The sequence below is a fragment of the Mytilus edulis genome, chromosome 4 (assembly GCF_963676685.1).
Source record: "Mytilus edulis chromosome 4, xbMytEdul2.2, whole genome shotgun sequence".
NCBI lineage: Eukaryota > Metazoa > Mollusca > Bivalvia > Mytilida > Mytilidae > Mytilus > Mytilus edulis.
Window position 1 is genome coordinate 27,748,672 of NC_092347.1, and position 72,089 is coordinate 27,820,760.

Sequence of the window (72,089 nt, forward strand, 5' to 3'; positions counted from 1 at the left end):
GTCGGGTTTTGCTTTTGAATGCATTGTGTATTGTAAGTAATTGATGAATCTATTTCTTAAATGTGTTTCTTATGATATTTACTCGAGTACAGCATCGACTGCCATTCATTTTACCTAAAAATAATAGTCTTCTTTTAAAAGATATACATTCAGAATTTTTTTAATTTTCGAGAATTTACAAGTACCGCTGATTTGTCAAGCTTGTAGTGTTTTGAAGTTAGTAAAGAGCTTTATTGAATGATATATTATTATTTGATTGCGTAACTTTCAATATGCTTGGATCAATCCCCCCCCAAATTTACCAACCTCATATGCATATATACGAAATACATCTGCAAACTCATTCGATATTGAAGAGCTTGTAGCTGCTACTCAGACTTTTTAAAATGTCACCAGCAGACAGATGGTGAAAAAGGGTTAAACAAAATTCTTTAAAAGATATATAATTGGAAGATACCAAGACATTGTTGATAGATATTCCGTATCAACTTTACAAGTTGTTTTATATTACACGATGGTATTCAAGTTTAGATTATAAATACTGACGGTGTTAATCATCTTAATTACGTGTTATAGTATTCTTTTTTTTTTGTCTTTGTAAAAATATTACTGTTACTCTTTAATCTATTTTGTTAATATCCATTTGACGTGGCTCGGTACTAATGATTTGTTAATATGCCTTTTTTGTTTTTTCTGTTGACATATTTGTTTGTTTTAATAGAGATTAAGATAATAACACGATGTGGACTGCTGTACTTCGAATTTTGACATTTATACTTATTATTACTGTTTGTTTTGTTCACACATCGTAGTCTATATAAATTTGTATGCGACTGTCATACAAGTGAGAGGTTTATATAGCTTCAAAACCAGGTTTAATCCAGATATTTTCTAGTCAGGAATTTGACATTTATTATCTATTCGTTTGATGTGCTTGAGCATTTTATTTTGACAATTGATTACTAAGGACTTTACGTTCTGAAATTTCCTCTGATTTTGGTAGTTTTGTTATTTTACTTTGAAACACTGATTAGGACTGATCAATTGTGATCAAGCCAATAAAAACATCGAAAAGCACATCATTTGTATTCAGATGAACACTTGTTGATGGCTTTTCTACCAAGAAACCTCCTCCAATACAGACGTCAGGCAGGGAATGTACGGCTTTTCTTTGAATGTTGATTTTATAATTTGATTTCGCCTTCGCATTCTTACAACTATATGTCCAAAATTTACCTTTGAACGTTCCTGTGGTGACAGAAAAAACCACGAAAAGTAACCTGGAGAACAACTGAAGGCATTTTGTATATTTGACAATCTTGACATTTATTATTCTAGCAGTACTTATTGCAAGCATATGTTTATCTCCTACCTAAAATAAACTCTCACTTCCTGATCTCAGCACTTAAGTTCGTCCGTTTTATAGTAAGTTTTGTGTATCTCAATCTTTAGCAGTTCTCTAAATTGTGTTCTGTATTTTGGTGTTTTTTTTCATTTCTTTCATGGCATTGTCAGTTCGTTTTCGACTGATCACTTTGAATATCCCTTTTGGTATGTTTCGACTTTTTCTTACTCTTTCCTTTAAACATGTACCTAACTGATGTATGTACTTTTAATTTTTCATCGCTTTGAAAATGTTTGGCATATTTTCCATTTGATTAAAAGCAACAAAAAAGGCAAAATGACAGTCATTTGACAAACAAAACATTTTAAATTATTGGCTTTATTTAAACAATTTTCTAAAAATTAAATTAAACAAAAAGCTCAAACTATAATCTCTATATACAATTAATAAAATAAATGCATTTATATCACAAATCTTTCACGCTCTTTACAAACACATGAAGTCGTCAACTACAATGACGTTGGAATCTATTTTGCAGAATACTTCGCTCTTGTCAACAGTTTGTTTATGTAAATTGTTTGGTAAGTCACAAAATGGTCTTACGGGTATACACTTTATAACTTTGACATATCATTTAATGGTGCTTATAAACCTAGTCACAATATACAAATCCTGGCATTAAAAAATAATTTGAATGGACAGACATACAATAAACAAGAAAAACATCAGCTCGCTTTGAAATTCCTTTCCATAATGATAATTTGTTCCTGACCACGTTCCTTTCATTTCTTTTCTATATTGTTTATATCAGCAGCAGCAACAGACAGTTTTATTATTCAGACACCGGCATAATTATTTTATATATATTAGAGAATTTGTCTGTTAGATCATCATAAAGGCATCAATAAATGTTTCTAACGTAAAGTTATAACATTCCATTTTATTCATTCATGAGATGATACTCCATGTTGCTGTTTTAACCAGAACGGCTCTTTTTTTCAATATAAAAATGTGTCGAATATTTTTCCGATATGATTATGTAATCGGTACTTTTAATCTCAATATGTTGTTCTTTTTTGTCCATTACACTATTTAAATCTTGCTCTGTCATCTATGTCCAATGAATAACTGAAATTAATGTCATACGTATTAAAATCCTATCTATTCCGTGAAGAAGTAAATAGTTGTTTCAAATGTATATAATTTGAAATAACGTCTATATGTTTGTTTATATTCAACAATTAGTTCGTGTTCTGAATATGCATGAAATATTTGCCAGTAAACATTAAGCAATTAGCTATCATTCAATTATTTTAACATGAATAAACCTAAGCCACGATAAGTATAACATTTGAAAATCATCATACCACATCTGGACATTTTCATGATACTTTTTTTTTTATCTTTCAACTACATAATACATGTATCAATAAATTTTTTTCCAATTGTTTGATCATTTCCCCCATAATCAGCATATTTAAAAAAAAATCTTTATGTTATATCAAGAAATACCGATATTTACATGAACATATTGGATACTAACATCAAACTATAACTCGCTTATGTTGTTTTCACTGGCGTAGTCTAGACTGTCTTTTAATCATACGATTGAAATATACAAGTACAGTCTTGATGGGAAATTTAATGTGACTGACAACCAAGTGATAGGTTAAGCTATCTATAAAACCAGGTTTAATCCACCATTTTCTACATAATAAAATGCCTGTACCAAGTCAGGAACATGACAGTTGTTATCTATTCGTTTGATGAGTTTTAGTTTTTGATTTTTTCCTTTGATTATGACTTTCCGTTTTGAATTTTCTTCGGAGTTCAGTATTTTTTGTGGTTTTAGTTTTTTCTTGCCACATTACTTAAGCATATTCAAACATACAATTTTGATCATGCAAATACAGTCCATATAGTTATGTGTTTTTGGATCATACAAAATAAACAAATAACTCACTTAAAACTTGTACAAAAGCTATCAATGAAGAAGATGCAATATCACGTGATGCTAAACCTTTGCCTTTACTTTTGTGTGTTGCATCTATAAAAAAATAAGTCTTTAATATATATACATATAGTTTGGGGCATTTGAATAACAGTACTAAAATATGCTTCTTATAAAAGTAGAGTTGACAATATTGCAGATATGTAATGTAAATGCATGTACTTGGCGCTTTGTTGGGAATTTTTAGTCATCTATACACTCATGACGAGGAAAGCCAAATACACATATGTAACATGACGGCTTTATATCAAAAAGGAGTAAAACAAAAATTTCAGAAAATTGTGTTTATGTACAAAAAATTAAGAGAATACGAATTTTGTTTGGTCGTTTGCTTAACATAATTATTTACGTCGAAAATATTCTCTTGACAAGTTATTTGTCTTGTTTTGTTATTGTTTTTATATTTTACCGGCGTTTTGCATTTGCGCCGATTTTTGTGAACAGGTAGGCGATGTGACGTCTAAATTTATTTTTTTTAAACATTTTCTTACCTTTGTACTGCGATAATGGAACTTTTCTATCTGAAATTATGTTAAAATATATTTAGAAACTGATCAAAATCACGTTTTTATATAATGTTCAGAAGTACAACTACAATAATAAGTAATTCGAGATGTTAATAAAAATGATGTGTTCGATTGATATTGTTCATTATAAATAACCATCTCAATCGTGTGTAGTACACATGTACTTTCCATGCTATCATATATTATAACATTCTAGAGAGATATTATGCAGCTGCTTACCGCCAGTGTTTGCCTCTGGGAGAAATTTCCTATTTCTTTTTAAACTTCCATTATCTTCGGAGGAAATAACTGAAATAATAAGGAATGTAATTTATTACCTATTACAGATAATGTATTTTAACTCTCTGATGTAATCAACACTTTGAGAAATTCCTTCTTTTTTGTAAATCATAAAACTATATTACATCATTTACTCCATTATAAAAATAATAAATAAAGATGAGGAACTTTTCTCTGAATTTTGATCTCATATATATATATATACATAAATATATTCGTACATAAATGACAGTGCATCATAAGCCTCTAAAGGCTGGTTGGTATAAATATACATGTTAATTGACTGCTTGTGTCTAAAATTGTAATATATTGTATTTCGTGTATATGTACCAAGTTGTACTTTAAAAATTAAAATATCATATATATACATGTATCGTACTATTAATGAATATATGTTTTTTTCTAGAGACAAATGCTTGTACTTTTCAAAGTATTCGGAAAAAGTCAGATGGCAAGTCGAAATTTTGATAAGCAAATGTCAATCAAAACCGATTCTGAGTATGACTTTGAACATATTTTGTCAAATGACACTTTAATTGTTCCATCCTAAAACCTTGCGAAAATCTAGGTTTGTTAAAATCACAAAGTAACCCTTTAACTTTGATAATAAATATCAAATTCGACACAACTAAACGTGACTGTATCTTATGGTTCATAGCATAATTCATAGTCCGAGATTACGGCCCCAGCTTGTCTGGCAAAACAGACGTTGGACGTCAGAGTAATCTCGGTCTAAACTCGGTGACTATGATGATCATGTTCTTAAAATGTCCATCGAACACGGCAAATCTGATCTTGCACGCATTTTGAAGGCTTAAATGTCAACATCATATTCTCAGAATGTAATTTTGAAATTTAAAATTCTCTTCATAATGACCAACACACTCCTTTTGTCTACTGAAGAACTAAAGAAATCAAGTACTAATATATATTGGAGAAATTAAATTTGATCACTGCTAAATTATATGTTGGTGATCATATCCGTTCAAGAAGCTTATTTTAACTATTTGGAAGTAAAAAAATGTTCAAAACATTTGACAAATATCTAATCAGTCTGTGTACTGACCTACTGAGTCGCCTTTGTCTCCTTTATCACCTTTAAAACCTCTCGGTCCCATAAGACCATTTGTACCAGTATATCCCACGTATCCATTTCCTGTTAAAAAACGAGTTAGCACAAAATTATACACTTGATTTAACTTATCGAAGCCTATAATTGTAACTGATACAGTAACGTGCTATAGCATTGATAACATATACGGCATGTATATTGGATGTGTATTTGGCTTTCCGAGTTTTTATATACTCTAACAACATGCAAAGTTAGGTTGTTTAATACATGTAAGTATTGTATTAAAAGTTAAAAAGTACCGATAAGGTATGATCTTCTGTACCTCAAAGGTTAGTAACATCAAAATAACTAATACTTACCTCTTTTTAAAAAAAAAATGACATCCGTGTTTACAAAATGATGTTGAATCTTAATGTGATACTTTAATATGATATAATTGTAAAGTCTAATACATTAAGAGAAATGCTGGAATAGATTATATACCTTTTTGAAATACTGAAATTATCGACTAAAACATGTTTAAACACTTACATTTTGAACATTACTATCAGAAACTTCACATGCCAAAACATTGATTTCATTCAATGCTAGTAGATATTGTTTGGATTTAGTTTTCTAAAATACATGTACAACAATTCTTTACTGTAGGTAGACGTGGTTGTGATTTTTCTATTCAATTTTGATCGTGTATAATATGTCATTTGATTTTTCGACCATTGTGTTTTTGTAAAACTCCTACTTACCTGGTTCTCCTTTTAATCCAGAATCACCTGAAAAAAAAATAGTTTTACATGCAAATGCATATTGTAGCATAGGATACTTTTAATGAAAATTCAAATATATCTGTAGTATTTTGAGTAGATTATTTAGATTTTGTTTACTATTTGTTGTTTGTCTATCTTAAAGATCTATACAATAGATATAGTACGGCGGCTTTGTGAAAAATTGTGCACATCCTGCTACAAGCATGAAATTTGTCATAGACCTTCCTTATCTATTACTATTTTATTTCAGATAGGGAGGCATTTGAAAAAAATGTCGCACTTCCGGTAAAATCCAAAACGGCGGACTTCATACTTAAATCAGCCCAATATCGAAGGCTAGTATGTGAAAAGGTGTTACAATCATGATACTATCATAATATTTGGTACAAACCTTTGTTTTTTTTACTACTTTTGGATATATAATATAGATTAGATGTCTTTAAAAACCCTACTTCCGGTAAAATCTAGTATGGCGGACATTGTACTAAAATTAGCTTATTTTTTAGGGAGGGGTAATTGAAATATGTTTAAACGTATTGCTACTATCATAACATTGTGCAGGAACCTTTCTTTAGTGATTATGGTTACAATATATAAGACATATTTCTTTAAAACCCTTACTTCCGGTAATATCCAAAACGGCGGACATAGAAGTATCAATTTCTTATTTATATATTCAACTTTTTTTCAAATTGTAAAGAAAACGTTGCTTTTTGTGCTGGTCATTAAAATTTTGGCTTTAAGTTATCATCAAAACCACTTATTCTATTCTGTTGTAAATGTTTAAATACAAAGCTAACACTTCTGGTAAAAAAAAAACCCAATCTGGCTTAAATTTCAAAGATGAGTCCTCAATCCATATCTTCGATGTAGAGTTTTGGATAGATTGATTAAAACAAAATAAAATCACTAAAGTACTAAAACATTTTTAAAACTACTACTACTATTCGGCTAAAAAAAATGTGTTTATTCACGATCACCACCACATGCACATAAGGCAGTCTACGGGAGATCCGATTTTCCACATTAACAACGACCTCATCATCCTTTCTTACATGCACACGTACAAGCTTCTGAAAAAATGATGAGGCCTCGGAAAGAGTTTTTTAAAAGGGATCCTCTTTGTCCCTTCGACATTCATTAGCGCTTGGACTGGGTAGCATAAGAGCCAATTCCAAGCTCGTCCCCCTAAACACCTGCCTTAGTATATTGCACGTTTTACATGCTGGAAAAGACTAGACCAAGTTGAGGGAATAGCCTCAATTAGCCTTCCCTTTTGCGCAAATAGGAAGATGTGGCATGCGTGCCAATGAGACAACTCTCCATCCAAATAACAATTTATAAAAGTAAACCATTATAGGTCAATGTACGGCCTTCAAAACGGAGCCTTGGCTCACCCCGAACAACTGAACCTTTTTAATTAGTTTACAAATGTTTTTCAATGATTGTTTAGTTAGTTTTTATTCAGTTTGTAACCTGATAAAATCACAAAAATTGCATCCACCAAAAATTCCAATAGCTTTTAACATACGAAACAAGGAAATTGAAAGTGAATTTCTACTATTATTATAGAACTATTTCAATACAAAGCTGACATAGATATCAGAATCGAAGAATGTTCTAATAATTCAGTTAAAAATTTATAAGATAACAAAAAAGACCTATCCTATATCAGCTTGACAAACACTTATATAAAAGACTTTATATAATAACTATATACCTTTATCGCCTTTATATCCTGTATATCCTAATTGTCCTCGTTGTCCTTTTTCTCCCTTCGACCCTCTGCCACCTAAATTTAGATTATCAATTCAGTCAGCTGATTTGATTCTCTCTATTTTTTAGCCAAATACAACCATTGACAAAGAACTTAATTATTATAACATTATTGCAGTGCCCTCAAATGTTTTTTTTGTAATTTGTGTTTATTGATTGCTGTCTCATTGACGTATCATTAGCTTTTTGTACATGGACATGCAATGAATCACATAAATCATGATTTTATTATAACTAACTGTTAACATTATATAAGATTTAGTATTCCTATGAAATTCATACGTTGAAAATATGTAAACATTTCTTTCATATGAGCTTTCTGTGAAAAAACATTATGGCTTCAGTGTCATGGAATATGGCTTTCCTGTAATTGAATTCCTTGGTGATTTGTGAAAATAAAGTATAACCGAGAAATTATTTACTTTAAAAGCTCCCAATAATGTAAAATCATGTGGTTTTAATCGATAACAAATTAAATTACAGAACATAAATTAAACAGACGCATTGATACGTAATTAGATGCCATGGAAAGCTTTATAAAAACTAAATTCAAGTGTTGACTTATTAGGGAGCTTTTGTTTGTATTCTTTTCTGGTACAAATCTCATTTTAACCTTATTTATAACAACATCTATTTATATAAGGATAAATATTTCCAGTTAAATTACACAACCTTTCAAACTGCACTTATTTCATCATAAATTTAGCAAACAAATTAATCCAAATTGTGTTGTATGCTGCTTATACAGACGGCATATGTACTATCTTGATATAGACACCGAAATCACTAACTTCTTTTTGATTCTTTTCACGTCTGCAAAGTTGTTAGCGGTGAATGCTTATTGGAAGGTAAAAACAAAATTCTAATGCTCCAAACTGTAACTTCTAAAATTCTGAAACTAATGAAGACATTTGCGCTAAACGTTGTTGTTTATATATGTTTTGTAGGTTTTTGCTGCAATTTTATTTCATTTAAAAACGTAGTGATGCGTTATTGTTTTGATACTGTTTTAATCTTATCTTTGCCGATTCACGAAGATAGTTCCGCATGCACAAACTGTACAATAAGGAGTCAAGAATCAGGAACAGTTTCTATATTAATTAGTATTATATGTGTTAGACTTACAAGTACAGTTTCCACCTGAGTAACCATTTCCACCAGTTTCGCCCTTTTCACCTTTAGGACCTGAATAACCTTGTGCTCCCCTTAAACCTGGCGGCCCTTGTGGTCCGGGTAATCCATCATTCCCTTTTCGTCCTCTTTTTCCAGGCGGACCTTCCATTCCTGCTGGTCCAGGAGTACCTTTTGTGAAAATAAATATTGTCCGTAAGGATATTGAAACTGTATCAACAATGATTCGTTTTGGTGAAAAAGTTGAGAAAAGAAAGAATACTTCGTATGGATACACATAGTTTTCATTGAATTGGTGGAGCCGCGTATTAAATTTTTCCAGTTAATTAGTAAACATATCTATTATTTCGTGCGAACCTTTACAGTATATGTAATGAATAGTTTCAGAAATCGTTTTATTTACACACCTGGTGGTCCACTGGCTCCCCTCAGCCCTCCCGGCCCTACTGGTCCTACTTCACCTTTCTCACCATGATCGCCTTTCAAACCTACAAGATAAGAAGCTACTTAGAATATGTATTTTCATGGTCATATTAAGACATCTTAATAGTAAACTATACCTTTTGAGTCATTGTTGAAGGTCATACGGTGATCTATTGTTGTTAAATATAATATTTGGTCTCTGGTGAACAGTTGTCTCACTGGCAACCTTACCACATCTTTATTTTTATACTTATATACATCGTTTATTATCAAAATACAGTGGAATATGTAAATGTCAAAGATTCTCGTGTAACATTTATTCAGCTGTTATCAGTGCCTGTGCATACATGCAGATGTATTAACAATTCGACGTTGTTCTCTATTAGCACGAATATCGTATATGACTTAGAAGAAAAATAAATGTCTTTTTGGCGTGTCTATTTGTAAAGTATATTGGCGAAAAAACAAAGAAAGGATGTGATATATTTTCTTTGTGATGGTAATTATTGTTTGATCATTAAAAACAATCAACAAGGTGTAATCACGTCATTTATCAATGAATTTACTGCTGTAGACTGAGGCAACAAATACTGCACAGCAGTAAAAGTTCCTTATTCTACATAACAGACTAGATAAGTCTTTACAGTGTATGTAATAAAATATCTTCTAGCTGATTAATTAATCACAAGAAAGTTCGTGTGGACATTTCGAGGTATAAATGTTTACAACTTTACTTTTCTAGACCTTGGATGGTTTATAGAGAGATTGACATAAGATATAAACATTTGTCTATATATGTTTAAGACCGTTAATGTAACTTAGTTTATTGCTTTGTGATTGTCTGTATTGTTGGATTGTCTTCTCTTTGACATATACAACATCTCCTTTTATTCACGGTACACTTGGTCAAATAACAAGAAGCTGGTTTGACTAATAGAAATCAAGTGCTATTCAAATCTAGAGGTGGTTTAGTTTAGCTGAGGATTATAACAATTCAAATACTAAAATTATAAAGAAAATTATCGTAGGATCTGTGGATTATAACAATTCATATAATAGAATTGTAAAACAAAAGTATCCTTTTACTTATTTGATACCCTTATTTTCAACAAAAAACAACATTTATTGTTGTGGCTTTATAAAACAAAACAGATACAAGTTTTTGGCAACAGAACAACGTTGAATAGAATCACTGCTAGTCCATATATTCCCGAAACTTTGCCACACAACAACGGTTTTTATACAAAAGAAGAAAGATTAAAAAGAAGAACAAATATAAATCAAACAAGATTTTATAATTGTGTCAAAAAAAGACTCGCCTCTGTCTCCTTTGAATCCAGGAAACCCAAGTAATCCTTGATGTCCTCTAGGTCCCGTTTCACCTTTTGATCCTTTAACACCTGGAAACATATAAGCATAAACAGTTTTAATGTTATTAAAGCTGGCAAAGAATTATAAGTGATTATAGGTATTGAATACATTATTCTTTCGACGTAGGTAAAATCTTTCAATTGTGCGTTGAATTAATAAGGCATATATCGAAGATTAGTGAATCAAACGTCTTTCATAAGCGAACAATCATTTAACTCAAAAAGGGGGTATGTTTTTTTCTATAATGCTGCAATCACACGCAATTCGAATATTTTTTAGAGCTAATCCCCCCTTCCCCCACTACATTGGAGTTAAATGATCGTTCCCTAATATTACATCAAAATTTTGTCAGAATCATTAGGCTGGAAACCCAAATTCGATAAGTTGCTGTCTCATTGACATGCAATATGGAATTATCAAAAATATTCAAAACAATTACATTAATCAACAATGATCCAAACTCAGTATTCATAAGGTAGCCTCTTAAACATTATCCCGTGTCGTTGGTTAACTCATGTTGTTAACTTCAATGTTATTTGTTCGCTGTTTGGTAGTTGTCTCATCGCCAATCTTACCAAAAGTTTTTTTTTTATCTACAGTGACACAATTCTGCTTTCGTAAAACATGTAACATAAACTAAAGTTCATGAGTAATTAGCTGATCTGGCATTCTTCAACTTTTTGTAACATTTATAAATGTGAACTTTAAAATATGCAAGTCAAATTTAGATTGTTTCCAAGGTGACTGGAGCTTTTATTTTTTTATTATTTTTTTTTTAATCTCAAGGAAGCTTTTAAACCAATAGTTCCGAGTTTTAAAGCTGAAATAATCTCTCGAAAAATTTACGGACGCCACCATGTGTTATTTGGCTGTTATGGAATATCGCTTTCCGAATTAGACTAATACCGGTCACCGGTTTAACATGTGAATAAAGATCTGATGACCCTTCCAGAGCACATGATATATGCCTTAGGTTTTATTGGGGTTCATGTTTGAAGTTCCCAGTCTTTGTTTTCTCAATTGTGTATCTTATATTTTTGGTTGTCTTTTGGTGTTTTTCGTTTTTTTGCCAGGGCGTTTAGTTTATAAAATTGAGAAAGGAAATGGGGAATGTGTCTAAGCGACAACAACCCGACCATAGAGCAGACAACAGCCGAAGGCCACCAATGGGTCGTCAATGTAGCGAGAATTCCCGCACCCGTAGGTGTCCTTCAGCTGGCCCCTAAAAATATGTATACTAGTACAGTGATAATGGACGTCATACTAAACTCCGAATTATACACAAGAAACTAAAATTAAAAATCATACAAGACTAACAAAGGCCAGAGGCTCCTGACTTGGGACAGGCACAAAATTGCGGCGGGGTTAAACATGTTTATGAGATCTCAACCCTCCCCCTATACCTCTAGCCAATGTAGAAAAGTAAACGCATAACAATACACACATTAAAATTCAGTTCAAGAGAAGTCCGAGTCCGATGTCAAAAGATGTAACAAAAGAAAATAAATAAAATGACAATAATACATAAATAACAACAGACTACTAGCAGTTAACTGACATGCCAGCTCCAGACCTCAATTAAACTGATTGAAAGATTATGTCTTCATCATATGAATATTAGGCACAATCCCTCCCGTTAGGGGTTTAGTATCATACTATCATAAAATATATGAGAAGAACATAACCCGTGTCATGCCAACTGTTTTAAAAAAAAATGTGTTTAGTTCCGATGCAAAAACCCTATAAGTGAATCAATATTAAAGACAAAATATGCAATCTTTAATGACCTGACAACAGTATCATAACTAGTTTATTTTTGACTTATGAGTTTAGATGTCCCTATAGTATCTTTCCCCTCTTTTTTGTAGTACTTTATCATATTTTAGATTCTGTCTGACTAATGATACTATTGAGAAACTTATTTCCACAAAGAATGTTTAATTCTTATTATGTTTATCTGTTTTTGTAATTGCAGTGCATCTCCCTTTATGGATGTAACCAATCAACAACCACAGGATTTGTGAAGTTTTATAGCTCACCTAATATATATGTGTTTAATCAACTTGGAATCCCTCCAGATTGTAAAAGTGCATGATACTTTAGCAGTTGAAGAATACTTAATATTGTTTATACCCAAAAGAGATAGCAGAACAAGTGAAAAAGCAGTATATATAGTATGTTGAACTACTGGATGATTATTTTACCATGAAACATTATTGACTTTATTTGAAACTTATTTTGAAAGTATTTTGAACTTTGGCTGTGCAATGTGTGGATATAATAAGGCATCCAATATCGAAAGGGTTCATATGTATTCGTTTAAACTTATTCTTAAGTTAAACGAAACTGTTCAATTCAGCCTAGACAAAACCTCATATGAAATCTGAACTCAATCAAGACAAAGACAGAAGAAAGTCTAGGCGTGCTCTATAGCTGCAGAGATACAGAAAACAATAAATTTCATGAAGACCATAGTTTTGTTGTAAAAACTCATGTGCAATTTTTACTGCTTATGGCGAAAATCAGCTTAATATTTACAGCAACACCAATAAAAGCTACTTGAATACCCCTATTCGTTTTTTTCAGTAACGACTGCGATGTTGGATGTTGGCTGCATCATCGGATAAAAAGTTGAAACAATTAACATAGAAGCCAAGTAATGAACAAGGTTTACACTGAGTCTTCGTGACGACGGACACCAAGTAATGAGCAAGGTTTACACTGAGTCTTCGTGGCGACGGAAGCAGAGTAAAGAGCAAGCTTCGCACTGAGTCTTCATGTAAATTGAGTAATGTTCACTGACCTTGTTGACCTGGTGGTCCCGGTGGCCCTGGTGGCCCTGGGGGTCCTGTCTGAGCGCTCGAAACTTGAGCTCTTTTTGATCTTGCATAGTAATTATCTTGTTGATTATAGGTTGCTTCAAGATAAAAAGTCAATTAATTTTAGCTTAATATGCGGAATCTAGACTATTTATTCGCTGTATTTCTCCTGGGAATAAAGTCAATTTGTTTTCCTTTAATGAAGATTAGGTTAGTTAATACCACTGCAGCAGCTTTTGAAGAAAAATCAAAATATGTGATATATATATATGGTGACTTCTAATGTACTTTAAGGATCATAAACTTCTTGACTTACTTATTGGATATTACTTTTAAATATGAAAAAAACAGGTTAAATTAAAAAAACGTACATTGGCACTCATACCACATCTTCTGATATCTATGTAGTACGATGTTGTTGTATTCGACATAATAACACACGATTAACTAAAAATAACATGTTTACGTATCAATGAAAAGCGACAATAATCCGAACTTTGCATAAAGGAGTAGGTCCGGTAAGATCCATTTTTGGCCCCAAAATGTAGCAGTTTTACAAAATTGTTAAAATGTAAACTTTTAGTTATTTATTGGACAGAAGAATGCTTCTGCTACATAAATATGGACTGTTTTTGACAATACAATGCATATATATCGGGTAGTAGCACCATTAAGTCATGTTAAATTACTGAAATCTTCACAATTCTAGCATTTTAGTTAAATTTTAGACGGTATCCATGTAAAACGAAAGTGGCCGCATTCGTGTTCATCCTTAATATTGAAATGTAAGTTGTATTTGATGATAATACATAACATATATAAAGGTTGAGGATGAACACGGATGCGGCCACTTTCATTAATAAAAAACCATTTGAAAAGTGACATTTTTCGGCATATTTGGTAGATTTTTCATATTTGAGCTTGAAACGGATCATTTTTAATGACTAAATCAGTTAAAATCTTTCACATAAACTAATTGAATCAAATGAAATAGACACTTTTAAAAGTGTTTAAAAAGTGGTCAAAATCTTTCGTTAGATGAACCTGAAATTTGAGGCCAAAATCGGTCCTTACCGGACCTATTCCTTAACCTAAAAAAATTACTATCGTGAAACAGAACTTGAACTTAGCATTATGAACCCATTTGTCACATTCTTCTTTTTATAGATAGCATTACTATTTTGTACAAACACTATAAATAGAGTACTAATTTGTTCTGAACTTACCTGTTTGTTTTTTGCATGTATTTGACAAGGCTGCACATTGTTGTAAAAAGCCATAACTCTGAAACGACAAAAAGTATATTAAAAATAATGTCAAGAATTAGAGTTTACATTCGTTTTAAATTACGTTTATCAATTACTTTGAAACTTATTATTTGATGGCATACCGATTACATGATAGACGTAGATCAAATGTGATTTTGTCGCTATTTTATGCTAATCAACATGTCTCTGTAATCGAGCGTAACTACGTATTAATTTATCCCCCATAGCCAATCGAACGCTTCCTTCGTCATGGTTTTTACTACTTGACTGAGGAGACCCAGTTAACCCTTCAGGTTTGTTCCATAGAAAGACAGCACTGAATTATACTCAAGGGTACCATTAAAACTGACAGAAAACAAATCATGAATTATGAAAACTTCAAATGCTATAGTTTGCCAGTAGGATAAATAATCACTTAATCCAAATTAAACAAATAACTCCTACATTTATGGACTGAGGTGGAGACAAACTTTGTTTTCCTAATTTGAAAATTAGCAATGAGAATTGTATATAGCTGATTAGAAGATGTGGTATGAGTGCCAGTGAGACAACTCTCCATCCCATTCACAATTTGCAAAAGAAAACCATTATAGGTCAAAGTATGCATATTTGATCATTTGAACATTTATCTTAGATGGCATTCGTGGTGGTATATGGTTTGTACTGCTACAGAAATACTTAAAACGATGAATCGTACATGTCTTTATACAGTTAACGTTGTCTGCTTACAATAAAGATCATCGTTCTGAACATGCATAAAATATTTGCCACTGGATTTTTGACTACTTGCAATCATCAATTTGATAGAGAACTCGTTTTTATGCCCCATTTGTGGGCATTATGTTTTCAGGTCTGTGCGTCCGTTCTTCCGTTCGTCCCGCTTAAACTTAAAAGTTTTTGGTGGAGGTAGTTTTTGATGTCCAATCAACTTGAAACTTAGTAAACATGTTCCTTATGACATGATCTTTCTAATTTTAATGCCAAATTAGAGATTTTATCCCATTTTCATGGTCCACTGAACATAGAAAATGATAGTGCGGATCTTGGGACACAGTCTTGTTAATACCAGATTTACAGATTTAAAAAATTCAAATTCATGGATACTTGTGGCCTAAATATATTAAATTCACAAGTTTTGTGACCAGTATTCTAAGTTCGCATTTCCCACATGATTGTTAATTTGAATCGATTATTCCTTTTATAAATAGTAAACTTGTTTATTTGAAAATTTATTAAAATTCATCAATTATATAAAATTATGGAAATAATACATGTGTTGATAATTAGACAATCATTCTTCTATGACCAATCGGCAACAATTTTTTTAAATGAATTATTCAAACCTCCATCTAGTTTTGAATTTCTGACATTTCAATCACGAAGGTATGCACATTATATCATATCTCAAACACTATACCTTTTTAAAATTGCTCAATATGTTATTTTAAATTCAATAAATGAATAACAGCATTTTCATTAATAATCTGTTTTATAACGATAAATGCTCTTTTTAATCGTTTGTAGCGTTGTTTGTTTGAAGTTTATGAACCTTCGTTGTCGTTTTATTTATTTATTGTTAAATAGTTCTATCTACACGTTATGGGCTGGCTGTTTCTTCTATTGTCATATCTAATTGTGTTTGTGTTCTTCATTAGTATTCCATTTCATCAACTCCCAAGGACATCATTTTCAATACAATATTTTAGAATATACTCGTCGATATGGATCATTACTGTAAGTTAATTAAGCGGAACAGTCATTCATTTTTAATACTTTGTCTAGAATTAAATTGTGAGTTTCGGAAGCTTCTTGGAATCGTGATTGTGTGTAATACGAAATTATGTGGTCTTGCTTATTAAAAGACGACTGTCAAATGCAGTCTGATCCTTCTTGAAGAGTTTAAAGGACTGTTTACTATCTGTCAGCTATTTTAATATACATGTTTATATATTAATTTAGTGCAATCACAACTTTTTTTCTTTTTTCTTTTTTGTTGTTTTGTTATATTAACCATATTAGTATATGGTCGTTGATATTCGATACATAAAGTAACCAAATGCCGATAAAAATAAAGAACTCAAAGAGTTTTAAGATACTGACTTAATATATAATTATAATATATAAACGCAATTTAAACATGAAATACGTACAAGAATCTAAAGTTTGATTAGGATATAAAAAAAATGGTCTCCTGGACTTCTTTCAGTCATTAAAACCTATGATTGGCTGAACGGAATGGACAGATACGCAATAACGTCTGCTCATACATGGAATGTTAAAGCCGATGTTTCGCATAGGGAAAAAAATGTCTGCATTTTACAGAACCCTTGCGATAACCATTTGATTGGTCCATAGATTGACTGTTGCAGGGTAACATTTCTGCTTCTATTCAACATAGTGACCCTCATGTTCTAGTGGCAGTCCCGGCCAATCCTTCACTCTGGTCGACCTATGTGGAGAGGGCTTACAGAGGCTATGCCTGTTGTCCAATCCAATTCAATTTATTTGAATAAAATACAGTGACAGTGTAAACTAAACCAAAAGTAAACTTCACTCTGATCAACTGACTTTGCAAAATTTACTGGTATTACAGTTATAGTTAAGTCGATTTTGTTCCGAATAGGGACAAAAAATACTTCCACTGAACATTAAGCAAACAAATATCAAGAAATCATGAATAATTCCAAAATTAAATTGATTATAAATTTGATATCTAAAAATTTTCAGAAGTAATGTTATTTAAAAAAGTCTATACCATAGTTAGTGTCATGAAAGGAAATGTTACAATATCTCATTCAAAAAAGAGTTTGATATTTTTTTTTTATCTTTAAACGCTGCAGTATGATGGTCTGATACGGTTTGTTTTACACAGTTGCAACTATAATACGGAACTGAAATACCAACTGTTGATTCACGTCCAAAAGGCATTTACTATATAGAATGACAAAGAAAAAAAGATTTTATTACAAGACCAGGACCATAGAATGTCGAAGAAGACTTTATAACACGTCTTGACTATAAAATGACGAAGAAGAATAATTTATACAAGGCCTTGACTATAGAATGATAAAGAAGAAGACATTATAACATGCAAGGACTACAGAATGACAAAGAAAAAGACTTAATCAAAGACCATAACTATAGAATGATGAAAAGGAAGACATTATTGCAGACTAGGACTATAGAATGACGGAGAATACAAAATATAACACGTCATAACTATAGAATTACGAAGACATCATAATAGGCCCGGACCAAAGTATAATAAGGAAGAAGACATTATTAGAGGTCAAGATTATAGAATGACGAAGAAGAAGACTTTAAAAAAAGCAAGGACTATAGAACGTCAAAGAAGTAGACATTATAACAGGCGAAGACTATAGAATGACAAAAAAGGAGACATTTAACAGGCAAGGACTATAGAATGACAAAACGACATAATTACATTCAGAACTATCAAATAAAAAAAAACATACATTCTACTGGGCCAAGAACACAAAGTTACGAAGGAAAACTTGATAAAAGTATCAAACATGAGTCTTAGACCCGTTTACACTGACAAAAAAGATCGATCTTTGGTCCAGTGTAAACGGGTAAGATCGAATCGGACTTAAAAAGTCTACCTCTAGAGGTGGTTTTAAAACGATCGATCTTATTTTGGTGTAAACGCTTAGGCGATCTTTTTTTCAGGTGAATGTTATATTTAGATGTAAAATAAACCTAATTAGTTATCAAAGGTACCAGGATTATAATTTAGTACGCCAGACGCGCGTTTCGTCTTCATAAGACTCATCAGTGACGCTCATATCAAAATATTTATAAAGCCAAACTAGTACAAAGTTGAAGAGCATTGAGGATCCAAAATTCCAAAAAGTTGTGCCAAATACGGCTAAGGTAATCTATGCCTGGGATAAGAAAATCCTTAGTTTTTCGAAAAATTCTAATAACCAAGACAACAAACTGTGATTCAACAGAGTGCGTCAAAAGAAGATGTGATGAATGGTTGTCCGAAATCCTTTACAACAACACAGTTGTTAAAAGAATACTTGACCATTAGTGTCCATTCTAATGTCACGAATGAAGAATAGGTAACATTATAGAAAAAAGAATCTTCATTATTGAGTGTAATTTTAATAAATGAAGTCCATTATCTCAGTGTAGAGCCTTTTATTCTATCAAAACTACATTAACTTGATTACAAAATACAATCCCGACTTTATTCAAAGAAGGTACTAAGTCTATGCATCGTCATGTGAGATAATGTGGTGCTACTTTGGTATTTGGTATTGACTCTGTATCATCAATTAGGTGTATAAAAGCAAGATTATTTTTCTCTCCGTAAATAATTTACGTAAAACCTATATGACGAAAATTCTATAATTACGTCGCTACAAAATAGACACGTTAACTCAGTTACATAAAGTTTCCAATAACTAACGGTTAATTAAATTTCTCTAGAGACTTGTTCTACTGTGGTCTAGTTAATCATTTGAAGGCCGGACAATTTCTTTTTAGATCCCTATTAAATATTAATCGATATTTTTACACCCATTCTTCATTAAATTAATGACAAAAATGATTACGTTGATTATGATAGATCCTTGTGGTCGGGTACACAGAAAATGGCTAAACAATGATGGATTTTATTTTGGTGCAAAATGGGGCAATTATATTCTTTTATAAGTTATAGCTACAATTGAAGGCTTGCAACATTTATCATCATTATGACTACTTTTCAGACTTCCACAAACAGTTAATTATCAATGAATATTCAATAAAACACTTCCTTTCTTCCCTGGAAATTGAATTTCCCAAAACAAGTTATCTTAATTATTGCTTTGCTTGTCTTTGTAACAGTACATTCTAATGTCACACCTTCAAAGACATCTAAGTAACACATCAGGGACAAGGCTTGGCTTTCAACAGAAATACTGACCAAATTAAGTGAAATATTTGACACCTTTAATACTGTACAGAAGTTTGGTCCTTAAAAAAAACTAAAGAATTGCTTTCGGAATAAATTTTACATAGCTATAGTGATGTCAAACAAGTGATAGAAAATCGTGTTTATTGAATCAGTAAAACTCGAGAAATAAAATCAGAAAATTATTTGTTCTGGATTAAGATGCAATCTAATTCCAAGTTTTACACATTGTATCGTGTAGTGTCTTCTAGTTGTATTGATTTCTTTGTTTGAAAAAGACTTTCAAAGACGAAGGAGGTTTTCATTTCATATGAATATATATGCACTCACAATATTAAGACAAGATTTGAACAGCTTCTGAAAAAAAATATCACAAAAGACAAAGAGTTAATTGTTTTAATGTGTTATATCATTGGAACACACTTTATTTTCCTTATTCTATTTCTAAAAATCTTTACAGTTCAAAATGTATGCTATTGACAGCAACCGTATTCTTATAAATAATTTCAATAGTAACTTCTTGCCCTTAAAACATGGTAAATTTCTGTTACTTTTTATAGATTGAATCAAACTAGAAGCTAGTACCAATCAATTAATCTATCAATAAATCATGGTATAAAAATACAAAACTCCATAATGATAACATTAACCAAGTAAAAAGTATATAAATTATTTAATTGTAATTGAAACAAGGTTGGAAATCCCTGAAACAAAGTTGACTGTAGGTGCTGTGTATATCCCATCTTAATGTTCAATGCTATTTAAATAACTTTACTCCTCTCATAACGCAATTTACAATATGAAAGCTGCTCGTAGCTTAAAGGGGCACTAGCTACGAGATAAATAAAAAATCTAAAGTAAGATTTTTTTCTGTTCAATCAATAATGAAAGTGAAATAGTGAAATAACAATTCGCTTTTTGCAGCCAAAATGGTTCAATTTTGTCAAATTAAGCGAGGAAACATTGATAATTACTGATTCACTTGCAAGTGAATGAGCCGACCTCTTTAACTCCGTATTCATGTGACCTTCAATTTAACCCCTAGCTAGAGATTAACAACGCATGCATTGTACGTGTACTGGTTATTTAAAGAAAAAGAATGTCAACAATGAAAGTGAAACTACGGTAAATCATTTGATTACTAATTCGATGCACATAAAATCATTCTTATACGGTTAAAAACAATGAGAAAAATCTATTTTTAATCAATAAAATCAAATCAAACAGACCTATAAAAATCCAAATGCACGTATTGATTTAATCTATTCATATCTTTATTTATGTTTACATCGCTTATATGGTCTTCTGAGGTCAAATCGACAGTTAATTAGATGGCGTCTGGGCTAAACTACACACGAAACGAACCTATATATTGTTTACCCCATGCTCTGTAAACTGTTTATTTTAGACTTTTGATAGTTTGGATAAATGTTTTACATTGTTAAAAATCAAATATGAGAATTAGAGTCAAATCGGTGACCAAGAATTTGACAGTTAGTGTCCCTTTAAAGCGTAACAAAGCCGTTGGCGTTGACGAAATACCGACAGAAATCCTAAAAGTCTAAAGTTTACTTAATTTTTTACACAAACTTTTCAACAGATGTTTTTGAGTGGTGTTATCCCTACAACGTAGACAAAGGGAATTATAAATCCAATCCCGAAATCGTCAACATCAAATCCGAAAGACCCCCCGAGCTACCGAGGTATAACGTTGGTACCAGTGTGCTATAAACTATACTGTCATATACTTAATAACAGGTTAGTAGAATGGCCTTCTCTTACTTTAGGGGTCCCAACCCATAAAGGGCTATACTAAACTATTCCTAACCCCAAACCTTGCCCTAACCCATACTTAAACCTAACACTAGCCCTAACCCTAAAACCTAACCTTACATAAAACATCCCCTAACCTAACCATAACCACGAATGATGCTTAACTCTAAAGTATAGGGACCCTTAAAGTAAAAGAAGGCCGTAAAATGGGAGAACAAAAATGACATTCTTCATGACAGTCAAAACGGATTCAGGAAAGGGCGCAGTACAATTGATCACATTAAATCGTTAACATCGATAATCGAAACAAAGAAATTGAAAGGTTTATCAACTTTTGTGGCCTTTATAGATTTTCGTAAGGCATATGTGACGGGATAAATCGAGCGATGTTATTCCAGACCCTATTCGACCTTGTTATATGCGGGAATATTTATAACGCTATTTTGTCTCTGTATAAGTTCGTGGAATGCTGTGTTCGCATTAATGGACATCAGACAGACTGGTTTAACGTTCAATGTGGTCTTAAACAAGGCTGTTTATTGTCGCAATTACCTTTCAACTTTTATATAAACGGATTAGCTACATATATTGATTCACTAGATATTGGTATTGACATCGATGGGTAGAAAGTGTCAATGTTACTTTATGCCGATGATTTAGTGTTTTTATCAACAGAACTACAAACATTACTTGATGCCTTGGATTTGTGGTGTACCGATATAAACAAGATGACAATAAACGACAATAAGTCAAATATAGTCCACTTTCGGCCAAATTCGTTCCCTAGAAGCCAAACAATCTTTCATTGCGGAAATCACATTTTACAGTCAGTAGAACGTTGTACACATATGTAGGCTTAGTTTTTACAGAACATTTGGACTATAACGTCATGGCAAAATACGTTGCAGCAGCAGCTAGTCGAGCACTTGGACTTGTAATTTCGAAATGCAAGGGACTAGGAGGTCTACCTTTTGGAACTTTTACAAAGCTGTACGACTCTATGGTATGGAGTACTATTACTTACGGTGCGGCAGTATGGGGAGATAAGTCATTCTCGTGTGTAAATGCAGTTCAAAACAAAGCAATCCGTTTTTCATGGGAGTTGGTCGTTATAACCCAAACGTTGCAGTTAATGGAGATTCAGGATGGACACCACCGTTTGTGAAACAATGGCGGGTAATCATAAACTACTGGAATTGGTCACGATATATGGATGAGAACAGACTAAATAAGAAAAAAAAAACAATTGGGCAGAGCAGAATTTCAGACGTCATCGAGTGTGCAAAATCTCAAACTTTAGAATTTATAGTCAATTCGAATCGTGTGGAATAGCGAACTTGTGACACTGATATCGATAAGCAGCAAGTTAACAATGCTATACATGTAAAACTTATGTCCGACTTTAAACAGAAATGGAATGAAGATTTACAAAAGGACACTACTAGACGAAATGGACCAGGAGGTAACAATCTACGAACATATAGAACATTTAAACAGGATGTATATACAGAACTTTGCCTTGATAAACTTATTATACCATCGCACAGAAGGGCTTACTCTCAGTTTCGCTGTGGTGTTGCCCCAATACGTGTGGAGACAGGACAATACGAGAGTCTTCCAATAGAACAAAGAACTTGTTTTGTTTGTGACGATAAAATTGAAACGGAGGAGCATGTATTGACAGAATGTCCGTTGTACGACGATCTTAGAGACGAACTGTATAAGATTTTAAACTTTGAAAACGAAAATTTTAGTCTATTGCCGAATTCATTGAATCTTTCTTTTATTTTAGCGAGTGGTGATATTAATGTGATACAAAAATGTGCCAAAACCTGCAAGCTTATTTTAGACCGTAGAAGATGTGTTTTATACCGATAATTGATGTAAATATGTTTTATGATTTAACTTTTGTTTTATAATAGCTTTTTGAAAATTTGTAAATACTAGTTCCTTCTCATAATTGTTTTTAGAATGGCATTAATAATTTTAAAACATTTTACTTTTATAATGTGAAATGTGTTTACTGTATTATTGATGGTGAGACGTTAATAAATTATTGTATTGTATTGTACAATAAAACCAAAGATATCATACTGCAATAGGCACGGAAAATATCAATGAAATTTTACACACAGTTTAATTGGAAATAATCTAAAAAGGACATTTGGGAAAAGTTGAAGTTTTAGTCATTAGTCTTCTTTATTTTCACTCAGCTATCTTATATACGTAATGTTGTCAGATCTATAGTTAGAAAAGTTTAAGACATTTTGTGTCTCTATGGAATATATATACAATACATGTACATTTTCCGACAATGTACATATATTGTTTCTATCCGGAAATTTACTCCCAACACTTGAAGCTTTAGTTATTTAAAAAATCTTCATGGTCTTTAATGTTTCAAAGAAATCGACATAGTGTAGACGTGAACCGCGAAGAGGGTCCCAAAAATGAACTGGTATGGAATAGGAATATCCACATTACCGCTCGCTCAATATAAAAGTGGGGTAACAGGAAACTTTATCTACAAATAAAGCAAAAATACATTTGTGTACCTGTTGTTTGTACAATTCTAGGCTGATTGCAGGATAAATATCGTTTGGCTGTATAAACAAACTGTTCTCAGACGTAAATCACGGCTGAATGACAAAAGAATATAGCTAGTGTTTAACCTTAAAAAGTAATTACTATTCAATATTTAAAGCAATATTGCATTGCAATAGCACATTGATTACAAATGCATCTAAAATTGTTTTATTTGGTATTTGAATCTTAAATCTCCTGCAAAGTTAATTTTTCTTTTTGTTCTAACTCGTGTTTGATTTATGAATATGTTAAAAATGGTAGAACGAGACTTATTTGTCGGTTTAACTTTGAAGTATGGTTAAATTACTCTATGGACAATTAGTTACTCAAAACGTTAATTGACTCATTTCAGATATTATTTATTATGACAATTATATAATTATATGAAAGAAATACTCTCTTGTATAATGCGTCTAAAATCGAGTAAAGTGACCTTTCGACATTTATCGCAGACATTTTTAAGGAGCAGGAACAATGATTCATAACTTTACAAGTAAACGCAGAATTAGCAACATGTACATAGTATCATCAAATCATGTGTAGTATTTCACCAACAATAAAATGGTATTTGGCGATGATTTTTTTCCATAACCAGTATTGGACCAATCGTATCAACTTTCCATCTATAAATCTACCCATGTAGTCACAGAAATAGTACATTTTTTTTCATTAAAGAGGCAAATTTGTATTCGTCGATATTTGAATAAATGGCCGCTGACTCTTTCAATTCTTATATATATTTTCACGCCGGAACGTACTATAAAATTTCAAATGGTAAACCTTGAAAAACAAATCTACTTAAAACAAAGGAATTGATTAATTTTTCCTCAATTTATCGGTTTACATTAAGCTAGACGTATATAGTCCAAATCCTTAAGGGATAGTCGCAGAACAATAGCACGTAAGTTAATAAGACTTTAATGGATTTGGCTTTATAAACAAATTTGAAAACGAGATTGGTTTTTTTTGTCGCTGATAGAGGAATAAGAAAGAATGAAACCTGATATGTGTTTGGCTTATCTGTGTTTTAAGGTTGTTGTCTTATTGACATCTAACCCCTTATCTGTGTTTTAAGGTTGTTGTCTTATTGACATCTAACCCCTTATCTGTGTTTTAAGGTTGCTGTCTTATTGACATCTAACCCCTTATCTGTGTTTTAAGGTTGTTGTCTTATTGACATCTAACCCCTTATCTGTGTTTTAAGGTTGCTGTCTTATTGGCATCTAACCCCTTATCTGTGTTTTAAGGTTGTTGTCTTATTGACATCTAACCCCTTATCCATGTTTTAAGGTTGTTGTCTTATTGACATCTAACCCCTTATCTGTGTTTTAAGGTTGCTGTCTTATTGACATCTAACCCCTTATCTGTGTTTTAAGGTTGTTGTCTTATTGACATCTAACCCCGCATCTATTATACAAGTCTGATATTACCATATTATTGTGATGTTTTAGTGTAAAAATTCAAAAGGCGACATTACTGTAATATAAAAACAGACAAAAATATAATTAAGGTGTGATTATAAATTAACTATCAGTGTTTCTTAAGTTATTTAAAATTCTTGAAACTCTTCATATTCAGAAAAACCATACGCGTAAAGTACTTTTATAAACTATAAAATGTAAAAGAAAATATAACATATCTTTAACACAGCATGGCAGATAAACATTTTCTCTTTCGGTTTTATTGCCGCTACCATAAAACGAACACAAAAGTCAGAAGCAGAGATATAAAGTAAGGTTACAGTGATCTTGGCAGACTGATTAAGAAATCAATAAAGAAAACGAATACAGTAATTTAAACGTTTCTTTATCACGTGATGAAGGCTTATACGGATGTAATGACGTGAAAGCGTTCTACTGATTCTATGAAAGAATTGTAGTAGTATCAGGTTTTACTGAAAATGTTCACAGCTTTCTTCACAGTTTAATTAAAGAGTATTTATCCTAATTTAGTACTTTAACAATGAAGCTTTAAAAGGAAAACCTTATAATTAGGTTTTTGATAGGAGAATAAAACAACAAAACGGCGTGTAAAACGCAAAACGTCACATCGCTCAAATGAAATATCTTCAATCGGATCACATCCTTCATTTTAAACAATACTATACAGCGTTATGCAAATTCTACTTTAAGTTTAGAAAAAAAATCACAATCTTTCATAGTGTATTTGTTCAAAATACATGTATATGTAAAATTGGTACTATTTCAGCAATTTTGAGTAAAAGACCTAACGAATTTTTTTGTATGTTCCGTTATGGATCTGTCATAAAATTTAAATTTACTAAAATTTAATGCATTATTAATAATGACGCAACGTTAGATATTGCTACTACCATGAAAATAGCGCTAAGTAAATAATTGACAGGAAAAATTTCTTATAAATGCTGAATTAATATGTCAAATAATATATGAAAATAAAGATTGGTTCTTGAATTTTCACATTATGATAGAGACAGAATAAAAATAGAATATTCATAGGCATCGGACGACAGATTGTCAGAATAAAACGTTTGCTTAGCGTTGTCCCTTGTAACAAACTTAAAACATGAAACTCGAAAAATTCGTCAAATGTTTACACAGCTCTTTGAAATTTTGCATGAACGTTCTATGACGTGATATATTTCAGTTATGGTTTACATGGCTGTCTCCATTTAGAATTGGCATTGATATTATGAAAAGAATATGATGAAATGAAATGACCCAGGGGAAATATATTTCGGAAATTTGAAATATTTCAGTTAAAAAATAAAATTTTGACAGATAATTTATTAAATTGTAAGCACGATCGTTTTGTACTAAGTGTAAGCTCCAAAAACTCAAATTATCAAAGAGATTGAACTACATCTTCAATTTAAAACAATAGGATTACAATGTCTTGCGGAAATGTCCGAGTTAAAGTTTCCTGCCTTCACAAAACTTTTACGGCCAAAACACAGAGAGTTAATTTCATGAAGACTTTTCTTCAGCTTTGAAAACTATACCAATAAAAAGTACTTTAAGGATTGTTACTGGCACACCAAATTGTATTAATATTACAGGTTATCTATACAAAAATACGATTTAATGAAAATGTCTTGCAAGGTTCTCCGTTAACATCACTTGACGTCGCTACAAGCATAATATGCTAGAGATGACATGAACTGCATTCGTGGGTTTCTTCCTCCGCTTACTGTTAATGTCCTGCTTTCAACAAAACGAAATGATGCACATATTACAAAGAATGCACATCTATAAGACCACCAAAAGAAAGAAAAAAAACTTCGGTATCATAATTATAAGCCATTGTATTGTTTCGTGTACCACCGCTTGAATTAATTAATGCAGAAACATTCAATAAAACACAAAATTAATGACAGTAAAATCTAATATCCCATTTTAATTATAAAATGATATTGAATTGGAATCTCACGACATTTATACTTGTGTATAATACTTTGCATTTACCCAACAAGGAAAAAGGATGGTATATTCTTTGGTGAGTGGTTGAATTATGGCACAAGATAACTTCTATTAAACAGATATAAAAAAATATCTTGGATAAGATATAAGCAAACATGTTTCTTATTAAGTTAAAATAAATATATATTAACCTTACAGTGACTTGACTGTTAGTGTTGCTCTCCACCAATTGCAACTCATTCATAATTTTGACCAAATTGCAATTTGTTTTATTAAACCAAATTGTTCAACTGGTCAGAATATTGAACAAATTGTTCAGTCAAAATGTGAAAGTGCAAGATGATAAAATAAAATATACTTACAATCCTATAAGACTTTAACTCCACTTTACATGATGTTGTGACAAAATTAGTTTATCAGTTTGTATAGTTATATTATAGTCATTTCCATGCTGAAGAGGAACTGTTTATTTTGAATTACTATAAAATTGTCCAAACTAAGCTTTCATATAGTTTTTCTTTCTAAAAGTATATAATATAACTATACAAACTGATACACTAATTTTGTCACAACATCATTAAAGTGGAGTTAAAGTCTTTTCATGACTTGGCTGTGGTTTTCTACAGCAGTTGGTTCAAATTTCTGACCAGTTGAACAATTTAATTTTATAAAACAAATTGCAATTTGGTCAAAATTTTGAATGAGTTGCAATTGGTGGAGAGCAACACTAACAGTCAAGTCACTGTAAAACAAAAACATTTTACAGACAAATAAAAAGAAAGGTATAAACTGCGTCCTCAGTCAATATAATTTCAAACGGTCGATAAAACATTTACATTCCCTCTAATACATTTCTAGGAATATCATTGGTTAAAAGAAAACACGTGGAGACCCTGTATATCTAATTTTGGGTTAGTGGGCGTGTTTTATTTAACATATATTTATAATATTCCCTTCGTAAAAACAACAGGACCTTAAACGTTTCGCCCAAACAACAGATGAAGAATTGGATGATGAACGACTGAAAATATCTAAATGCATAAAAGATATTAGAGCTAACAGTGATTATTATTGGCATTTTTTTTGTATAGACCAATTTGAGTAGGTTCTTACTATTGAAAACTTGATCGCTTTGATAGGCCACTAGTCTAAATGAAATTTGATAATAGTAGTAAGACAAACTCGTTACATAATGTGCTAGTGACCTTATAAGATACATATTTACTGACCCAATATACTAAGGTCACTTGCACACTGTATAACTAATAGTATTGACCTATTCAAAAGGTTGTAATTGTATGATATCAGAAGTCCATTACTAGTAAATCGAATGACATATATCTCAAGTACCATCGAGTTAACCTTATTAATATTAAAACAGTATCCACATAAAGCTATCAAGTATTTGACATCTTCATGATACAGTCGTTAAATGGGATTGTCTTGGTTCAGTAATTTAAACTTATACTCTCTCGTTATTTAACTCTTAATGTAAGAAAGGCATTTGCATAGCGACAATTTACATGATTGAGTAGTTTACCAATTCTGTTAAATTTTATTGAAACTTGAACAGAATGTAATGATTTTAATTGTTTGTTTTCCTCTGCAATGTTTCATTAGAGCCATAGCGTGACAGTAAATTTCCTTTCCCATAAAGTTTAAAGAAACCATAAAAAACCTACACAAATGTCCCAGGCATTACCGATATAAACGAAGATTAAGGCATACAGATAAGTGAATCAATACCATCAAACATGTTAAATGTATCTTTATATATTGCAATCTAAAGTAATCCAGAAACATTAATGAAACTTTTAGATTTTTTTCTTAAAAACACTTTATAATTACATAATATGCATCATTAGAACCCCTTTGACTTTCAGGAAACCGTTTCATCAGTATCTTTTATGCTGTACAATAACTGAAAAATAACACTTTTGTGTAATTTCACTAAAAAGGGAATAAATTAATATTTCTTTATGGCAATAATACCACTTCTTATTTTTTTTAAAGCAAAAACGATAGCATAGTCTTCATCCACTTTGAAAGAGAACATAGCTCTTCTTTTACGTTTTTTTTTTTTATCATTGTCTGGTATAAATAAAGGCAACAGTAGTATACCGCTGTTTAAAACTCATAAATCCATGGACAAAAAACAAAATCGGGGTAACAAACTAAAACTGAGGGAAACGCATTAAATATAAGAGGAGAACAACGACACAACATTAAAATGTAACACACACAGAAACGGACTAAGCATTATTATTTAGACAAAATCCTATGAGAATAACAAATATAACATCAAAACCAAATACATGAATTTAATCTCGACTGATTCCATAAGTATTTAAAAATTGTGTTTCAAGTGGTTTTTTTTCAGCACAAGCTATAAGGCAGATTAGAGTAGAGAATTGAATGTCTTTTGGAATTTTCATACAATGCATAATGGTATCAGGATATGACTGAATGCTATTTAAGAATATACATAGACAGCATGACATACAAATTACTAGTAATTAAAAAAAAAGTTGGAAAGATTGAAGTTTTCGTATCCTATAATCTTGTCGCCTAGATACAATTTAAGAAAACCATCATAGCTATAGACACCCCTTTTCACCAGGCTGTATATACTGATGAAGGATACTTGTTATGCGATATATTTATAGAATCTTTTATCAAAATAATTGTTATCATCGTATTGGTGTTTTTGTCCACTTTTTAGACGTATATTTTATTTATTTATGATTACAGTATCGATCTCCATAACTATCTGTCACCCTTGTAAGGATGATTGTTGACTATTATCCAGACAATATATGTGTATCTTTCTGCCTTTCATATACAACTTGCTGACTTGCGTGAGTTTTTTTTTCTGTACGTTGTTAAATGAAAGTTTACTTTTATATATAATATTTGATTTAAAAGAGTGCAAATAGAAAAAAATCGAACATCTAGTCAGGATGTATGCTTCATTATAATCTTATGTTCCTATGAATACTGAAATACTGTTTTCTATTCTCTGCTCCCATTGTAGAATTTGATGTTGTTGAAGTTCTGTTAGCAAAGCAGTACTTAACCTCGCAAATTGTATGCAATTATATCTGTGTTTAATTCTTTATCTGTTAGCAACACTGTGAATGATAATCATGATACTTGATTCGGTTTTTAAAACCACTGAGTCAGTGCACTTTATCATTCCCAGTTACCACCCTCCCAGAAAGACCACAGAAAAGTTCATCTGGTTAACAAATATACTATAGTCTGACATAGTTGGTACCGTTCTGACCCGTTTAATGATCGAACTAAATTTAGATTAACGTATCTAAATTACAAATGTATCCGAGTTTCAGTTGTGCCAATTACAATGTTTTTATTACTGACAATATTAATTATGATATGTACCGATTAAATCATTCAATTAATAGTGGTTACATGTGTGTTTAGATATAGAAAAGTATTAAAAACTAGCTTGTCATAAATCTGAATTCCATATTTCTAATTGATAAATGAAACCAGGAAGATTTTATTGACGCCAAACCTCAAATGACAGTACGTCAAATGTATGTTTACTGACGTTTAAACTCTGTACAAATATGAAATACGTTTCATACAATTTCAAAAAAGGCGGCACGAGGAATTAGATGAATCCTTGCATGTGGAGATTAAATATGAGCGTTGTATTTTGTAAGGTTTAAAATTTGTTTTCCTTTACCATGTGTGACTTTTTTCAATGAACCAAAAACTTGTACGAAAAGCCCGATAAGATTTTTGAGCTGAGAGGTTTCATCTCGTTCACCTGCATACCAAATTTTCAAAAATTTCAATAAACGTAGTACCACTTTAGCAATCGAACATTGCTTGTGTTTAAATGTGCATTTGTTCATTAAAGGAGCACTATTTTGTTTGACACAAGAATTGTCATATAAGAGTACTTGTGATGGTATTAGATATACAATATAAAAATAAGACGATGTAGTATGATTGCCAATGAGAAAATTGTCCACAGGAGACCAAATGACATAGAATGCTACTACTATGTGGTACAGATGTATTTTCGTCACAATCATAACCAAGTATTTTATTGCAATCTAGCGGATGATAATCTGCAAGGCTTTCGACCTGACTGTTCTTCGGTGTAAATATCGATATTGCTGAAAGCTTATTTTATTCTCATGAGTTCAATTATTTGATAGCTGGTTGGCGATTAATCACACAAATGCGACAAACTTTAAGTAGTAGCAAGTGGAAAATAAAACTTTACAACTTTTACTGACGTTGCATAGCACCACACGAGGAATTGTTTAAATATTTTAGCAAAATCGATATTTACCAATCATATTATTTTTTCATTTTATTTATGTTTCTATTATTTCAACATAAATGGTATGTTTTAATTGGCAGTATTTCATCAAATGTTTCATGCAAGTTTTTCGTTTATTCCCTCTAAAATTGCAATTTTATTCAAAGCATGCATTTAATGGTGCAAATATTCAAACCGGGAATATTAATGAATCGTCAACTGAATGCCCCACAACGTTATAAATTTAGATATTGAAGATAATAAAACAAATAAAAGGAACAATTTTGTATTTAAAAATTCAGTGATATGTAGGATATTTTATGTATAATCGATAACAAAAAGAGATCCAAATTAATTTTCTATTTGCCATAATGCATAGTAAATAATTTATGATTTCCTGATATTGGCACTAGATGTTCTAACACAATTTCCGTTTCTTTACAATATTAGTCTTCAATTTCAGAAGAAATGTCATTTCAGGATGACGATTGACTAAGGCACACGAGAGTGATATCTTCTAACACCGACATATTAATACAATATAAAGATAATTGCAAATAGCCTACGAGAGCCTCGTACAAAGAACAATATAAACCATTGCCGGTATAAATATTAAATCTAAGAAATATAACGAAAGACGCGGAAAGCTTTATTATGTCGTCTTTTGCTCATTTCATTTAGCGACAAGAAAGAAAAAAATCCCTGTAAATGTATGGAGCAAAAAGAATGAATGGCTTTGAATTCTAGTGGTCGCGAAAAAAAGTGTACGGATTTAATTTGCGATGGACTACTCTTGCTTTTTGTTCGATAACAAGTACATTTGTAGTTCATGCATATAAAGGACGATAACAAATGATTAATGAAACAAAACATTAGAAGTGTGTATACCGGGATCAAGGGCAGACAGTTCTTTTACCATTTTAGAATGAGGGTTTATTGAATAATTAAAGGTTATAATTTTTGTTTTCAGCAGGCCATCAACAAAAACCTCACATATGTTTTGTATGGGTTTGCACGTGGTAATCTCATTTCACAATGCATCAGGTTTACCGCCCCCGATTGCTACCATGCGTGACTGCGTATTTATTAAACGTTATGAACAGAAAAGGATGACTACTGATGAGGTTCTTCATTTTAGATTTGAACTACTGTCACCTTAAGTTCAGACACGCACAGGACTATCAATCTGAATATGAAAGTCATAAAAATAAAGGTTAACATTTAACTTAAACTGTTAAAAAGAACCGCAAATTAAAAAAAAAATGTCAATGGAATAATTGTGATATATATTTTGAGACAAATACTGTTATATTAATTGCAAGTCCTTTTAAAAGATGACTTCGTCTGTCACAGACTACCGCCGATATTTTCCATTTATCGTTGCCACAGTTTCAGCCTTTTCCCTCCTTCTTGACACGTCATCGAATTGGGCTTGGCATTCACGACTTGAATGGAAAAGGAATTATTTTCTGTTTTCCAGTTTAGTCGACATTTCACTATTTTTTGTAGTGTTCATGTATCTGTTGTTTTTGTGTAATGTTGCGGGCCAGTTATGTTTTCGTAAAGACATGCTGATCTACTCTGATGCATGATTTTAGTTACTTTTTTGATAATCTAAAAATGCGTACCGCAGAATACTTTGAAAAAAAAATATGTGGAAAACCTTACCAATAAATAAGACCACAAAGAAGTTTGTGTAGAAGTGCGAGTTTGGACAATGATGATATCTACAATTTAAAGATTCATGCAATTTGAGGAGTGCTGCAAGATTAATTCTATACTATCAAACAAAGACTTTTGTATCGGTTTTAGGATTTCTATAATCTTCCCAGAAAACTAATTGCATGATCAATCAATTCGTTGTTTCATTCTCGTTTTTGTCTTAAATATAAATTTAGTATTTACAAATGGAAATTAATCACTCAAATGAAATATAAAACAGAGGAACTATTTGATGTGAATGATATTTTGACGTTTTACTGAATAAAGTCTCGATATCGATTCAAATAACTCTTTCTGATAAACTAATCATGCTTACAAGAATTAACTTTTAAGGTAGCAAAATGTGATGATCGGTCTAAAGTCTACAAGACAGCAACCCATCAAAACAAAGGATTCTACTTGTACTTTAGCATATGTCATATTGTTGTCTTTGTCACTCGACTAGATACCACTGTAAACTTTTCAGCTCAATAAATTTGGTGGACAAATAGGCAACCAAACTTGGTAGCATTGTATGTATATATCTTAATGAATTAATGTGTTAAGCTGTGCCTATGTAGCAGTGAAAAGTGAAAAAGATTCGACACAAGCAGGACAATGTGATTAACGAACAATGCTTGTATAGAGATAATCGTTACATGTCGTCTGTTGTCAGTGCACAGACTGATTGTGTTGGTTGATAGAGTTCTAGACTGATTGTGTTCGTCGAAAAAAAGTCCTAAATACTGATTGTTTCTGTTGAAAGAGTTTTAAAGACTGATTATGTTCGTCGAAAAAAAAGTCCTAAAGACAGAGTGTGTTCATTGAAAGAGTTTTAAAGCCTGATTGCAATCGTCGAAAGAGAGTTCTAAAGACTGATTGTGTTCGTTGAAAGAGTCATAAAGACTGATTGTGTTCGTTGAAAGAGTCATAAAGACTGATTCTGTTCGTTGAAAGGGTCATAAAGACTGATTTTGTACGTCGAAATAGGTCTAAAGACTGAATGTGTTAATTGAAGGAATTTTTCATTTATGTCAAGAACAATTATGTTTGCTCATACATGTATCAATAATGTGTTGTTTTTGACAGTTTCTATAGAAGTATTCTACTAAGAAGAAGAAAAAAGACCCGAATGAGTCGTCAAAGGCACACTACAAATGTGATGTATTTGTATTCTCATTTTATCTTCAAAGGTGGTCAATAATAACAAAAAAAGACAGTCTTGTATAGTCTTGTAGTTAAAGTAAATGTTTTCATATTATTGTTTTAATGGCTATCCGTTTTCACATGTTCTCCAAAGAACATTTGCAACAGAAAAACTGTTTACTTTATGACAGATTAATCAATAGAAAAACAACAAACACGAAATTAAATTCTTATTCCTATGATTTACTTTGCTTTAACACCAACAATGGAATTTCCATCATATAACAAAAATTAAAATGGAAATGGAAAAAAATTCTCTGACAGATTCACTTAATTTGATGGTATTGAAGAGTTTATACGCTGACTAAAACTGTATCAAAGACGACAGAACTAAAATTAAAGACTGCATTACAAATTAAGCTTCATGTTAACACGCAATGTCATAACTCAACAACGGTCCTAAGCAAGGCAGTAAAACTAAATGAGGTTGTTTGTGTAATTAAGTTCCAAGTCGTGCACATATTCTGCTTTTATTATGCAAAGGAGTGTTGTTATATATCGTAAAGTATACTTGGTTACAAGAGTACAATGTTTAAATGTCAATGTTTTGCAGTTTTTTTTAAAACTGCGCAATACAATATAATATGTTACTCGAAGAGTACATATTGGCTTTAAAATATAATATGTCACTGAATTCCTTTTCCCAGAGTCTTTTTTCCCCCGGATTTGAATACGCTTCAACGTACTATGTATTGTTGTAATGTCATGAAAAGCCAGGGATACGAAGCAATTCGTCTACTATATGTACATGTTTTCAACCAATGATTGCCTACATTGAAGTGTCATAGACTTGTAACCTTTAAAGGCGCGACTGTTATTGATTAAATTTCCCGTATCCTTAGTTATTATATATTCATTTTCATTTGTTGGTTAGATTTAATTTTCATAATAAAATAAAAACAGAAATTAAAACAGAACATCATTGCCTGTTTCATGAGGTAGTTGAGTGAGAATATAACAGCTGTTATCCTTTAGTTAAATGTGTTTGAGCCTTTGATTTTGTCTTTTGATTAGGGACTTTCCGTTTTGAATTTTCCTCGGAGTTTAGTACTTTTGTGATCCTAATTTTTATACATTTGAAATGAACTTTTTAAAAAGCTTGTAATAGTTTCATATACTATTTTTGGAACACATCTGGCTGTTGTGTGAGTTTTAAAAATAACCTGACAATATTTCAGTCCAACTAAACATATTATCAGAAGATACGTGCAATATTTAGATGATTACTGGTTACGAAAAGGAATGAAATAGAAATACACAAATATAGGCTCTATATATTGAATGCCGTACTTTGACCTATAACGGTTTACTTTAATTTACAAAGTGTGACTTGGATGGAGAGTTGTCTCATTAGCACTCATACCATCTCTTCTTATATCTAGATAGAACCACTAAGAGAGATGACCACTTTGCTTATATGTTATAGACTTGATCAATAATGAAACAGATTCATTCAAATTTCATTATACCCAACGACTTTACCTTCAACATTTAGTTGTTTAGTACAAGCAACTTTTGAAAATCTAAAGATGTATTCATCAAGTAGAGAAAAGTACTTAGGTATGAAATATTAATCGTACTAAGATAAAAGTGTATACATTTATTGATGCGCTATATTCCTGAATAATTGAAAAAGGTGATAGTACCATTTATTGTTAAATATTCTTTCATTCCTAGTGCGTATCTTAAAATTTACATTAAAGATCCATATATGAAGAGTACCATAAACATTATTGACAATCAAGAAAAACAATTGTGATTAATGATGACAAATCAAACAATATTGTTTTTCAATAAATGTTTTTTTTTTAAAAGGGGGAAAAAACAACACTTACCAATTTTGGAAAAGAACTGTGCGTACCACGTTTTTCTCGTTGTAAAAGTTCAGCAGTGATATTATATTTTCCATCAGAAACTGTTTTTATTCCACTATGTTCGCTAATTTCTGTCTGTCTGCTAAACAACAAATATAAACAGAAAGTACATAAACTTATATTTATAACTAAAAATGTATAAATTATTTTTAAATGTAATTTAAGATTATGTTCCGATTTTGATACTTCCATTTTCCGAAGCACTATATGGTTACATATACAAATTGTGTTATATAAATTACTTCCCACAAATAAAGAGTTATCAGTATAGATCCAGAACTTTTAATATTTTATAAAAGCTACGACTATATTCAGCTACGATCCAGACAAATAACTGCCGCTTTAATAAGAAAATATAAAAAAGTAATTCCTAAAACACGTGGTGATAACATTATTAGGTCTATCGATCACAAGCATACACCGGAGCTAAAGATTTTCTGGAATGGAGGTAAATAGCGTGAGAAACGGAATCTTTCCCATATTTGTTCTTCAGGAGAGATATTGACTTCTACGGGGACTTTTGTGTGTAATAAATGGAATATAATTGAAAATCTTGTTCAGCCAAGCACACTCTAGACCAATGAGATCGTTCATACGTAGTAATTAGGCGTAACGTTTCCAATGTATTCTGTCAGCAAGTTGTCGGATATGTCAATTTATAGTAAAAAAGTAGTATTTTTTCGATCTTAGTTTCGATTCTATTCCAGTGAGAATGTAATCTTTGTAACAGTGATTACTTTCTGTAAGGGAAATGGAGAAACGTTTTTCCTTAGACTTTATTCGGCGTTATTAAATGATTAATTTAGCAATCAATAATATAGGTTATAAATTTCATTTATCAATTAATCCGAACTATCTATGTTATGGTGTATTTAACAGGAATCAGATTCTTAATTCATTCTGTAGACAAATTATCCTAATTTTTGACTAATATTAATTCGAAATGAATAGACATTTTTTTATGAATAGGTTGTGTCTAATATCTTCGGGAAATTAGATCGAATAAATTAGCACAGATATATTTAAATTAAAGGAAACTAAGAATATTTGTTGCTAAAAAGTAAAGCTCGTTGTACGGCAATTTTCCTTCTGTTTACTCCTCTATTCTTCATACATGTAGGAACATATTATATTATTAATGTAGCGGAGCCAAGGCCTACTTAACTCTTTATCATAATATTTCAGTAGACTTACAATAGTTTTATCGCAGCGTAGATAAGTGATCACAACGAGCTGTGTGTTCCTTCAAAGGACTTTAATATTTAATTATTATAAGGTTAAATACTCATATGATCCACCGTTAATAAGCAAACAAGTAAACATATACTAAAATATCGGACCATACGAGTATGCCTATATGGTCATGACCATACGCGTTTTGTCCAAATGCTTTTATGGTCCTTAACTTATACAAGAGCAGTAAAAAAGAAACACCTTCTACTTACCATTTTTATCGCGTGTCGCCATCTTTAAAACAACTTTACAGTTAAACGTAAAGTGACAGGCAAACCAAAACATAGAAAAATTGTGTGTTGCAAAATATTCCACTGTACAATATGTAATACATTAAAATAACTCTGTAAAAATATGCAATACTTTAAAATAACACAGCATTTTGCAGCTAATCTAACAAGTGAAAGTGCGAGGTACTGCTCACTGATAATACTGTTTATATTTCGGTAAACAGGAAGTTGTTGAGTGATGACTCTGAAATCACATTACACAGTATAGCCGACCTTTATAAACCCTGAAAATTTTTTTCAGAAATCCTAATGATGTAGTTCCTGAGAAAGATGCGACGTAAAATATTCATTGAACGGACGGACGAACTGACGGACGGATGGATGGATGAACTGACAGATGGACAGACAGATGTAAACAGTATACCCCACTTTTTTTTTAAGCAATAACTAAGCCTAATAGTTGAAATATTGGTTTACAGTGCTTCACTTTTGTGTTGTTTATATTTCCTAAAAATGGCTCTTCTGTAAATTCGCTTTTTTGTTTTGATTATAAGATCTCAATTCTTTTTACAGTGATGTCTAAAGTATATCTAATGAAGTATGTTCTAAAACTTTGACATCTGAACTCAACTCGCGTTCACTGTGTTCCCAGGCAGACACAAGATACATAATTTGTATTTTCAATTTGCTGACAAGAAATCATTTTCGACGACGCTTATTAATGGTTTCTTAAAAAACGAAATATTCCTAAAACGTAACTCTTGTACCAATTAGCACAAGTCTTTATTTATTATAGAGTATTATGAAGAACGCAGCAAATTTGGTATTTTTCGGAATTTTCTCGACTGACCATAATATTGTAATTAGCCGATAGAAAATAACATTACGAAATTATTACATGTAGATGTTACCTGAACTGTTATACTTTATCAGAATACGGAAGTGTAAAATTGTTACATGACCTATTTAAATGAGTGGAGATATGATCGAAAGAGTTAAGTAGCGTTTATATATCTAATGGTTTTGAGTGTGTAAAAGTAGCTTAATTTTTCCGTAATATAAATATATCTGACTTATTTAGATACGTTTCAGATGATGATTGTCATATCCAAACAACGAAGTAATTGTTATCGACTAACAATCAAGGCTGTCCACCTTCTGTCAGTCCACCAATTTCTAATATGATTTCATTTGATACCTGTCCATTTGTTTCACTTGTTCCGACTATACATGAAATATATTAAAATTGAACGTAAGATTAAGGGAGCTATCATTTGATTTTTAGGGGGGGGGGGGGGGGGGCTAGGATGAAAAATTTTGTCCTGCTTTTTTTTTTAGTTGTAATCCCTGTCCTGCCTTTTTATTTTTTACTCTATTCGGTCCTGCCTTTTTTTTTTTACTAGTTTATCCTGACTTTTTTTTACACAAATTGTCATCCTGCCTTTTTTTTACCAAGTTGCTCATCCTGCCTTTTTTTTTTTACTCAAAACTCCTGTCCTGCCTATTTTTTTCAAATTTCATCCTAGCCCCCCCCCCCCCCCCCCCCCCCCATAAAAATCAAATGGTAGCTCCCTAAATACAGTCGGTACGTACCATGAGAAATACGACAGCTCCACTATGTTGAACATAATATAATTTTCCTTAAAAGAGAAACGGAAGATACCAAAGAGATATTCAAAATCATTTTGGCCCTTCATATGCACCTGATATCATTTCGGCCCTTTATATGGACCTGATATCAGATACCAAAGGGATATATTTAAAATCATTTCGGCCCTTCACCTGATATCAGTTTCTTTTAAGTAGACTAAGTGTGTCGTAAGACTGTAAGTTGTTTTCTTGTAGTTTTGTGTTTTTTTGTTTTTGCCATGATTCTGCATTGCGGTCACTCTGATGACTTGTCAGTGATGATTCTTGCTTTAATATCTTTTACTATTTTTTCTGCAATACATCATTTAAACGTAACCATATACTCTACATTTTATTAGTTTCTTGTTTTCGTTTGAATTGAAAAACAAAAATCATGATGTCACAGCAATGTGTATGTTTATGTTTTTTAGTTTGTTATTCAATTATTTTTGAATTAATTGATATTCCTGTACTAATATTGTATGGCGGGTTTTTCGTGTACGTTTTGTTACTCGGTCGATCAAGACTAAATGTTGCAAAATACATGTTTATAAAAAATAACTTAGCTTACTAGAATATATGAAAAGAAACGAGCTCTACTCGCCACATATTTTCATGGTCCCACCAAAGTAGAGAATCACGTTTAGTGGTTGTCTTGCGTTACACCCTAATGCTTTTGATGAACTTGGGTGTTAAATAAAGGCAACAGTAGTATATCGCTTTTCAAAAAAGTCATAAATCGATTGAGAGAAAACAAATCAGGGTTACATACTAAACCCGAGGGAAACACGTCAACTCAAAGAGGAAACAACGAAACAACAAAAACACTGAAGTGCAACAAAAAAACAAACGACAATGCAACACACACACGAAAACGAACTACAAATGTATAAGATAACAACTGCCATTTTCCTGACTTGGTACATGACATTTAAAGAAAAAATGATGGCTTGAACCTCACGCTTTTTGGCAATGTTAAATATACCACTAAAATGACAACATTGCATGACAGGAATAAAGTACAAAAACCAAATAACATTCAGGACAGAGAAATGCACAAATAAACAATACAATAGTACATTTTAACATGCTAACCACAGAATAACAACGAAAACGTAAAACAACCTAGGACAGCCCTCAAAAACAGCACAACAGAACAACGAACTGTTCGTCACATGACTGTATCAACGCCACAAAAGTGACGTCACAGGTAAATTTCTTAAAAAATAATATAATTCAAAATTATATTTGTTATTATGTTATTTGATGAATTTTATAAGAATCGTAGAATGTTTCTGCTTAAAAGAGAGGCGAAAGATACATGTACCAGCGGTACATTCAAACTCATAAGACGTCAACAAACTGGTAACGTCATGGTTAAAAAAGGAAAAGACCAACAGGCAAACAATTATGGTACAAAAACTTAAGACTGAGCAACACGAACTCCTAAAAAAAACTAGGAGTAATCTTAATTTAATCACAGCTTTTATAGACTTGGTCGATTTAGAGCTAGACATTGTATAGGCACATCCTCATTCCTGAAGACTGTTTAACGCCCTCTTGATCTCTGTGCCTTAACCTTGTTAGATTATAATGCCCTTTTATTCGTACATACATACGCGTTATTAAATAATCCTATCAATATATATAGGTCAAATAATCTTCGATACAAACCCAAACAGTAGCAGCCCAATTTCGGTTGAACTATTATTTACGATGTCATTATCATACAAGATATTCAATATAGGTTGTCAGGCTAGCCTATATATCTGCAATTCTTAATAGTTCACAAGTCATAATACTAAATATTATTTCGAAAATATTGGACATTTGGTTAGATATTGATTCGTGCTTATTAAAGATGGTGATTTAAGACAGAGCCTTTAATGATTTTTAGATTTTCAGGTAATCCGAGTATAGAAGACTTCCGTGAGTTGTTCTATAGCAGGTCTTCAATTATCATACTTCAATTCATTTATACAGTACTGTTTTCCCTGTATTATGGATATACATCTTCAATAAAACGGGCATGCATTTTTCATCAATAACCAAAGATTCAAAAATGTCATGCATCATCTCAAATTTCTGAATAGTGAATCAGTAAATTATACAGAATTGTTTTTAGAGTTTTTACTTCAGATATTTATTAAAGGGTTTTAACTTTGTTTGTAAAATATTGCAATTTTAACTTAGTAATATGAAATAAATCACGAAACCTATTTAATAAGATTTACTTTTTAAAAGCTTTAGTTAAATTGAACGAGTTTTTCAGATATAAAAAAAAAATATTTCTCAAATTTTATTTTAAACAGCTTATATTTACTATTCACTTCGTTATATTTAATTTAGCTGAGAATGGCGGAAATGGTAAAAGTTGACGACAAATTGAAATATAGGCTGATCATTATCTAACATATAGCTTTTGTAATATTTTTTTTTAATTACAATAGATTTCTTAAAGTTTCACAAATTCTCAATGCGTTGATGGAGCAACAATATTTCTATAAAATTGATTTAGGAAGATAAAATAGCAAAGTCGGTGATTAAGGGAATAAAACCTCTAAAATATCTTAATAAGGAAATAAAAATCTTTGGAATTTACAGATTAACTGAAATGTTTTCATCAAATTATACCCTATATTTAATGAAAACCTCCATCTGTAAATGAAATAAAATGCAATGTTTTTATATGATGAAAAGTGTACTCTCTATTTCTGGAATTAGAAATATTCTCATACGATTTTATATTGCACATATTGTTATCTGTACGAGCAATGTGCAACTGTAATGTGTAACGGTCTAATTTATTTATTTATATGAAATATTAGTAATGTGAACTATGTTTTCTCGCGGTAGGCTATATGGTTGGCACAAAATTATAACCCGACACATTTGAGCTACAATATGCAGTTGACAAAGAAAACCTGTTTACAAAATCATAAATAGAAACTAACATTAAATAAAGGAGATATGAAATAATAACCAATGAGATAACTATCAATTAAATTCCAAATGACATGGATGTGAGCACTTTTAGTTCAGAATCTAAGTTTTCAGTCTACTCATGCAATGTTGAATAGTTATCAAAGGTACCAGGATTATAATTTAGTACGCCAGACGCGCGTTTCGTCTACATAAGACTCATCAGTGACGCTCATATCAAAAATATGTATGAAGCCAAACAAGTACAAAGTTGAAGAGCATTTAGGTTCCAAAATTCCAAAAAGTTGTGCCGAATACGGCTAATGTAATCTATGCCTGGGATAAGAAAATCCTTAGTTTTTCGAAAAATTCAAAGTTTTGTAAACAGGGAATTTATGAAAATGACCACATTATTGATATTCATGTCAACATGGAAATATTAACTACTGGGCTGGTTGAATTTAGATGTTTTACACATTGTAGGCTTTCGTATGTTTAGGCTTGAGCGTTCATGATAAAGGTGAATCCGGAAATCGTTTCGGACGCACCTAATCTATGCAGTGTTTATTTAATTCATTTCATAATAATCACCGTATGGCCTTCAACGATTAAAACCCATACCGTATAGTCAGCTATAAAAGATCCAGACGCGATAAAATGTTAAAAAAATTCAAATAATAAAAAAACAGGTCTTATAAGAGCCCAATTCCCCTAACCTTTGGTAGTGGTGTAACAGCACAACATAAGATAGAAAATTAAAAGAAAAACAGTTGGCTTCCTCATCTGAATGGCACAAAGCACAAAAGACTAACTTAAAGAAAAAAATAAACAAAGCACCAACATATGAATACACACAGCTACTGATAGCTTATTTAAAGCCAATTAAAACTAATAAATGAATCATGTTTCCCAGACTAAATTATCAATCGGTACAAATCCAATGGATTAAGCATAAAGACACCAGCTACAGTCCAAGAAAGGCATGACCATTACCATCGATAATATATACGTAAATGATTTAGACAGGAAATGACAATACACTCATACTTCTTTACTTGATTAGCAAAAGTCAATAAGTTTTAAATTATCAATGTAATAGTTAGCCAATATCGCCACTATTAATACTATTGGGTATATCGTGGTGGTCAGTTTTTTTTCCTGGTGGAAGCTTGGTTGCCCATAGAGAACCACACCTTCGACAGGAACACTGAAAATCCCAGTCCTCAATTAAGATTGTAGGGGAACACACACCTGTCACAACATCAGTGTTAATGGGTTAGTGAAACAGTTTTAAGACGTATCGATAAACTTAATCGTCGAAACGTACATATGGTTGTCAGAGAACATTTATGTTTTTAATCTGTGGCAGAAAAAGAAAAGTTAAAGTTTACATATTTGTCTAGACTTTCAGCTCACCTCGATATCTAAATTTTGCGCTGATGCGGCTTAAAGCAAACATCAATCAAGCATGAAGAGCCAATAATACCGCACACTACAACATACTTAATCTACCCCATACACCACCTCCTTCGAAAAAAAGACATACAAAGACCAACAACATGTACGGGTCATAGTACGCAAAGCCGCGATTTACCATTTTACGAAGAGCTGAGTAGAGTAATTTAGGCCAAAGGAAGACATTTAATTCATTTTTATAAACGACGGGATTTCTTTGGAATGTTTCGTAATGAAAAAAAGTAATGACTTTAATACAAATATCAAGTATTTATAGACAGCAAAAGACTATCGATATTTTCATTTAGTTTAATCATCAGCGATGAGAAAAAACATTTCCGTATAATGTAGAGAATTTAACGTCATTGTATATAATGAAATATATGTAACTCGTCAAATAGAAAGTTATTCCATATATAAACTTGTCGATTTCAAAACGGCGCTCAGACAATTCAATTGTATATTTTACACCATGTTATTCATCGTTCAAATTAAGAGAAACATTTGTTGTAAGGTTCTCAAGATAAGTTGTGAATAAACACATTACTTCCACAAATTACTTCGGACAGCGATGAGACTAAAATCCATTTGATTATTAACACGTACAGATAGTATCTATCCAATAGACAGGAAAATGAAAAGAAGTCCTATTCCCAGTTTCAGTAGATTACATCAAATCTGAAATTCCCTTAATATCACATTCAGTCGAGTTTGAAATTACTGTGGTCTATGTTTTATGGTAAAATCTAGATTTTTTTTTAAAGTTTAATCTTCGGTCATTAACAGTACATGATTTAGTTGAAAGGTTGTAGTTGGGTCAATCATTACAAATATGAAAATGCATGATACTTTACCAGAGCGAAGTTATTCAACGCCAATAATTGAAAGAAATTGTAATTGAAATTAGAATTTCATTGTTGATGATAATACAACAAATTTGAATGAAGGTATATGGAGTTTCTTAAATGAGATAGCAAAAGGCATGGAAAGGTTTTCACGGATTACAGCAAGCCATCGACATAAAAATGAAAAGACAAGTTAATTTCATAAAACGGGTTACAGCAACCCACAACTGGTCTTACAATAAGTTAAGTTCCTCTGAATCTTTTAAGTCAAGAAAAAGTAAAATAAACCACCAAAGTTTGGCCGAAAATACCGAAAATCTTTCATGAACAAATGTGAAAACATATATCATAACAATGATTGAAAAGGCTCTTGGCCTGTTAAATACCCGGTATATGAACATGTGGCTGCGTAATAAAAAGAGGGTGGGTCAGAATATTGGATGTGAAATATAAAGGTAAAAGTACAGTAAAAACCGACAAAACAGATATAAATAAAACCTTATTAAAGACAAATTATAGAGTTACTTAACACAAGATCAAAGATAAATATGTTTATAAGTTGTTATTCGTTTTGGACAAGTTGTTAGTAAATGCGAGTATTCTCAGTATTTCTATAAGATGTTAATGGCTTTGAACCACGTTCGACCTGTGAGTTTGGATGTCCTCTTCGTACATGTATCCATCACCTTTCTTCCTAAGATATTGCTTATAAAATTAAGATTATCTTCAAATTTTTGATAAAGATACATTAATATCTTACGCTTTTGACAACAAACAACAAAAATCACTCTTTTTTAATTCTGATTTTAAAAGAAAATTGCAAATTGGGCTACAAAAAGCCTAAACATATGAAATTTCCTAACAGCAATGATCTTTGAACCTTACAATGTTTATAAAAACCAAGATCGCCAGTGTGTTGAAAAACAACAACAGATAGGTGTGGTTTTTCGCAAACATTGTAAATACAATAATCAATTCACAATCCTGCAGCACATGAAATAAAAAAAAACTAAATTATTGCATGAAGACCTGTTAATGCTGAGAATTTATCATCCAACAACGCGACTCAAAGTCTTTATTTCGATCGGACGTGACTTTATATTCATACATCCCGTACAGCCAAACGGGTATTTCTGAAGCTGGATCTTATTACGGGACGGCAAAACTATCCAGTGACGTAGTCGATACTCATTCATGGATCTTATTACGGGACGGCAACTCTTTCCAGAGACGTAGTCAATCCTCATTTAACAACTCTTAAATTGTGTTGCTACTGCTGTATTTAACTACTTTAACTAGAGTATATCAAGTTTTCATTTTTTGATTGCAAGTTAATCATGATTTGAATCAGAGAAGAACTTTAGCCAGTAATTATAACTAGTGTATAATCCAAATTGTCGTTCAAGCTGACAACAAAAACGCAAGAATTATTAAGCATGAATGCAAGTACACGTTTTTACCTGAAAATTATATAATTTGTGTTGTATTGATATCAAAATATTGGTAATAAATTCTGACACTAATTACTTGTGTGTTTAAAAGATAACATGCGCAGATTATTTTACTTGAATTAATTGCACAGAATCAGCAGTCTCCACAATTTAACCCTGCTTAAGCTGTGATTTATTGCTTTTAGATGCAATTAACAATATAATTTAGTTGGGTTTTATTACAATGGTTTCAGATTTGCTCAACTAGGACAAATAAAATAAACGGGAATCAATCTTTAGTTACTTCTTGCATCGATTTAATCAATTACCCCGTTGCACCTACATCTATTAATTGATTCGCTATTCCTTTTGACATGACTGTTCTGTACGTCTGTCGTAAGCATGATTGTCGGTAAAAGTAGGACTACAGAATTAAAACATGGAAGTACCGTGGGATTATTTATAAAAAGGAGTATGTTGGGAATGGGCCAAAGTTAAAGCAGTCTGGTTTCTATGATGATTTCATAAACATTCAAAATTTAAAATTGGACTGTTATTGCGGTTTACTTTAGATTAATTTAAAATCGGCTCTATTGGTAATTTCCACAGTTTAATTCGCAAATAATATTACAAGGAAACAGTAAGTTATATGATTTTTCCTAGTAAATAGTTGAGTCTGTACTTAGTCTTGGAAAATACTCGTATTCATAAAAAATTTAGGAACAGATCTGATATACAAATATAATAAATAAAAAGTAAATAACAAAAATACCGTATTCCGCGGAAAATTCAAATGAGAAAGTCCCTAACCAAATATCAAAATCAAAAGCTCGAACAAATCAAACGAATTTCCTGACAGACATTTTTTGATGTAGAAGATGGTGCATTGAACCTGGCTTTATAGCTAGCTAAACCTCTCACCTGTATTCCATTATATTGAAAACAATGTGGGAACAAAACAAACAGACATAATAGGTCAACATGTCAAATATAGGGGTTCAGCGTCACGTGTGTTATAATCTTAATCACTATAAAAACAAAAAGACATGTAGACTAAGCACAGTAGCGAAATCAAAAGACAAGAATACAAAAATTTACTACAACACAATAATACAATGACTAGATGTATTAGCACCAAGCCACGTCAAATGGATATTACCAAAATAGACGAAAAAAAAGTAATAATTTACAAAGGCAAAAAAAGGAGATTTGATTTCTTTTAAGGTCTGTATCAGTGAATATATTGTACGTATGTACGTTTTCATTCCCATGGGAATCATTAGAATATCATCCAGGTTAACTTGTATTTTATTTACTATCAAATTTCATTCAGGCATATCGCTTTTGAGGTTGGCCACAAACTGCTATGCATAAAAAAGGCATAAAAAAGTCTGTTATGATAGGGGCAAACTTGTATCTCATAAAAATTACCTTCCGTCTGTCGATTATTTTTATTTACCGAAACATACTTGTATTTTCAATAGTTTTTATAGTCAGCTGGACTAGTCATCTACCCTGGTTATTTGCTCTTGAAGGTTTACAACACGTCAAATATATTGTTATTGGTGTAAAATTTATCGTCAAAATCACAAAAACAGGGTTTTGTTTAGCCCCAATTTTGTACTAAAACTGCAATGATACCACCTCAATTATAATTGAACTTTTATTGAATTTTCAAGTACACGAAAATTGTATTTTTTTTTGTTAATCACAATTTACATAATTATGATTATATTCCCTCTGTTTTTCAATTTTTTCAATTACGGAATAGGAAATGAAATGCTGGTAATAACGGATAAACTTTTCCGTATATTTCGTGTTACAAGAAATGAACAATACAAATGTTCTGAGTGAACTATCATCATTTAGTCTTGGTAACAATGCTAGCTTTCATGTCATGTAATGAAAAGATACGACTTTAAATACATTAAAATTTTCCAGCTTCCTTTGCTGTTTCAGAATTTTTCTCTTTTACTTCAATTAGTAAAAATAATCTGTATAGATGTGAATGGACTTTTCAATTATAAAATCAACATTTTGAAATTTGGTTATATTTTTATAATAATTTTATATTTAATTTCCGTTACTTCATAGCTGCAAAATCAATTTGAATAATGAATTATGGAATACCACTAACAGTACCAATTTTCCTGCACCAGATGCGCATTTCGACAATACATGTCTCTTCAGTGATGCTCGTGGCTAAAATATTTGAAATCCAAAGCTTATATGGAAATTACTACGAAAAGTAAGTTAATGAACATCAACACTACCACAACTAAGCAGTCAGGCTTCAAATAGCTATTTTAAAAACTATCCAATTATATGGTAAAGTATACAAGAGTAGAACTTGACCAACCACATATTTGTAAAATATTTATTGTCAGACCAGTAAACTTAAAGGGAACATCAATTATACAGTAAATATAGTAACAAACTTTAAAATGGATTTGATATGTGGTTCCGTTATTAGAACATTATACCACAAAGAAAAAGCAAACAAACAAAGGGAATGTCGTCGCAACTTGGAGCGACCTAGCGCTTTCATACATATTTCTGGAGATTAGCGCGTATGTTGGCACCTAGGTGTCTTGTTTGTTTTGACAAGAGGTTGCTGTCTAATTGACGCATACCCTATTTATCCTTTTGTTCATTCTACTGCACGGAAACTTACACTACAGCTTTCTTCTCTTCACAGGTCTTTCAATCAGTTTGATTTGAGTCATGATTATGTCTCCTATATTACAAGTTGTCTTTAAGAAGATTCATGGTCAGCATTGTACAACTCTGTAAAAAGTAATTCCTAAATATGAAGTGGCTGTTATGTCCAAGGTTGTTTAAAAAAGTGAGAGTGGATTCACGACCAGTCGAGAAGGATCATTTATCAAACAAGTCAGACAAGCCATCACATCCAACACAGCAGAGTACAACTTATTATAGATACTGAATGATATATCAAACAACATCCCCAATTAAACAAAAAATCAGAAGAATAGAATACCACTACTTATTTTGAAATTTCACATCTTAGACAATCTCACTTTATTGATTGGTAAACAAAAAATCGAAACCTGCGAATGTGTGTGGACTATCATCAACTAAACCAGAAGACAAAAAAGACAGTTATTCATTACCTCGCATTAAGGAATAACTGGAGTACTATAGTATGCAATTTGGAGTTTCCTACTTCCCGGCTACATACCAGCGTCTGTTGGAGGATTGTTTAACTGTAAGATATGCTGCATCTTCATTGGTGATTTTATTAGTTACATAGTTGAAAGCTCGAATTTTCATATGGAATTCACTGACCCCATATTTATCGTATTTGGTCACTAGCACACTGTATAACAAATTTATCTTAGCGACTATCTTAACATGTTGTATTAGGCTAGTGGCTTATCAGAAGGGATTAAGTCTTCAATACTTGGTATTAAAAACCTACTACCATCTGTCTACATATGCTAACCTCAAACTGTCAGCACAGAAATGAAAGCAATTCCATCAAAATGTTATGTATGTGGGACATATTATTACTCAGGCTGGAATATAAATCGAAAAGGAAAGGATATATAAAAAGTAAAATTGTCTAAGCCATCAACTCCTGAAGACTTTCGTTGATTATTTTTAGTTTTGTTGGGTATTACAAGCGTTTCATCGAGAACTTAGGTCGAGTCAGTATGCCTATGACTGATGTAATGTCAACACAAAACATAAAAGTATCGAAGGAATGGTGTGGAGTGAAGAACAAGCTAACACATTCGAGATATTGAAGCAACAATCTTAACACTGCCCCGGTATTGGGATATGCATGAAGTACGTAACCGTAAGCTCTCTTCAAATATGATTCCATTATAGCAGTTTTATATGCGGAGCTGGTTTCAGTTTCAATTTTAAAGGACGGCGGCATAAATTTTTTCTCACTTTTAACTTTGATGAGTTTTTTGTTGTTGCTCATATATTTTTACAATTAGATAAGTGGATTTTTCTAAACAAGATATATCTGTGCAATCAAGTTAGTCAATGTCTTTATTTGAAACAATTTTTCTTCTGGTGACTATGTAGAAATAAATGTGTATAACCTATTATTTACATCTGATTGTGTCCTAAATTTAAGGGAGCTATTGGTTCCACCATAGTGTTTAATGAACCAGTATAGATACTAATAGTAAACATTTCTTGTTTGATCTTTTTTTAATTGTTTATTATAGCAATTATTTCGATTACCATTACATTTAATTGGAATACCTAAATATGTGTATTCTGAAGATTTCTCAGATCATTATTTTTATACTTTATATCAAAAGATGGGTCTAATTTCTGGTTTTGGTTTTGTAAAACATAGTGTTTGTTTTGTTAAATTTAATGTGAGTTGTAATTTGTTATAGTTTACTTTTTTAAATTGTTATTTGGATGGAGAGTTGTCTCATTGGCACTCACACCACATCTGCCTTTATCTAGCACTATTGAAAGATAATTATCATTTTTTCTTCAGATTTTTTCAATATCATTTATAAAATACAAAACATAGACGGGATCAAATAATATTTCATCTATCTTGATATTTCGAAACAAAGTTTGAGTGCTAACTTTGGAGTTTTCAGAACAATTGAGTTTTAATATTTTGTTGTAAAATTGTGTAACTAATTGTTTTACCAACATGTATGTTGTATATATTCATGCATGATCACGTAGAACATGAGGAACGGCATGTATATCGAATATGATACGTTTAACTTTTTTCTGATGTAAAGACAATTGAATATTCTGCGCTAACTAAAAAGGTACAAATAAGCTTGACGTCATGATTGCAATTGTGCATCAAATATATTTATACAACAAATACGAATTCGTTGACCTCTATTATTTGTTTATAAATAAAATTGAAATCTAAGTGGTACGACAGGTTGTATTCAACATTTTCTGCGATATTTACTTGCATCTCATACATTTGAACTCCTTTTACAGAGTATTAAATTTGATACATTTCCAAAGGTATCAAAGGTAGCAGGATTCTAATTTATTACGCAAGACGCGCGTTTCGACTCATCAGTGACGCTCAGATCAAAATAGTTATAAAGCCAAACAAGTACAAAAAATGTAGCATTGAGGACCCACATTTCCGAAAAGTTGTGCCAAATACGGCTAAGGTAATCTATTCCTGTGAAGAAAATCCTTAGTTTTTCGATAATTCAAAGTTTTGTAACAGGAAATTTACAAAATATACCATATAATTGATATGCATGTCCACACCGAAGAGCTGACTACTGGGCTGGTGATGATACCCTCGGGGACGAAACGTCCACCAGCCATGCCATCGACCCAGTGATGTATATAAATGTCACAGGTACCAAGATTCTAATTTATTACGGCAGACGCGCGTTTCGTCTAAATGAGACTCATCAGTGAAGCTCAGATCAAAATAGTTATAAAGCCAAACAAGTACAAAGTTGAAGATCATTGTATAGATAAGTTGGTTACATATTCATAATTATGCAGTTAAGTAAACGCAATCACAGGTATTGTTAAAAATTAAGTGAAATGGTTTCAATATTGGTGAGGAGGTCAAATTGTCATGGCTTATAAATGTGTGAGATATAACACGTGGTATTGGTTCATGGTGGTTATTTGAGTATGATTAACACGGCCTTTTAAAACTTAACCAGCCATATGATAGCTCTGTGATTCATAATGATCTAATGTTTCACTCTGACATATTTGAAGTTCCCATCACTTATTCAAAGACCATTTAACGAATTATTTCTTAATTAGAAGATCTTATCATTGATTAATTGGTTGATTTACTTAACTTTTTGATAGTCATAATTTTTTCACAACTGCCAGGACGAGAGCAGATTTAAAAATAATTCAGTTAAGTAGACAAACTACACGTTGGTTATTGCATTTATCATTCTCATTCTCAACAAACGTGATTGTGTTACTATACAAGCAGCCGGGGAAAAAACCCATGATGGTGATATTTTCAATCCCCTTTCGGATGTCGGACTGATTATTATAGTACTAGTACTTAAATTAATTCATGTCGTGAAAGAAGCTCCAATAAGTATTTTAAGAGAATAGTGCATGTTAGAATATATATAACCACGATTCAGCCTTACATCATCATTGAAAGTTCAGGAAGAAGATTTTAGAATTTCAGATATTCTTTGCACTCGAAACGATGTTAGGTCTAGTTCGAATGGTACAAGATGTCTTATGAACACACATTCTCATTTATTCTTTGACTGCAATACCTTTTTGGTATTCGGATTTACAAATTATTAATCCAGAACCTTCACAAAGTTATCCTTGAAGATTGTATTGGTTTATTTACTGTTTGGTTTAAACATTCTTATAACTACGTTCAAACATTGCAAACTACATATATTTTATTGTTAGTTAGTATAAGTAATTTCATGTTTATACTTAAAATGTCGATACCCATCTAGAAATTATTGGAAACGAGCGAATTGCAGACTATATGCGAAAGTTATTAATTCATATAAATAACTAGTATGAGTAAGGTGAGCCAGTGTAAAATAAATGTTTTTATACAATAAATTTGCTATTGATGGAGAGGATAATCAAAGAACATATACGCTTAATTAGGCACTACATGACATAGTAACAGTAATCACACATTATGTATAGTTTTAATAGCTGTTCAATGTATAGATCAATCCAGAACAAAATTGACTGTTATGAAAAAAAATTGTCTGAAATTAGCCACACTGACCTGTTTATCAAAATTCTAACTGCATATTTTTATTAAATACATTAAGGATTATGTACCCTTGTGTTGATTCAATGCTAAACATATGGAAATTTTATAAAAAATCTATAGCCTTTATCCTTGTACTCTTATATTTGGCAATTTGATAACTGATAAATATATGATTATTGCATGCAGTGCTAGCATTGATTTCCTTAAAACAAGTTTATTAATGTAGTAATTGCTTAAAACACATACAAATATGGACCAAATCAAGTACACCTTTTAGACCTTAAGTGACTCAGCACGAGGTGTTTTGGAATTGGAACTTTTTGTAAAAAATAAACACTAGCACATCATAGAAAAGCAAGTGAGTAATTTATGTTTCAAATATTATAACAAAAATCTCTGTATTAAAGGCTGTGGATTTTCTATAAAAATCTTGGTTTATTTGCCACAAAGTACTCTTTTTCTATTAAAAGAAATGAAACAGTAAATTATAATGCTTTGCGTCAAGTTTCCTTTTCGTGTATGTTCAAAATGGCCTATCTCTATTATTCGTTATATTTGTATTTTTGATACAATTGAAGTTCAAAAATGGCTACAGAAGGGGTCATTAACCTTAAATGTAGTAGTTAAACTTGGTGATAAGGAGCTGACCGGTCTCGTTTTCGAAAGATACCAGAGGGACAGTCAAACTCATAAATCGAAAATAAACTGACAACACCATGCCTAAAAATGAAAAAGATAAACAGATAAATAATCGTACACATGACACAAAATATATAACTAAAGAATAACAAATTGAACCCCACCAAAAACTGGGGTGATCTCAGGTGCTCAGGAAGAATAAGCAGATCCTGCTCCACATGTGACAACCGTCGTGTTCCTCATGTTATAACAAATCCGGTAAATAGTCTAATTCAAAATATCATTGAGTGACATATGCAGATGGCGTAAAGCATAACATGCACGGAGCGATTGAGATCTCTGCGTTTTTATACACACTTTTCTGTGGTAAACGATCACACATGTTCTGATCTCACCTTTGCATTTTTTTTTTATAAAGACGTGTTTCTTAACGAACAAATTCTGATCATGTGGTTGCCGTGGTATGTTTTATTTCCCGCAAATCCGAAACATCATTAAGGAAGAGTGTCACGCTGAAAACTTTCATCAATTTTATTTCAGTGGTCTATACGTCACTTGGTCAAGGGATAATTTATTGCTTTTCTTTTGACAATTCAATCGTATCTGCTTATAACATTTACAATACATGCAGTCTTTTGTAAAGTTGTCAAAATTCTTGACACTTAATTCGAAAAACCTTTTTTTATTCCGAAGAGTGATACTTCAACTAAATGTCGGCATTCTAATAAATAATCATTGTTTATCCAATTAAAATACCTTTCAAAACTAAAACAATGATTTCAGATTCTTATGGTCAATTTTCTTTACGAATGGTCAAGTTTGCTGAATAGTTAATTCTAGAGTATAAAAACGATATCTTTTCAAGGACATTTTTCGATATCAGGAATGAACAAGTAAATGTCCTTAGGGGTTCATGGAAATTTAACAACTCTCTTCTATATGATCCATATTATGTCCATATTGTTAAAGAGGTAATAAATAAAACTAAAGAGCAATATGCTTCTCTTGTATATAATCGAGAAAACCTAATTTTAGTAGACTCTAGTGAAATTGAGTTCACAATTAGTAATCAATTATTTTTAGAAACATTATTAAGTGAAATAAGGGGGAAAACAATATCATATGCCTCATATAAAAAGAAAGAAACAAATAAATTAGAACATTTGCTAGCTGAAGATATAAACAAGTTAGAAGAAAACACCCAAACAGATTAAATTTTAGAACAGATAGAAAAAAAGAAAACAGATCTTAAAATTCTCAGACAAAATAAAATGTAAAAAATATAAGGTCAAAAACACAATGGATAGAGGTGTAATACCACCATTGATTTTCCCTATTAGTCTTTGTTAAATTTGCACTTTTCAAAAAAATGTGCAGAATTTGTCTTTGTTTCAAATAAAGAAATACTTGGCATGAGTCAAGTTTTATCCTGTCCAGTACTATAGAAAAAAATTCACATAACATTTCATTGCATATAAGAAAATAACCATCATTGGAAGTTAACCAATCAAATGTCGCCCCTTATTTTATCTGTGTACAAGGTTTAGTCACCATGTAACCTCAAGATTACAAAATTTTCTATAGAAATCCCAAATAAAAAATAATGGTGTTTTGAAATACCTAAGACATATGTTTATGACACAGAAATGTTTTTACTGCAATAAAATGTAGGATTAATTACCTACAACTGTCAAATTCAAGGGAATATTTTTTAGACCTACTTTCGTATACAACCGGATGTGACGTACCATGATTTGGTGGTATTACACCTAGAAGAAGGAGAGAAACCATCAAAATATTTCATAAATTTACAGACAAAAAATTATGTAAATAAAACAATTCTTAATTAATTGATAAATCAGGAAATATAATTGAAAACCAAAAACGAATTCTAAACGAAGCCAAAAATTATTACAAAAAAGCATATTCCAAAAATGAGACAATAAAATCTATTAATTTGAACAATGCTTTACCCCATTAAGATATACCAAAATTATTTGAAAATATCAAAGAGTCCTTAGAAGGGGAGATATCATTTATAGAGTTGACTGATGCAGTTAAAAGAATGAAAAATGAGAAAAGCCCTGACTCGGATGGATATACAAATGAATTCCTAATTTTTTTTGGATTGGTATAGGTAAATTCATACATAGATCAATTAAAACTGGTTATAATCAAGGGGAAATGTCTATTACCCACAAACAAGGTATTATAACTTGCATACCAAAAGGTGACAAACCAAAACAATACATGAAAAACTGGCGGCCAATCTGTCTTTTAAATAATATTTATAAATAAGCATCAAGTTGCATTGCAGAAAGGATAAAGTCAGTTTAACAATCTTAATTAATAATGACCAGACAGGATTTATCCCTGGTAGATTTATTGGTGAAAACAGCAGATTGATATACGATTCACTACACTTCACTGAAGAAAATTATATCCCAGGCATTATCCTCCTCATTGACTTTGAAAAAGCTTTTGATACAATATCCTGGATTTGCATAGAACAAGTTCTTGATTTTTTCAACTTTGGAATTTCAATAAAACACTGGGTTAAAACCTTTTATACAAATACCAAATCAGGAATTACGCAGAATTTTTTTCTATCAGATTTGTTTACAATTGAAAGAGGTTGCAGACAAGGGGATCCTTTATCCCTTACATTTTCTTGTTATGTGCAGAAATGTCAGGAATGTAACTTAGAAAAAACGAAAATATAAAAGGTATTACTATTGAAGACTCAGAATTGTTGATATCACAATATGCTGATGACACTACACTTATTTTAGATGGTTCACCAGAATCCCTAAATTGCATCTCTTTGTGTTTTAGAAATATATGCTGAATGGTCTGGTCTCAAGATGGATTTAGAGAAAACAAAGGTCGTCTGGATTTGGAAAAAGAAATATAGCCAATATACAATGTGTGTAAAGTGGGGATTGGAGTGGGGTTCCGACAGATATACGCTCTTGGGTATTAAATATTCAGTAGACTTACAAGAAATGGAAACACTTAATTTTGAACCCAAATTTAAAGAGATTGAAAGAACAATGAAAAATTGGTCTACATAAAGTCCTCATAGATACCAGGACTAAATTTAGTATATACGCCAGACGCACGTTTCGTCTACAAAAGACTCATCAGTATAACAAATACTTATCCCCAATTGGAAAATTATTATTATTAAAAGTCTTATAATTTCAAAGCTCAATCACCTATTTCTAACTTTACCAAATTTTAATAATGGATAACTAAATCAATTCATAAACAAATTATTTGATTTCATTTCGGATGGTAAACAAGACAAAATTGAAAGAGAAACAATTGCTCAAATATATGAACTGGGTGGAAACAAGTTAGAAATCCTTTTTGACAGGAGGTTTTTGATGCTTGGCCTGAACTCCAAACCAAAGTAGCTATTAAGAATGAATATGATTTTATCACATCTAATCTTTGGAATAATAAAAAAAAAAAAAAATGGTAATCAAATCCCTCTGTATAAAAAATGGACTGGCTAATAAATGATTTAATTGATAATGATGGACATTAAATGAATTGGCAAGAATTAAAAAAAAAACATATAATTTTGATACCAACGTTCTTATATTTCAAGGAGTAATGTTAGCTGTTTATTCCTATATGATAAGTCATAATATTAAAAGTAATCAGCTTATAAAGCCTTATGGACCAATTATACCAACTACTATTTCTATATTTATGAAATCTACAAAAGGATCAAAAGACATGTACAATGTTTTAAATGAAAAAATAACAAATATCACATCACAGGAAAAGTGGTCCCTGATCCTAAATAGACATAATATTATTTGGAATAAAATACACAAACTGCCATTTTACATTACTAAAAATTCAAAATTACAGTGCCATATTCTGGACATGTCCAAAAGTTATTGATGTTTGGGAAGAACTTAATAAATGGATATATTCAAAGTCCAAATTGAACTACCACTTAATTTAGATATTGTCTTATTTGGGATATTAGAAAAAACAGAAAAAACTACATAAGAAATCTCATAATACTATTAACTAAATATTATATATACAAAAACAAAATGCAATGTGGACAAGTAAATATTGTAGCCTTAAAAAATTATCTTTGCAAAGAGCGTTGCAAATTGCTGGAACCCCTGGCTCCAACTATCCAATCCATGCTACCTCATATTAAGATTTTCTGTTCTTTTTTAAAATTATTATTATTAATATTATACGTTTATAGAAGGATTCAAAATATCAACTTTATGTACCAAAAAAAAAAAAAAAAAATAAAGTAAATGTCCTTTAATAGTTCAACACGGTTATAACATTATAAGGAACAGCGATTAAAACAATAATTCGCAATTTTAACTTTAAAAAATCAATGTATTTTGTTGTGTATGGACTCCATACTACTGCCCAATAATCCAATGTAGATCTAACTAATGATATGTAAAAAAAAAAAAAAGAAGAAGATGTGGCATAATTGCCAATGAGACAACTCTCCACAAGGGACCAACTGACACAGAAAGTAACAGCTATAGGTCACCGTACTGTTTGTGATTTCGTGGCCTTTTATAGCCGACTATGCGGTATGGACTTTGCTCATTGTTGGAGGCCGTACGATGACCTATAACTGTTAATATATGTGTCTTTTTGGTCTCTTGTGGAGAATTGTCTAAATGTCAATCATACCACATCTTCTCATTTTTATTTTAGTTACGAGATATATGTTTTTTGGGTCAACTATAAATGAAAGTAAAATGGTGAAATAGTAATTTGCTCTGAGCAGTTAGTTTGGTTCAATTTTGTCAAATAATCGAAGAAACATCGCTGATGATTATTCACTTGCAACTGATTCTATCCACTAAATCTTTTTCTCATATAGATCAAAACAATAAAAAACATATTTTCAACCCATCAAATGAAATCCAACAGACCTAGAAAAATCCATTAGCACGTGTTCGCTAACTACTGATTTATATATGTATGTCTATATCAGGTGATATGACTGACCGTCGGCAATATTCAAATCACCTCGATGGTTAATTTAGTGGTCTCTATAAACTACAAGCACAAACAAATGCTTATACATAGTATCGAGTTAATAAATCGGGAATTTTTACATTTTAATGTTATAAATCAAATATGAGATTTTAATCAAATTGGTGAAAAATTAATTTGACAGACAGCCAATTCACCTTTCCACAGACAATTTAGGATGTGTTATTCAAATTTATACATAATATGTATTTGAACTTTCACTCGTCTCAAAATACAGTAATGTACCTTATAACTAATAAAAAAAAAAATTCGCTAGCTTCAAAAATCAATAAATAGAACTGCAAAACGTTCTAATGCTGATTAATATTTTTCTTTCAAACAAATGAATTCTGTATTTAAGAGACAGGACAATTATTATTTTACTAAATACGTTTGGACAGGATGAGAGATATCCACTTGTCTGATGCAGCGATGACAATGTCAGTAATGGAACAATTTCCAAGTTAATGCAGTTTATAATCCTGACCATGCCTTTCTGTCATTTATAATCTGCGAAATTACTCGAAGATCAGACAAAAAGAGTGAACATATCTAATACAAGAGTTCATGAATTGACAAATTAAGTATATTTACAATTAGGTGCATTTCAGAGCTCTAGTTGTTGTTCAAATGGAAAGTTCAATACAAGGATCAAGGGTCTTTATAAGACAAAATCTCTTGCCGAATTTTGTCTCCATCTATTCATATTTTTACCCTAAAAATGTTGATAAAGGTGTTTTTCTGGTTCGAATATGATTTTCTGATACTGGTTGAATTGTATTGATCAAGAATCAACATTATAGCTATTATCCGTTTGATAATTCATGAAAGAGTTTAATTTCAATAGATGACAAAACATGAATTAAACATAACAATTTTCAACTTGACTGAGGTAAAGTTAACAATGTAATAAAACATTATCATTAAAAGCAAAGAGCATCATCATTTGTTCTAAAAGGGTAATTTAACTTCGTTTCAAAAATTCAATAATACTTAAATTACACTGTATAAAATATACATGTTAAAATGAAAGCTAACATGTAAGGGAATAATGTAAGAACTCTTCATTCTAATTATTAACACTTTCAGTAGGTTTTGTAGACAACATTTTTTACATGTCGATAGTTTTTGTTTATGTTCTTTTACGTTTTATTCTATTAGTAAACACAACGCATCACATCGATGATACTTAACACCTAATATTTGGTTAAGCTATCGTTGAGATGTCAAAAATTGCTTAATAGTAGTTTATATAAAGCGTTCAATAAAACAGAGGGGGTTGATATACTTCACAATGCATCGTCAAATTACAGGATAGAAGATATCGTACATGGCCAATACTGGTCTTCAATTTTTACAAAATTTTCATCAGAATCACTTGGTGTCCGTCGTCTGTCGTCGTCCATCCAACGTATTAGTTAGCAAAGCAAGGATTATAATTAAGTACGCCAGACGCGCGTTTCGTCTCCATAAGACTTATCAGCGACGCTCAAATCAAAATATTTATCAAGTCAAACAAGTACGAAGTTGAAGAGCATTGAGGACCCAAAATTCCAAAAAGTTGTGCCAAATACGACGAAGGTAATCTGTGCCTGGGATAAGAACATCCTTAGTTTTTCGAAAAGTTCAAAGTTTTGTAAACAGGAAATTTATAAAAATGACCACATAATTGACATTCATGTCAATAACGAAATACTGACTACTGGGCTGGTGATACCCTCGGGGACGAAACGTCCACCAGCAGTGGCATCGACCCAGTGGTTTAAATAGTTGTCAAAGGTACCAGGATTTTAATTTAGTACGCCAGACGCGCGTTTCGTCTACATAAGACTCATCAGTGACGCTCATATCAAAATATTTACCAAGCCAAACAAGTACGAAGTTGAAGAGCATTGAGGATCTAGACTATTTCAAACATCTTCTCCTCTGAAACTACTAAACCAATTTTAATCTTACTTAATATGAATTATCGTTATGGTTTTTAGAATAACAATTGTCTTTAATTTGCCGCTATGGCTTAAAATAGAATAAAGGGTAAAATGCAGTTTTAAAAAATTAAAAATAATCATTGATGAAAGATTTAAGCAAAAGTTTACAGGTGGGTGATTAAGACTCTTGAGAGCCTCTTGTTAATATTTTCCGAAGCCCAAAAATATGCTAATAATGCTGTATAAATTTTTCGATAATTTCGAATTATCTGCCATTAATCTAATGATGCTTAACTATGGTTACAGCATTTATGTTGTTGCTGATCTGGTCTCTGATTGGAAGAAATATATATATAAAGAGCTGATGTTTTTCTGTCCAATCGAACTTCAGACAAAGTTCGATAGATACATATAATTCTGTCTCATATATTGACTTACATCTAGAAATTGACCGTGAGGGTCGATTGAAAACAATTCTTTATGACAAAAAAGATAATTTCAACTTTCAAATTGTGAACTTTCCTTTCTATGGAGCAACATTCCAGCAGCGCCTGCATACGGTGTATACAAAGGCAACAGTAGTATATCAATGTTCAAATGTCATAAATCGATTGAGAAAACAAATCCGGGTTAGTGATCAAAACCGAGGGAAACATATCAACTATAAAAGGAAAACAACGAAACAACGGGACAATTGAAACAACTAATTAATACATCCATCTCAATTGATACGGTATTCCTGCGCTTGTATTTCCTATCCTATTTTATATCCTAGAGTTCTAAATAGTGAAGATTAAATTATCCCTTTGTAAATTCGTGAAAAACACAGTCACGAGTTTGTTTACCGTTATGGAATATCCGTTTCACAGATGATGGTAGAAATGTTCCTAATGTCGTCCCCTTCCACTTTTGACGAATTTGACCTACTGATTTATACTTGTTACAGGGTTGGCATTAACATGAGTAACACGACGAGACCACAGGATTTGCTTACCTTTCCAGACCACCTGAGAATACCCACATGTTTTAGTGTATTTATGTTGCTTAGTCTTTTGGTTTTCTATGTTGTGTTTTGTGTACTAATATTTTATGTCTTTTTGAGTCACGGCGTTGTCAGTTTATTTTCTATTTTTGATATTTGAATGTCCCTCTGGTATCTTTCGATCCTCTTTTTATTCAATTTTCGTCTCTCTTATCCCCCAAACAGTGTGGTTCAAATTCCTTAAATTTTGTCCCCAGGTCAAAGTAACTACATTGTATTTTGTCAAAATTTATGAAAAATAAAAATTGAAATTCAATTCAAATTTTGGTTTTTTTTTAAACAATTATAGGGAATGTTTATGTAATATTTGCAGAGCAGATTCCAGTTGCAAAATTTTATAAATTGTTATGATCAATTTATTATTATGTATGTATGTATGTATGTATGTATGTATGTATGTGTTATTGTGTTTTATATATACGTTTAGAGGTATCAGCTGTTGTGTTGTTTATTATTTATTCGCATGCTACATTCTTCGTTTATTTTTTTTTATTCTATATGTTTTTTAAATTCGGTGAAAAGCTTATCAGAGGTTATGTTTAAATGTTGTTAATACACCAAATCAAAATAAAGTATAACTTACGTATTTTTATTTAAACATTTCACGCACATTCAAATAAAGAACAATTAAAACAACTTGATGTTGCACTATGGACATACAAATCATTAACAAGCCACACCTCTTTAGGGAGATATATATAATATTCATAGATATTTTGTTTTGTCTACATATTGGTTCCAAGATTTGATATTTATATTTCTTCTCATACAAACTCTTTTTTTTTAATGTTATCAGTATGATAACACATAGTAGCGGTGATACTTGAATTCTGAGGAAGGCCCAAAGTGAGGGTATGGGTAGTTCAAAATTTTGATATAAGTTTGAATGAAAATTTGCCGCACAGCCATATGTTTTGACCTTTGAATAAAATAGAAGGTGGATATCAACATTTCGTTCTAGGATATAATTGTTTACGAACATTTATAGTAAAAGTTTTAGTAGCAAAGGGAATTCCTATGGAAAAATGCATTGTCAATATTTGTCGAAGTAAAATTTTGAAGGTTCTACGAGGCGTGAGTCGTTTAGGATGAAGGTAAGGAAATTAAGACTGCCATAGGTAAAGTCGGCATTTCGGATATTAGTAGGAATTGGCTTTGAAATATATATCCTACGGGCTCTTCAGGTATATGTTGCAAGTTTTTATCACGTACACAGAGAGTGGCATAAACTTATTTTCTGTAATGTCTTCGCTTATAAAAAAGAAAAAAAAAACAGGCTTTTGATGAAATAGATTCCACGTAAATATATGATCGTTAATCTGTCTAAATTTATTGTGATAATTTCTTGGTCATTTTGTATTTCCAATGATAAAACACTTCATGAGGTAAGTATCAATGTATTGATTTATCTATGTAAAATGAGTCGATATCTTATAACAGTTTACTATTGTTATTGCAGCATATTAACAGTTCAAGGGTGTAAAAGAGAAAGTCCAAGACCATTTTCATAAAGAATGCAGAATTGAATTATTGACAAACATAAGTATAGTTTTTCCAAAATTAGACAAGAAAGTTTATGGAACCATGCGTTATTTATGGTGAAAACATTTATACCTAATTATACCATTTTTCCTTCAGTGTTAACCGTTGACTAAACAAAGTTCTGCATTCCTGAGATCATATACTATATATTTTGTGTCAGTTCTACAGAGAGTAGATGCAAAATGATGTCTATAAAATATTGGTACGTCTGAAAATATCTTCTGTATTTACATCCATCAGGAACTAATCAAACACAAAAATATGAAAGCTAAAAAAAGTAACCACAAGCATAAATGCATAGTCCGTAAATTAAGGTGACCGTCGAATCTCTTAGACCGATTTCATTTAAAAAAGCTGGTTTCATCGAAATGTAAACTAAAGTAAACAAAATATAATTACATTTTTTTTTTTCAAAATAAAAATGAAAGCATATATAATATCTACAAATTAAAAGTCAGAGCAGCAATAGTATCTAAGAAATACTACAAAAGAATCAATTACAAAATGGAAGACAAAACCTTTGATATTCATGATTAGACATAAGGCTTGCTCATTTTAAATTTTTGTTTTACCTAATCAGTGTAAACTTCCAAGTTAGTAGATTGATAATTATATTAGTTTGTAAAGGTCGCCTCATTGTCATTCTCAAGGAAAACAATTTCAGAGATTACATTTTAATAGATTCAATATTTTTATTATAGTTTCACCACATGTATACAAACATAAAATGAGATTCACATCAATAGACATAAAACATTAAAACATTTGCCTTGTATGCACCAATCTTAAAAAGATTTATGAGAGACTTTTAAGACACAATATATACATATAAACACATTTTTACACATTAACATTTAAACTTACATATTTATACTAAATGAGAGTAAAACATTTGTTTCTTTAAGAACTAGTGAAAACAAAATACTGATTCTTCTTAATAAAATATTGTTGCCGGTTTTGACAATAGAAGCAACATTGTCGTTACTAAATAAAAATAATTTCTTTTCACTATCTGATAAAAGGTTAATAGTTATCAAAGGTGTCAGGATTATAATTTAATACGCCAGACGCGCGTTTCGTCTCCATAAGACTCATCAGTGAGGCTCAGATCAAAATAGTTATAAAGCCAAACAAGTACAAAGTTGAAGAGCATTGAGGACCCAAAATATCCACACAAAAAAATGTGCCAAATACGGCTAAGGTAATCTATTTCTGGGATAAGAAAATCCTTAGTTTTTCGAAAAATTCAACGTTTTGAAACAGAAAATTTATAAAAATGACCATATAATTGATACACATGTCAATACCGAAGTGCTGACTACTGGGCAGTTGATACCCGCGGAGACGAAACGTCCACCAGCAGTGGCATCGACCCAGTGGTGTAAATAGTTATCAAAGGTACCAGGATTATAATTCAATACGCCAGACGCGCGTTTCATCTACATAAGATCCATCATTGACGCTCAGATCAAAATAGTTATAAAGCCAAACAAGTACAAAGTTGAAAAGCATTGAGGACCCACAATATCCGAAAAACATTTGTGCCAAATACGGCTTAGGTAATCTATTCCTGGGATAAGAAAATATTTAGTTTCATTAAAATGTAAAGTTTCATGTATCATTATTTGTCTTTAATCTACAAATAACGGGCATTTTAAAATGACATGAAGTTCAACTTCATTAATAGAGATACAGTTAAAACATGCCCTCTCGGATACGTCTTTTCTTTCATATCTTCCAGTTTCTATTTTTAGTGGAGCTACCCAAATAATATATGTTCAAACATATCGTAGTTCCTAGTGAACTTTTAAGTGTTTTAAGCCCATCGATCTGACGTGCAACACATTGAATAGAATTGCGTGAAACTAAAAAATAAAACACCTAAAGGGCAAAATCGTAAACACTTAAGTGGAACTATTCATCTTTAAGAGTACATTTTATATAGTATGTATACATGATCCATTTTGTAGTGTCGTCTGGAACAGTTGTAAAGTTGGTAAGATTTATACATTCTTTATGTTTTTAAACCGCCTCCATTTCAAAATAAGGAACATTTCTTTTATATCACTACTGTCTTCATAAAGTAATACAACAAGCATATGATCTCTTTCAAAGTTAATGTTTGAAGTACACGTATTATTTACTTCAAATACAAGACCATTTTTTTCTCAATACGTTCGTAAAGGAATCAGGGACGTTTACTAGATCAAATATGACTTGTTTGATATTGTTTGAATGTTATTTATAATGAACTAACTTCGCACTGGAATTTGATGCGACTGTCATACATGTTTAGCTAGCTATAAAACCAGGTTCAATCCACCATTTTCTACATTAGAAAATGCCTGTGCCAAGTCAGGAATATGACAGTTGTTCGTTTGATGTGTTTTTGTGATTTTACTTTTTTTTATTACTATTATCTAATTAATAACTTTTAAGAGAAATTAATTGGAAAAAAGATAACAAATATAATTCAGATAACACTTTTCAACTTGAAAGAAAAGAAAATTAAACAAAGTGATATACAATGTAAACATTACAATTATAAGCAGAGAGCATAATCAATTTGGCTAACAGAAAAGGTGTTAATTTCCTTTTATTGGAAGATAAATTTATTTTAACTCTTTCTGGCAATACTTCCGACACTACATTGTACAAAACGAAAGCGTACACGTTCAAATAAAAATGGTATAATGTAAGTACTCTTTGTTTTAATATATTAACACTCTCATTAGGTTTTGCAGGCAACACTTTTACAAGTCGGTAATTTTTGTTTATGTTCTATCATGTGCTATATACTAAAAGTATCACATCAATGATATTATACACCTAATATTTAGTTAAGCTATCGCTGAGACGTCAACAATTGCTTAATAGTAGTTTATATACAACGTTCAATAAAACAAGGGGGGTTCGATACACTTTAACAGTGCGATGTCATAAAAGTGAATGTGATTATCGATTAGACCGTTGGTTTTCCCGTTTGAATGGTTTTACACTAGTATTTTTGGGCCATGTATAGCTTGCTGTTCGGTGTGAGCCAAGCCTCCGTGTTGAAGGCAGTACCTTGACCTATAATGGTTTACTTTTATAAATTGTTACTTGGATGGAGAGTTGTCTCATTGGCACTCATACCACATTTTTCTATATCTTTTGAGACATGTAAAATCGTTAATACTGAGCTATTTTTTAAACACTTTAATACTTATTTCCTTTATTCAAATTTTTTCAGATGCCTGTGCCAAGTCAGGAATATGACAGTTGTTCGTTTGATGTGTTTTTGTGATTTTACTTTTTTTTATTACTATTATCTAATTAATAACTTTTAAGAGAAATTAATTGGAAAAAAGATAACAAATATAATTCAGATAACACTTTTCAACTTGAAAGAAAAGAAAATTAAACAAAGTGATATACAATGTAAACATTACAATTATAAGCAGAGAGCATAATCAATTTGGCTAACAGAAAAGGTGTTAATTTCCTTTTATTGGAAGATAAATTTATTTTAACTCTTTCTGGCAATACTTCCGACACTACATTGTACAAAACGAAAGCGTACACGTTCAAATAAAAATGGTATAATGTAAGTACTCTTTGTTTTAATATATTAACACTCTCATTAGGTTTTGCAGGCAACACTTTTACAAGTCGGTAATTTTTGTTTATGTTCTATCATGTGCTATATACTAAAAGTATCACATCAATGATATTATACACCTAATATTTAGTTAAGCTATCGCTGAGACGTCAACAATTGCTTAATAGTAGTTTATATACAACGTTCAATAAAACAAGGGGGGTTCGATACACTTTAACAGTGCGATGTCATAAAAGTGAATGTGATTATCGATTAGACCGTTGGTTTTCCCGTTTGAATGGTTTTACACTAGTATTTTTGGGCCATGTATAGCTTGCTGTTCGGTGTGAGCCAAGCCTCCGTGTTGAAGGCAGTATCTTGACCTATAATGGTTTACTTTTATAAATTGTTACTTGGATGGAGAGTTGTCTCATTGGCACTCATACCACATTTTTCTATATCTTTTGAGACATGTAAAATCGTTAATACTGAGCTATTTTTTAAACACTTTAATACTTATTTCCTTTATTCAAATTTTTTCAGATGCCTGTCAAAATATAAAATAATGCTATATAAATTCTAAACATTTTTCGAGATGAAGTGGGTGAAAGAGGGGCAAAAGATACCAGAGGGACAGAAAAACTCATAAATCGAAAATAAAGTGATGTAATGGCTAAAAGAGAAAAAGACAAACAATAGTACACAAAGCACAACAAAGAAAAATAAAGACTAAGCAACACGAACCCCACCAAAAACTGTAGGTGATCTCAGGTGCTCTGGAAGGGTAATCAGATCCTGCTCGACATGTGTCGTGTTGCTCATTTCAGTACAAACCCAGTTATATGTCTTAACTCGGCGGGTCAAATTAAAACATACTAATGGGTTTATACTGAAATGAGCAAAAAGGGAACGTGATTGTAGTTGCGACATATGGAACATTTCCGCTATTATCTTTGACACAGTTATTCCATAACGATAAACCAACTCGTGATGATGTCCGTATAATTAATGAAGAGGTAATAGTTTCGATTTGTCAGCCATTGATATAATTATGCTTTTCTACCATTACAGCGGTGGTCTCTAATTTGGAAAAAATATCAATGTTTATGTCCAGTCATACGTTTGATGAATATGTACAGCAGGTACCAATTTAGATAATAGATAAATAGCTTTTTAAGAAACTATTTACTGTTGGACAATTTCGATTTTCAATACAAGTAATATACACATACTTACCCAGTCCATGTTGAAATTTTCGAGAGGTTTTAGAGAATGTGAACATTCAGACCATTCTAAAAAATACTAACACGTTACATAAATATAGACTTGTGTAAGGACGAAAATTTTACAACTTTGTTTGAGTTGCAAACATTCAAATAAACATATTAATGCAAAAAAGGACACGATTTGTCGCCTTTTTGGTAGAATGTTTGATAGAATAATCGCATACGTCCTCCGCAATTTAATACTATATGATTATTATAGGTACTTATTTAGAGAAATAGTAACTGTGAAAGATGTGACTTTAACTTATGTTTTTTAAACCTTTTTTAAGTCACCTTTTCACCAGTACAATAATGACGATTTAAGCTCCTAAAGATTACTCGAATCAGGGTATAACTACGTACTGGAATCTTGGATGAAAAATATGTGTCCTAGAGGTATCCTGCGTAGTCGCATTTGTCATCCTTGCTTATAATTATTTCGTTTGGGTTATTTGGTGAGGAAACGAAAATAAAGGCGTCCGCATAATGTTTCCTTCATTGGACAGACTTTTAATTCAATGACAGACTGTTTAAAATTACAAATAGTTGTTAAAGGTACTTAGGGATAGGACACTTATTTCTGTGTTTTACTATCCACATGTCGAAGGCGGTCCGAGTCCCTATATCAGTGACCCCGTGGATACTTAACTAGGAATTGCTAGAAAATTGCAAATACATTTTATTTATAGTATATTTATCTTCATAGTATACAGAAAAACGCGATATTCGATATTCCCGGGCTTTTATTTCCTATCATGATTTCCTTGATAGAGGATTGCTACTCGCAAGGAAGCTATTAAACCAAGAGTTCCAAATGGTGAAGTTGAAATCATCCCTTCGTACATTTTACGGACGCCATCACGAGTTGGTTGACCGTTATGGAATAACCGTTTCACAGATAATATCGGATATGTTCCTTATGTCGTAACTAAATAACCCTTCTCTTTTCACGAATGTGACCTACCGAATTAGAGTATTGACTGGATTTGTAATAACATAAGTAATACGACGGGTGCCACATGTGGAGCAGGAGTTGCTTACCCTTCCGTAGCACCTGAGATCACCCCTAGTTTTAAATGGGGGTCGTGTTGCTTAGTCTTTAGTTTTCTATGTTATGTCTTCTGTACTATTATTTGTCTGTTTATCTTTTTTTTTAGCCATGGCGTTGTCAGTTTATTTTCAATCTATGAGTTTGACTGTCCCTCTGATATACCTTCCTGTTTTCAAAACCTATTCAAGAAGATACGAAGTATTATGATTGGTTAGAACACAACACGCACCATGTGATATCAACTTATTTTCATACCTTGATGTTAATATGTCATGGTGTTACATCAATGTCCCAGGTTTAGGAGAGTTAAGCGCTCGCTTTCACATTAAACCTTGCCACATTCTGAATGTGTCTGTTCCAAGGAGCCTATATATAGTTCATTGGTTGTCGTTGGTTGCTTTATCTCATATTTATTTGTTGTTGTTGTTTTTTGTTTATTGTAATGTACCTATATCCCTTTTTTGGTGACTACATAAATACTGGTTTTAATTGTCTTACATTTTATCCTTTTTTTGGTCGATTACAGTTTTAAATCAAGTATGAGTTTTTCTCGTTGTTGAAGCCATATGATGACATATAGTTACTTTCATCTACCTCATTTAATCTCTAGTGGATATTTGGTTCATTGGTAAAAATATCAAATCTTTAAAAAGAAACGATGATAAAATTTTCAGGGGAAGCGAAATACGGTATCAGCGATGTATAAAGAAATATCCCTACAACGGTTATGCAAAGCCCGATTACTGCAAAAAATTATTTACGTTCTATAATATAGATGTGACAATTTTCAGAAAATAGAATAATATAATTGTTTCATGATGTGTTGTGTTAAGACTGTATATAATAAATTTTGCAATATGAAGTGTGATTTAAGGCAAGCGTTCAGACTATGTCAAATTGTTATTACACCCAAGAGGCCAATAAATGACAGTTAGATCCAATTTTCTAAATTTACTGGTAAAAAGAATTGCGTATACTTTATCATATAATATAAACCTACAGATAATACATTTTTTTTATAAATTTTTGTAAGCAATAAAATTATTGGAAATAAATATGATGGCGCAAGTTTTATCGCGATAAAGTCATTAAGCTTCATGTTTCATATTTTTGTTACTTTGTACTTTTTATCGTTACGGTGTAATTCGACATAAAGCATGCAATGCAAACCCTTGGAGGGCTTATCTCGGAATCGTGGTAGTCAGATCAATATTCAAAACAATTTCATCGTTGAACATCTGACTTACAAATGAAGGAATGTTTTTTTAATTAAAAGATATTATTATCATCTCCTATTAAAACCTAACCTTGGGTAAAGGTCCTGTCTCAGACTATTAGGTAGCTCGGATCAAAGTTTCGTCGTGTGATCAACAGCAATTTATCAGTTTCGGCCTTCGTATATGGAAGTACAATAAAAATATACTAATTTTATGTACACGACACACGATAGGGATTAATAAAGACCATGGCTTAATTCAATCATACTAAAGAGACCATGAGGCTATTTTTGTTTACTTCGTTTAATACGTTTAATTCATATCAATTCCATTACCAGAAAAAAAATCTTTTATTATTTGCTGATTTTTACGTCATCAACGCTTTTTATGACCAATCTGGTTCCTTGCATCCTTGAACTAAAAGGGTCATTGTGTCCGCTTGACATTTATCAAGCACTTTCTGTATTCTAATCTAGTCTACATTTATCTTTGAATCCCACCTTAATGAAAATATTAACATTATCATCTATCATCTTATAAAAGAAGGGCGAAAGATACCAGAGTGACAGTCAAACTTATGGATCGAAAATAAACTGACAACGCCCTGAAAAACACAAACACAAAAATAAACGTATACTAGACAACACATAGAAAACTAAAGAATAAGCAATTCGAACCCAATTAAAAACATGGGATAATCTCAGGTACCCCGGAAAGGTGAACAGATCCTGCTCCACAAATGGGATCTGTCGTGTTGCTCATGTTATTACAAACCCGGTTAATAGTCTAAATCGGTAGGTCACATTCGTGAAAAGGGAAAGGAATAGTAACGACTAACGGAACATATCAAATATCATTTGTGTGAAGGTTATTCCATAACGGTCATCCAACTCGTGGTGGCGATCGTAAAATTGAAGTTACGTTACAAAAATATATTCACGAAAAGATCATAATGGAAATCAAGCGTCAATTCTGGGATACGACAGTTAGTTGAATCCTAATGCAACTTCCACCACCAAGTGACTAAAATGTAGGATTTGTCCAACACATGTTAAGGGAACGGATGAAAAAGTTTGATCTTACAATGCACAAAATATACTTAAAGTGCTTGTAGATTCGGGGATACAGGCGCGCCTGTTATCTGTCAAATGACGCCACAAAGGCGTGCAAAATTGACGATAGACATGATTCGACATGTTAACATATTTGTTTGTTTTATAGTGATTAAGTTATAACGCAATGTTGATTGCTATATCCCTATTTTTGGCATATCTACCTATTATGTCTGTTTGTTTTGTTCCCACAAAGTTGGCAAAAAATGGAACTTTATGCGACTTTCATACAAGTGAGTGGTATCGCTAGCTATAAAACCATGTTTAATCCATCATTTTCTACTTAGGAAAATACCTGTACCAATTCAGGAATATGACAGTTATTATCCATTCGTTTGATGTGTTTGAGCTTTTGATTTTGCCATTTGATTAGATACTTTGTAGCAGTTTGGATTATAGATTACTTATATAAAACACGTTTTTGGTGATTACAATGCTCAAGAAAAGTTTGAAACACATATATTCTAAACTTAGTATTTGGTTTATATTTTCGTCATTTCTAACAAATCCATTATGAGAAGTCTAATCGAAAGGGAAGCTTGGTTGAAGGGTGTATCAAGTCGTCTTTAAATGAGTAAGTAACTAATACAAGCAGAAAAATATGTCATTGTTTTGAAAAGGAAACCCCAAGAATAATAACTGTTTTATAAATTAAAATAC

At 31.5% G+C, this 72,089-nt stretch overlaps 1 protein-coding gene across 1 annotated transcript; it reads right to left on the bottom strand.

Annotated features, from left to right (window-relative positions):
* Positions 1-3,282: 3,282 nt before the first annotated feature.
* LOC139521322 (collagen alpha-1(XXV) chain-like) lies at positions 3,283-37,089 on the bottom strand. The gene is made up of 12 exons (XM_071314801.1): positions 36,510-37,089; positions 14,745-14,802; positions 13,503-13,616; positions 10,648-10,728; positions 9,313-9,393; positions 8,900-9,076; positions 7,719-7,790; positions 5,978-6,004; positions 5,229-5,318; positions 4,103-4,171; positions 3,848-3,877; positions 3,283-3,392 (listed from the first exon to the last, which is right to left on the bottom strand). Exons 1-12 carry the CDS (start codon positions 36,738-36,740, stop codon positions 3,283-3,285), a joined length of 1,140 nt encoding a protein of 379 aa, XP_071170902.1. The 5' UTR covers positions 36,741-37,089.
* Between the last annotated feature and the right edge of the window lie 35,000 nt (positions 37,090-72,089).

Coding starts and splice junctions, on each gene's coding strand:
- LOC139521322 (XM_071314801.1), bottom strand. CDS start 36,740: ATGGAAGTATCAAAATCGGAACATAATCTTAAATTACATTTAAAAATA. Junction 9,394..10,647: donor TGGATTCAAAGGAGACAGAG/GCGAGTCTTTTT, acceptor CTTATCTTGTAG/GTTTGAAAGGCGATCATGGT. Junction 7,791..8,899: donor CTCAGGTGGAAACTGTACTT/GTAAGTCTAACA, acceptor ATCTAAATTTAG/GTGGCAGAGGGTCGAAGGGA.